General features: G+C 43.5%; 3 protein-coding genes and 1 pseudogene across 6 annotated transcripts; 1 reads left to right on the forward strand and 3 right to left on the reverse strand.

Moving 5' to 3' along the window:
- The first annotated feature begins 3,876 nt into the window (after positions 1-3,876).
- Positions 3,877-9,011, forward strand: LOC129822529 (sialate O-acetylesterase-like). The gene is made up of 8 exons (XM_055880837.1): positions 3,877-3,892; positions 4,366-4,530; positions 4,849-5,006; positions 5,219-5,357; positions 5,500-5,680; positions 7,603-7,842; positions 8,064-8,250; positions 8,678-9,011. The coding sequence occupies exons 1-8, from the start codon at positions 3,877-3,879 to the stop codon at positions 8,921-8,923; spliced, it is 1,332 nt and encodes a 443-aa protein (XP_055736812.1). The 3' UTR covers positions 8,924-9,011.
- A 43-nt stretch (positions 9,012-9,054) lies between these two features.
- tbrg1 (transforming growth factor beta regulator 1) lies at positions 9,055-14,631 on the reverse strand. 4 transcript variants are annotated; one of them, XM_055880433.1, is made up of 15 exons: positions 14,334-14,631; positions 13,917-14,089; positions 13,654-13,711; positions 13,453-13,535; positions 13,223-13,259; positions 12,671-12,733; positions 12,087-12,323; positions 11,825-11,895; positions 11,477-11,700; positions 11,234-11,373; positions 10,807-10,953; positions 10,579-10,676; positions 10,374-10,484; positions 10,047-10,195; positions 9,055-9,857 (listed from the first exon to the last, which is right to left on the reverse strand). In XM_055880433.1, the coding sequence occupies exons 1-15, from the start codon at positions 14,409-14,411 to the stop codon at positions 9,769-9,771; spliced, it is 1,758 nt and encodes a 585-aa protein (XP_055736408.1). In that variant the 5' UTR covers positions 14,412-14,631; the 3' UTR covers positions 9,055-9,768. The 4 variants fall into 4 exon arrangements, with proteins under 4 accessions (XP_055736408.1, XP_055736409.1, XP_055736410.1 ...); XM_055880434.1 differs by having other exon boundaries at positions 13,917-14,160; positions 14,334-14,423; XM_055880436.1 differs by having other exon boundaries at positions 9,772-9,857; positions 10,051-10,195.
- A 757-nt stretch (positions 14,632-15,388) lies between these two features.
- Positions 15,389-22,318, reverse strand: LOC129822530 (collagenase 3-like; annotated as a pseudogene).
- Positions 22,319-35,272: 12,954 nt separating this feature from the next.
- On the reverse strand, positions 35,273-46,200 carry LOC129822285 (matrix metalloproteinase-20-like). Its single transcript, XM_055880438.1, has 10 exons — positions 46,033-46,200; positions 38,035-38,279; positions 37,527-37,675; positions 37,164-37,289; positions 36,872-37,033; positions 36,534-36,705; positions 36,300-36,433; positions 35,702-35,858; positions 35,480-35,583; positions 35,273-35,377 (listed from the first exon to the last, which is right to left on the reverse strand). Exons 1-10 carry the CDS (start codon positions 46,171-46,173, stop codon positions 35,277-35,279), a joined length of 1,491 nt encoding a protein of 496 aa, XP_055736413.1. The 5' UTR covers positions 46,174-46,200; the 3' UTR covers positions 35,273-35,276.
- Positions 46,201-71,780: the final 25,580 nt, after the last annotated feature.

Below are 71,780 nucleotides of genomic sequence, written 5' to 3' on the forward strand. Positions count from 1 at the left end.
GTCCTTACCTATAAGCATGCTGAAAGACTGTTGTCAGTTTTTTTACTGTAAAATAGCATTGTATCTGGTCAAACACAATTTTTTTCCAAAAGTTTACTACTGGTTGGTAATTGTTTGGATATTTGAGCCAGTAAAGGGGGCTTTACTATTGTTGGGTAGCGGAATGACTTTTGCTGTAACTCCAGGCCTGCGGGCACACACTTTCTAGTAGGCTTAGACTGAAGATATGGCAAATAGGAGTGGCAATATCGTCCGCTATTATCCTCAGTAATTTTCCATACAAGTTGTCAGACCCTGGTGGCTTGTCATTGTTGATAGACAACAATTTCTTCACCTCTTTCACACTCACTTTACGGAATTCAAAATTCATAATTTGGTCAGTTCTACTTGGATGTGTAGTGTCGGGATTTGTTGCTGGCGTGTCATGCCTAAGTTTACTAATCTTGCCAATGAAATAATTATCATAAAAGTAGTTGTTAATATCAGTGGGTGTTGATTAGAGGTCGACCGATTATGATTTTTCAACGCCGATACCGATTATTGGCTGATTTAAAATATATATATATATATTTGTAATAATGACAATTACAACAATACTGAATTAACACTTATTTTAACTTAATATGATACATCAATATAATAAATTTAGCCTCAAATAAATGAAACATGTTCAAGTTGGTTTAAATAATGCAAAAACAAAGTGTTGGAGAAGAAAGTAAAAGTGCAATATGTGCCATGTAAAAAGCTAACGTTTAAGTTCCTTGCCCAGAACATATGAAAGCTGGTGGTTCCTTTTAACACGAGTCTTCAATATTCCCAGGTAAGAAGTTTTAGGTTGTAGTTGTTACAGGAATTATAGGACTATTTCTCTCTATACGATTTGTATTTCATATACCTTTGACTATTGGATGTTCTTATAGGTACTTTAGTATTGCCAGTGTAACAGTATAGCTTCCGTCCCTCTCCTCGCCCCTACCTGGGCTCGAACCAGAAACACATCGACAACAGCCACCCTCGAGGCAGCGTTACCCATGCAGAGCAAGGGGAACAACCACTCCAAATCTCAGAGCGAGTGATGTTTGAAACGCTATTAGCGCGAACCCTGCTAACTAGCTAGCCATTTCACATCGGTTACACCAGCCTAATCTCGGGAGTTGATAGGCTTGAAGTCATAAACAGCTCAATGCTTGAAGCACAGCGAAGAGCTGCTGGCAAAACGCATGAAAGTGCTGTTTGAATGAATGCTTACGAGCCTGCTGGTGCCTACCACCGCTCAGTCAGACTGCTCTATCAAATCATAGACTTAATTGTAACATAATAACACACAGAAATACGAGCCTTAGGTCATTAATATGGTCGAATCCGGAAACTATCATCTTGAAAACAAGACTATTATTCTTTCAGTGAAATACGGAACCGTTACCTATTTTATCTAACGGGTGGCATCCCTAAGTCTAAATATTCCTGTTACATTGCACAACCTTCAATGTTATGTCATAATTACGTAAACTGTTTCATATACACTGACTCTGCGTGCAATGAATGCAAGAGAAGTGACACAATTTCACCTGGTTAATATTGCCTGCTAACCAGGATTTCTTTAAGCTAAATATGCAGGTTTAAAAATATATACTTCTGTGTATTGATTTTAATGCATTGATGTTTATGGTTAGGTACAGTCGTGCAATGATTGTGCTTTTTTCGCAAATTCCCTTTTGTTAAATCATCCCCCGTTTGGCTTAGTTGGCTGTCTTTGTTAGGAAGAAATAGTCTTCACAGTTCGCAACGAGTCATGTTCGCAGGCAATATTAACTAAATATGCAGGTTTAAAAATATATACTTGTGTATTGATTTTAAGAAAGGCATTGATGTTTATGGTTAGGTACACATTGGAGCAACGAGTCCTTTTTCGTGAATACGCACCGTATCGATTATAGATAAACTAGTAATATCAACTATGTGTAGTTAACTAGTGAGTAAGATTGATTGATTGTTTTTATAAGATACGTTTAATGCTAGCTAGCAACTTACCTTGGCTTCTTACTGCATTCGCATAACAGGCAGTCTCCTCGTGGAGTGCAAAGTAATCAGGGTGTTAGAGCGTTGGACTAGTTAACTGTAAGGTTGCAAGATTGAATCCCCGAGCTGACAAGGTAAAAATCTGTCATTCTGCCCCTGAACACGGCAGTTAACCCAACGTTCCTAGGTCATCATTGAAAATAAGAATGTGTTCTTAACTGACTTGCCTAGTTAAATAAAGGATAAATAAAGATGTAAAAAATAAATGTAAAAAATCTGCCAAATCGGTATCCAAAAATACCGATTTCCGATTGTTATGAAAACTTGAAATCGGCCCTAAATAATCAGCCATTCCGATTAATCAGTCGACCTCTAGTGTTGACGAATGAGCCATATGATTCAATGAATGGAGCTGAGTTTGCATTTTTTTGCCCAGAATTTCATTTAAGGTGCTCAAAAGATTTTTACTATCATTCTTTATATAATTTTTTTTCTTCGTAATACAGTTAAAAAAAAATCAGTTCAGAGGTTTAATATATTGTGTCACTGTTTGTAGCTACATTGAATTACACATTGTACTGTGAAGGCAACTGTGAACTGATCAATGTGTCAAGATACTCAATATTAGGAAGGTGTTCCTGATGTTTAGTATACTCAGTGTATGTTTAACCCTTATGTATGAACATATTACAAAATTTATCATTTTCATAATTTCTACATGTTTATATATTTAAATATGGTGTGGAAATACATTTTGACAGCATGCTGTTGAGCTAGTAAAATATATTTCATAAATGTTGCCAAGTATTCTAATGACTTGAAAATGTTGCTAATTGATGAACATCAAATTGATAATGAAAATGCAGCTTCCTTCAACTCCAGTGCCCATTGCAGACTCACAAGTTGATAGTTACCCTGTGGATAATGCAGAGTCAGTGAAACAATTCCACACAAGATGAGGAATAATTAGGGGTTAATGTTCATGAACACATGTTATATTAATTGGGAACTATCTAGCTAAATGACACAAAATACAAATTAGATTGGCTGGGGTCTGTCCATAGACAGTTGAGGCTCCAGACCAGAAGGATCCACTGCAGGAGGGAAAAAATTAGTATTTTTTGCTAGAAATAATCTACCTAGGTAGCCAATCTGAACACCTGCTCTTTCCATGACAGACTGACCAGGTGAATCCAAGTGAAAACTATGATCCCTTATGTCACCTGTTAAATCCACTTCATTTAGTGTAGATGAAGGGGAGAAGACAGTTTAAAACATTATTTTTAAGCCTTGATACAATTTGAGACATGGATTGTGTGCCATTCAGAGAGTGAATGGGCAAGACAAAAGATTGAAGTGCCTTTGAAAGGGGTATGGACGTTGGTGCCAGGCGCACCGGTTTGAGTGTGTCAAGAACTACAACGCTGCTTGGTTAACGCTCAACAGTTTCCCGTGTGTATTAAGTGGTTGAAAAAGTACCCAATTGTCATACTTGAGTAAAAGTAAATACCTTCATAGAAAATGACTCAAGTAAAAATGAATGTCACCCAGTAAAATATTAAAAGTATTTGGTTTTAAATATACTTAAGTATCAAAAGTACATGTAATTGCTAAAATATACTTAAGTATCAAAGTAAATCCGATGGCACCATTATCTTTTTTTTTTTACCAATTAGCCAGGGCATGCTCCAACACTCAGACATTATTTACAAACGAAGCATGTGTTTAGTGAGTTCGCCAGATCAGACACAGTAGGGATGACCAGGGATGTTCTCTTGATAAGTGTGTGAATTTAGACTATTTTCCTGTCCTGCTAAGCACTCAAAATGTAACGAGTACTTTTGGGTGTCAAGAACAATGTATGGCGTAAAAAGTACATCATTTTCTTTAGGAATGTTGTGAAGTTAAAGTTGTCAAAATTATAAATGGTAAAGTACAGATACCTCAAAAAACTACTTAAGTAAAAATACTTGAAAGTACTACTTAAGTACTTTACACCACTGGTATCCAGAATGGTTCACCACCCAAAGGACATCCAGCTAACTTGACAACTGTGGGAATCATTGGAGTCAACACGGCCCAGCATCCCTGTGGAACACTTTCAACACCTTGTGGAGTCTATGCCTCGGCAAATTGAGGCTTTTGCAACTCAAAATTAGGAAGGTGTTCCTAATGTTTGTATGCTGTGTATATTTCAATATATTTTTCTGTTTGGATAATATTTAGATGTTATTTGACAGTCTAACTTTAAATATGAGTAATATGATTTAGTTTAATTGCCTTGAATATTGACTGGATAAATATTTTCTAAAACAGTAGATGAATAATAGTTATTTTTGTTTCCAGACGGTGGGTTCCGCTTTGCCTCCTATTATGGCGATCACATGGTTCTGCAGAAGGCCCCAGAGAGGGCTGTGTTGTGGGGCTATGGACCCGATGATGCTGAGGTCACAGTCTTTCTATCAGGAGGACCAGTCACTAACAATGCACCTGCTGTCAGTGTGGCTGCCGGTGAGTTATCTGATCCCAACAATGCCTTTAGTTTAGTGTGCCTTTCCAGTCATGTCATGAAGTTGAGGATGAAATTAGCAGAATTTCAAAGAGGAAAGTTGATAAATCCCTAAACTCATGTCAAGTTTTTTCTAAGAAATAACATCGTACAATAAAGGTGATGGTGACATCTGTTAGAATGAGGAAAAGGATATAAGGAACAAAGAAAGCACCAAAATTGTTTGAAGTTAATTGTGCTCAGTGTCCCACTTTTTCTGCCTTGTATATGAAGACATAAGGCTAACCTTCACTGATCCATGGTTTTGGATCTCTTCCCAGGGATATGGAAGGTGGCCCTTGTCCCAATGGAAGCTGGCGGTCCCTACAACTTGACTGCGGTCCTCCAGAACAACCACAGTATCACTATCACAGATGTGCTGTTTGGGGATGTCTGGCTGTGTGGGGGACAGAGCAACATGGCTTTCACAACTTCTCAGGTATACTCTGCAATGTTCAAGTAAGTCTGAGTTTGCATAGTTTTAATACATTTATATTTGAGTCATTTAGCGAACGCTCTTATCCAGAGCGACTTAGAGTATTGAGTGCATTTTCATACTGGTCCCCCTTGGGAATCAAACCCACAACCATGGCGTTGCAAGCGCCCCTCTCCACCAACTGAGTTATACCATTATTATGTCTTGTCCTCAAGGTGTTCAATGCATCAGAGGAGCTAGCTCTGGTCTCCAAGTTCCCTCAGGTGCGGATCTTTATGGCTGCCTTGGAGCAGAGCTACACTGAGCTGACTGACATGGCTGGAGTGGAGGTGCCCTGGTCTGTCCCCACAGCAAGTATGGATAGGCTCCATACAGTCTATTAGCTCAATTAGATGTGAAATTTCATGCAAATGATAGCTGTCAGCCAACTGACTAAGTGAAATGGTATTAATACATCTAGTTGATAATGGGAATTAATCTTAAACCTCCTGAACAGAGTTGCTGGGTGGTGGGGATTTCAAGCACTACTCTGCAGTGTGCTGGATGTTTGGGCGCCACTTGTACAACGTGCTGAAGTACCCCATCGGCCTAGTGACGTCCTGCTGGGGAGGCACACCTGTAGAGGCATGGTCCTCCCCACGAGCACTCCAACACTGTGACCTGGATAGGATTAACGGGTAAGTGTACAGGGACCCTGGAGCTTTACTCTTGCAATAGAGATGTTCGGTAGGTATGCAAATTATTGAACTTTTCTTAGGGATTGTAGATGGGTAGACAAGTGAATATTTTTGTTTTGTTTCTTTTGGACTAAGTTAAAATATCCTCTCACCTATGGTACTTGATATCAGTTGGACTATGTTATTTATTTTTCATCCAGGATCCCCATGCCATATACACCTTCAATGTATTTGTCTAAGCAGACTAACTGTGTTGTGGAATGCCATAATCCATCCACTCCTCAAAATGACCTCTGGTACCAAGGTAAAACAGCTTGAAGTCATCTGTTTTCTCCCATCTTTTCAAATACAGTAACAGCGACATTAACATGTCTGGCCTCTGACATGCCCGTAAGACATTTCTTTGCTTCAGCTCTGACGGTGTTCTCCCTAAATAATTGTAATAAACCGGATAGATTTTTATTGGCTTTATCAACAACTGCTTTCCTTTTTGTTCACCAAATGAAATCATGACAAAACATAATCCCCTGTGAATGTACGGTGGCAAGAAAAAATATGAACCCTTTGGAATTACCTGGATTCATGCATAAATTGGTCATCACATTGAATTTGATCTGATCTACATCTAAGTCACAACAATAGACATCGTGTGCTTAAACTAATAACACAAATTGTATTTTCTTGTTTATATTGAATACATCATTTAAACAATCACACACTGTAGGTTGAAAAAGTATGTGAACCCCTAGGCTAATGACTTCTCCAAGCTAATTGGAGTCAGGAGTCAACTAACCTGGAGTCCAATCAATGAGACGAGATTGGAGATGTTGGTTAGAGCTGCCTTACCGATTAACAAAACTCACAAAATGTGAGTTTGCTATTCATAAGAAGCATTGCCTGATGTGACCCATGCCTCGAACAAAAGAGATCTTAGAAGACCTAAGATGAAGAATTGTTGACTTTCATAAAGTTGGAAAGGGTTACAAAAGTATCTTTAAAAGCCTTGATGTTCATCAGTCCACAGTAAGACTAATTGTCTATGAATGGAGAAAGTTCAGCACAGTTGCTATCTATTCTCCCTAAGAGTGGCCAACCTGCAAAGATGACTTCAAGAGCACAGTGCAGAACGCTCAATGAGGTTAAGAATCCTAGAGTTTCAGCTAAAGACTTACAGAAATTTCTGGAACATGCTAACATCTCTGTTGACGAGTCTACAATACGTAAAACACCAAATAAGAATGGTGTTCATGGGAGGACACCATGGAAGAAGCCACTCCTGTCCAAAAAAACATTGCTGCACGTCTGAAGATTGCAAAAGTGCACCTGGATGTTCCACAGCGCTACTGGCAAAATATTCTGTGGACAGGTGAAACTACAGTTGAGTTGTTTGGAAGGAGCACACAATACTATGTGTGGAGAGAAAAAAAGGCACATCACACCAACATCAAAACCTCATCCCAACTGTAAAGTATGGTGGAGGGAGCATCATGGTTTGAGGCTGCTTTGCTGCCTCAGGGCCTGGACAGCTTGCTATCATCGACGGAAAAATGAATTTCCAAGTTTATCAAGACATTTTTCAGGAGAATGTTCACCAATTGAAGCGCAACAGAAGTTGGGTGACGCAGCAGGACCATAACCCAAAACATAAATAAATCCACAGAATGGTTTTAAAAGAAGTGGCCTGACTTCAACCCGCTTGAGATGCTTTGGCAAGAGAGCAGTTCACACCAGACATCCCAAGAATATTGCTTAACTGAAACAGTTTTGTAAAGAGGAATGGTCCAAAATTCCTCCTGACCGTTGTGCAGGTCTGATCCGCAACTACAGAAAACGTTTGGTTGAGGTTATTGCTGCCAAAGGAGGGTTAACCAGTTATTAAATCCAAGGGTTCACATACTTTTTCTTGCTGCTATCTAGCATAGTAGGAATCTTGACAATGTATCACTCCAGGATGTTATCCACTGTTGCTTACGCTGTTATGTTGATTTTGTCTATATTTGTCCTGAGGTCTCTACGTATAGAAAGGCCTCCTTAAGTGAGGGATTTCCAAACATACGCTGGCACCAGACTGCAGACTATGGCTTTGCTCCCAACCTGCGTATGAAGAACACATTCATGGCTGTTGCTATGGACTTAGGAGACGAAATGTCTCCTTTTGGCAGGTAAGTAACAATCATAGAATGGATACCACAGTATTTGTTAGGCCTGTACTCTTCTAAAAGCTTTAAGCAGTTCACATTTGAATACTGTGAGAATACAAGGCTACGTTCGAATATGGAAACTAACATACCACTTAGGATGCATGTATTGAATCATTCTAAGTGGTATGCTAATGAGGGTATTATAATGTGGAACAAGATGTTTACCAGTGACTTTGTTCCAGTATCCATCCCCGGGACAAGCAGGACGTGGCCTATAGATTGTCTCTAGGGGCGAGAGCTGTGGCTTATGGGGAGGAGGGTGTCTCATTCCAGGGGCCTTTCCCTAGCCGGGTCCTGGTCAATGACCAGTATATCAACGTAACCTATGACCAGAGAGTGTCTGTCACTCAATCCAAAGATATCTTTCAGGTAAGTGTGATGGCTGTAGTTGTAATGTGTTCTAAAGTATGGGGTAGCATTTAGCCTAGTGGTTAGAGTGCTTGGCTGGTAACCAAAATGTTGCCTGTTTGAATACCCGATCCGGCAATGTGAAAAATCTGTTGATCTGCCCTTGAGCAAGGCAATAAACTCTCATTTGCTCCAGAGGCACCACACTACTATGGAAGACCCTGTAAAACAACACATTTGACTGCACCTATCTGGTGTATGTGACAGTACAACATTATTATTATTATTAGTGTTTCTACTGACCATGATCAGGTTGGGCTGGATGAACTGGGTCTGAATTCTTTCTTTGTCATTGTCAGCAGCTTGGCATGTTATCATGTAGGCTTTTCCACCTTGCTAAAAAAGTGTCAGGGGAAACCATTTCTTAACCAGACTGTTTCTTCCTCAGATTTGCTGCTCAGTGGTGAGGGCACCCTGTGACTCTCTGTCACTGTGGGTCCCAGCTCCCATACTGCAGTGGGGCCTTAGCGCCGTCCAAGTGTCCACGAATTACTGTTCCATGAATAATGTAGCCGGCCTGCGCTACGCATGGAGGGACTGGCCTTGTGACTTTAAGGCATGTCCTGTTTACAGTGCTGATGGGGTTCTACCTGCACCTCCCTTCACTCTCATCCGCTGGCCAGACAAGCAGTGAGATGAGAACCCCCCTCTGCTAGAAATGGATTAGTCAACCCAAATGGGTGGGAAATTTGTTTTTGAATGATACCATATGAGAAATGATTGTTAATCATTATTACCTTGTTCTATTATTTGATGATAGTAAAATGAAATAAAATGTTTTTATTGAGATGCCAGGCGTAGTCCATTTTACATTGTCCACCAAATCAACTATAGTTAAGCAATAAGGCAGGAGGGGGTGTGGTATATGGCCAATATACCACAGTTAAGGATTGGATACACCTCTTAGCCTTGGTATATTGGCCATATATCACAAACCCCCAAGGGGCCTTATTGTTATTATAAACTGGTTACCAATGTAATTAAAACTGTAAAAATAAATGTTTTGTCATACCCGTGGTATACCAATCAGCATTCAGGGCTCAAACCACCCATTTTATAGTACTAACTACAGTGGTACATACAGGGGCAAACTTGATCAACTACACAAAGAGACCTGCAGAGGGCAGTCAGATCAACTTTCTTTCACATGATAACAACGTACATTGATCGTTTAAATGTAAGAGAACATGATTCTGTAGTCTCCTCTTCTTGGTTCCTTCTAGAACTGTCAATGTCAGTACAGACGCAACTGGTCCTATTGAGAACCTCCACACAGGTGTCACCAGGCTTTCTAGAGCAGTGGTGTAGTGGAGGGTAAATGCCATTTCATTTATTTTGCACAAGCATTTACCCACCTATCACAAATAAATGCATTGAAAATATATGGAGCGTTACTTTATTAACCGCAAAAGGCGATCATCGTTTACCAGTTTTTTCTTTACCACTACTTCACTGGTGTGGAGGTTGAGGAGGAACGGATCAGTGGCTGAAGTAAGATGTAGAAGGTTGCAGGGTGGGTGAGCTCAGAAGATGCTGGTGAGAGGAACCAGGGGATTGTGGAGTCATGCCTGGGGAAAGAAGATGGGATTGAGTGGTTGAAATCAGATCTTGACTGGATAGTTGACCCATAATATCATTGCTTTCTATTTCGGCTAGCAGACAACAAGAATAATAAACAAAGGCCATTATATGCTAAATTATGAGGTTAGGGGGTGTACAGGTAGGTAGAGAAAGTGTGGCAAACTGCTCGGCCTCACCTACTAGATTGTTCTCCCCCCTGATGGTGTCATCAAAGCCCTGGTGTTTCTGGTAGGCCTCAAAGCTGACCGAGGCATCGTCCTCAGACAGGCTGTGTGGAACCTGGCCGTCGCCTGGACGACACACCTCAAAACGGATCCACTGATAACTACAGGGACATATCACACCAATAAGCAACACATAAGTCGTTCAGCTACATGTACTTTAGCAGATATGAGAGAGTATATTAAAGGTCAGTTCATCTGAAAAAGGAAATGCACCAATTGCAATGTTCAATTAATTTCCAGTGAGGTAGATGACATTATACTTGAGTACTAGAGACGCACTTGCTGCACTTGCGTGCTCCTGGGCAGCTCTGGATCAGGTTCTGGATGGTGGGGTGGGAGAAGCCAAAGAAGTCTGCTCCTGAAGGCACGATGGGTGCCACCGGTTTAGATCTGTAGGGGTATAGATGTAAGATAATGAGAGAAAAGTCATACAATGAAATGCATCCACTGATTCTATAAGCCAGTCTGTACAGCAAGCAGGTACCTTAGAGCACCAATGGCCTTCAGCAGGTTGGAATGGCAGGTGAGGGCAGAGGAGGCAGCTATGGCATTCTGAGGGTCTTCCTCAGGCACTATCTCAAACTGGGAGGGGGGGGGATGGTTTGATAAGGAAAACACTCCTCACAAAAACATAAGCTGTCTCACAGCACCTAATTGACTTACTTAGCACATGACTTCATAATGTTTTATAGCTCCATTAGTGCGAGTGTACCTGTGGGCCACCACCCCCGTCCTTAATCTGGCAGGTGTAGAGGCACTGCTGATCAGGGCTCTTCATGCTGGCGAAGAAGCGTGTGCTACAGAAACCCACTGGGTAGATGGCACACTGGTCATGGAACAGCATCCTGTCTGTGATAATCTGGAACAGAGAAGGACATCATTCATTATTCTCTAGCCACTGATCTGAGAAGTCATGGGCTGTGTCCCAACAGTCTTAAATAGCCTCTCCTGGTCTCCTTTCATGGACACTGATCCTGACCAACATGATAAGGTAGGGCAATATGGTGGAAATCTGTTCAGTACTTTCAACAGAATGGCTATGCAAGTGAGGAGACAAGGAAAGGAGAACAATGTAAGATAAGTTGGACAGTTTTTATAAAGAGCAAATGTGAGGCATAAGTATGAGTTGAGACACAGACCTCCCCTAGACTGTACACAGTCAGACCCCCCAGTACTATGGGGAAGACAGGACGTCCTGAGGAGTCCAGAGCGATGGGCTGAACCAGCTTACGAGACCCCGCATCAGCAAGCTTACGCTTTTTTGACATTCTTTTTGGACCTGAGGAAAATGTATTTTATGGAGTCAAAGAAAATACATCATTACTAGACATAAGAATCTGTCTTATCTACAGGTAGGCTGATATGAACATGGCTCTACCCACCATCCTCTTTTCCATTCTCCCTGCCTCGTTCCTTCTTAGGCTTCTTATGAAGGCCCTCCTCTGCCCCAGAGGTCCCAGAGGCCAGGTTATGACCCACAGGCAGGACTGACGCCCCCGTTGGGACAGAACTGAAGGTCACAGGGGTGTGAGAGCTGGTAGTAGCAGCGGTGAGCAGCTCCCCCTCTGACACAGACTGGTACTGCAACAGCGATTTCAGTAAGAACCTGGAAAACAAAGCACAAGAGATGCCCGATAAGACAACAAAAACTGTTTTCAAAGTACCTATCAGTGTTCAATTATTATTATTATTATTTTTTTTAAATGCATCAATATAACAGTTAAACTCACCTGCGCTCCTCTTTTGCTCGCACAAACTTCTCCTCTAAGTGTGCAACTTCATCACAGAGAGCCGCATTCTCCTGTGGGATATTCAGTTAGTGACTTCAGCCCTCAGCCTATAATACCATAGTCTACTACACATCTCCAACATTTCTCTTCCATACATCTAAGTGTTATGGGGGACACATGTAGCATCTGAACACATTGTGTTACAGAAATAACTTGAATAATACTCATTCAAGTGATTGTCTTTAGTATGTAGAGTACTCACAAAAATCATGGCCAGTGCTGCTTTGCGTAGTCTGAGGTACTTTAGTCTGTACTTTTCGTTCTGGTTCTTGCGTGGGCCTTTCTTGGTCTTGGGCCTGGTCTCAGAGAGACCTGTGGGGGAGGGGAAGGGAGGCAGAGAGGCTGCAGAGCCAGAGCTGGAGAAGGTTGACTGGGGGGGAGACCCCATGAAAGACTGGGTGGTGAAGGACTGTAGAGCCTGCTGCCCCTCATCATCTGTCTGTGGATGGAGAGAGACCAAACTCAGTGGGCATTGCATCATAACGCCACATTCAAATACTAGTGGCAATGTAGGCCACGATCCACATATGATTGTGCATACAATGACAATGTTATGTAGATGAGGTATATCTGGAACAGTAACTTATACAACGCAAAATGAAAACTGTGACAGAGCAAAGTAACATGGCTACAATGACTATATAAGGGAACAAATTCTAATGTTAATTATCCAAACACATTGATCTTCCACTGCACTCTCCTAAATGTCTATATTTGTCAGATCAGCAGTGATAGAATTGAACTAAAGGGATTTCATCTGACATCCTTTGCATAATGATAACTTACCAACAGTGCAAAGACTCCATTTCTGTTCTCAATCCTCTTGAATCTCCTGCTGCCTTTCTGTGTCTGCAACATAGTGGGATACTAAGGCCAGGGCTAGGTGTTGGGGAACTGACAAATGTCTTAAGGGTAGGTCTCACTGTTGTAACCTTGAATGACTAAGATCTAGCCTGTGTTATCTGCTACTTAAGAGCATCATGATTAATGTTCTAATCCTGGCACACTATAGCAGAGAGCACCATTGCATTCTCTCTGGTTCAAGGCACAGGCCATTGATGTGCAAACCTGTCCTACGCTCAACTAATGGCCTTTCTTTCAATAACAAAAGGAAGGGAAAAGCAAGAGTGAAATGATATGCAGAAAGCAAAAAAAATAAAAGTTGTTTTAATACTGAAATATCCACTTCGATAATGTACAGGACAAATAACGAAAATAAAGTGAACTGCTTCATTTATAGTGTCCTGGGTGTGGAGTCCATTGAAGTACAGCAAAGAAAATGGAGATGCTATAAGCTTTGGACCTATCACGGCCATTGAAGTGTCTCATTAGTCTTACCTCACGGTACATGACAGCCTCAAGGCTCGACTTCGCACTGTCCAGAAATAGAATATAAATGTGGTTATGGGCAGTTGAGGAATGATTACTGGGAATATCATGCTGTTGATCTATCAGGAATGTTTTTTAAAAAGTTTAAAATACATTTGTTTAAATGGATGCAGTTGACGCATTTTGTCTTTCTTTAAAATGCATTCTATATCTATAGAATTGATAATGTTGTACTGTACTTGGACTGAACCAATCCCCTGTCAATGATTTGCTGTTTGATCTCCTTGATGTGCATTGGGCGTCCAGCTGCCTCCAGTACAATCTGGGAAAGAGCAGACTGTTGTATTGCTGCTGCATTTCACTGACAGACAGCAATCTGATTTTAAATGTCAAGGTACATACAGTAGGCTACAGACAGTGTTAAAAAAAAAATACTGTACCTGCGCAGCATCAAGCCATGTGAGATTGGGCTTGTCTGCAACATCGTTAGCTGGTTCACTGGAAAAAGAATGAATAGACATTCATATTTAGGTAGACAGTTTAAGACAAAGCAAATAAATATTAATGTAAGAGACTTATCCTCATATAATACTAGCAGAAAGACCCAACATTATCTTTCCTGTGTAGTGACAGCCTATTTGTCCTCCCACATACAACAGAATAAGGACGTGTGTGTAGATGCGTTTAATTTGGTATTGCTTACCTCTCTAGAGCCTCGGCAGCTCCTGCCAGGCTGGCCATGTTGTCCAAGGCAGGGAAGAGAGAGTAGTTTCCCTGTCCGTCTGGCTCCATCTCTGACTCAAAGTTGGACAGTGTGTTCAATGGGTCCATAGGTGAGAGGGGAGTTCCTGTGGTCTGGTTTCTGCTCGTTGAGGGCTGGAACGAAACGAAAACACACATCCAAGAACTCTGGTCATCTAGATGATTTTGTAGAACATAGCTACTCCCTGGGAAAATAAGAAGAGGCATGAGGATGTTTTGGAAATGAGCTCGTCGTAGATCGACGACGTCCTATGAGCAACTACTACCAGCTAGTTAGCTATCAATGATCACAGATAACGCGGCAGTTTACGTGAATGAAGGTCTGTACGAGTATTCGTTATATTTTGCAAAAACTTACCCCACTCCTGTCAATTCGTGCTTGCTCTTTTCCGTGAATCATCGGAGAACCCTGAAGCACTTCTTCGCTTGTCTCCATTGCATTGTTTACATAACTTACACGTTGCAGCAAAAGCTTGACGCTAGCAAACAAACACGTTTTCCGGAGAGTATGTTTGTTAATGTTTGTTTCTAATCTCAACAATTCTTATGATGAAAGGTTTGCAAAAATCCAACAATGCGTTGTGCAGTCGACTTGTTTTTATCGCCTGAACTATTTCAGAAAACTGACGGAAACTACGCTTCGGAGGAATTAAAACGAGCACCATGCATTTCCTGTCATTAAATTGCTTTTTTTTTTAGATTTGGGAAATGTAGTTCTTTATGCAGCCTGTTGTCAACAGCTGATGTGCTCAAGTATGCTGTATCTGTAGTTGGAACTGAGTATGAGCTACGTTCACAATAATACTAAACAATATTTGTATCAATTGCATTTATTTAATGATACATGTTTTATCAATGAACGTCTCGAATCTTGCTCTCTGACAACAGATATGATCAAATGAGAAACAAACAAGTGCCAGCAGTCCTGCCAATGCCAGAAGGTACAGTAAACATGTCGACTTACACAACATCTGACTTGTATTTGAATCCCTAGGCTATGCTGGCAGGAGTTTGACAATAATGAAGAAATAGACGAACAAACCTTGATCTATTATACACATACCCAACAGTTATATGCACGTCATTTGATATAAATCAAATACAGCAATCACTTATTTATTGCATTTCAATTTTATTTTGACAGGGAGTCATGCTGAGACCAAGGTCTCTTTTAGAGATGAGCCCATACACATATTCATATTTATGGATGAATATCAAAGTAGACATACACTCTATAATAGCTTTCCCTTGTTTTGTAGTGATAGACAAGCAAGAAACACAGTAGTAAGCCTACAACAGTTTTGCAATTATTTACAGAGATAGAAAATTAGCGAAATACTGCAGTTTGTAATTTTTTTGCAGGAACATATAGAATGTTCATAACTAAATCGTATTATCAATAGTAGTAGTATCTTAGTAGCAATCCAGCCAGCCGTAGTTCAGAAGAACACCAATCACCCGTTTGTACGCCAGATAGTACTCACTCTGCCTTGGACCATCTGAGAAGTAAAGGTAACCTATAGGAAGAAACATTGGCTTCATCAGCAAAAGTTTTGTCCAGAGCAAATGTTGTGCTGAAGGCTTTATAAACTCATGTACAGTGGGGAGAACAAGTATTTGATACACTACCGATTTTGCAGATTTTCCTACTTACAAAGCATGTAGAGGTCTGTAATTTTTATCATAACTTCAACTGTGAGAGACGGAATCTAAAACAAAAATCCAGAAAATCACATTGTATGATTTTTAAGTAATTAATTTGCATTTGCATTTTATAATTCACACAGGTGGATTTTATTTAATTAATAATGTGACTTCTGAAGGTAATTGGTTGCACCAGATCTTATTTAGGGGCTTCATAGCAAAGGGGTGAATACATATGCACGCACTACTTTTCAGTTTTTTATTTTTTATTCACTAATTTGGACTATTTTGTGCATTTCCATTACATGAAAATCAAGTATAAATCCATTTAAATTACAGGTTGTAATGCAACAACATCGGAAAAAATGCCAAGGGGGATGAATACTTTTGCAAAGCACTGTATTTGTCACCTGTGGAAATATGAGACCAAATCAAATCAAATGTATTTATATAGCCCTTCTTATATCAGCTGATAACTCAAAGTGCTGTACAGAGACCCAGCCTAAAACCCCAAACAGCAAGCAATGCAGGTGTAGAAGCACGGTGGCTAGGAAAAACTCCCTAGAAAAGCCTAAACCTAGGAAAAAACCTAGAGAGGAACCAGGCTAAAAGGGGTGGCCAGTCCTCTTCTGTCTGTGCCGGGTGGAGATTATAACAGAACATGGCCAAGATGTTCAAATGTTCATAGATGACCAGCTTGGTCAAATAATAATAATCACAATAGTTGTTGAGGGTGCAGCAAGTCAGCACCTCAGGAGTAAATGTCAGTTGGCTTTTCATAGCCGATCATTAAGAGTATCTCTACTGCTCCTGCTGTCTCTAGAGAGTTGAAAATAGCAGGTCTGGGACAGGTAGCACGTCCGATGAACAGGTCAGGGTTCCATAGCCGCAGGCAAAACAGTTGAAACTGGAGCAGCAGCACGGCCAGGTGGACTGGGGACAGCAAGGAGTCATCATGCCAGGGAGTCCTGAGGCATGGTCCTAGGGCTCAAGTCCTCCGAGAGAGTGAAAGAAAGAGAATTAGAGAGAGCATACTTACATTCACACAGGACACCGGATAAGACAGAAGAAGTACTCCAGATATAACAAACTGACCCTAGCCCCCCGACACATAATCTACTGCAGCATAAATACTGGAGGCTGAGACAGGAGGGGTGAGGAGACACTGTGGCCCCATCGGATGATAGCCCCGGACAGGGCCAAACAGGAAGGATATAACCCCACCCACTTTGCCAAAGCACAGCTCCCACACCACTAGAGGGATATCTTCAACCACCAACTTACCATCCTGAGACAAGGCCGAGTATAGCCCACAAAGATCTCCGCCACGGCACAACCCAAGGGATAGCGCCAACCCAGACAGGAAGATCACGTCAGTGATTCAACCCACTCAATTGACGCACCCCTCCTAGGGATGGCATGAAAGAGCACCAGTAAGCCAGTCACTCAGCCCCTGTAATAGGGTTAGAGGCAGAGAATCCCAGTGGAGAGAGGGGAGAGACAGCAAGGGTGGTTCGTTGCTCCAGAGCCTTTCCGTTCACCTTCACACTCCTGGGCCAGACTACACTCAATCATATGACCCACTGAAGAGATGAGTCTTCAGTAAAGACTTAAAAGTTGAGACCGAGTCTGCGTCTCTCACATGGGTAGGCAGACCATTCCATAAAAATGGAGCTCTATAGGAAAAAGCCCTGCCTCCAGCTGTTTGCTTAGAAATTCTGGCATCTCTGTTTTGTCCGAGTTTAAAAGTAGAAAGTTTGCAGCCATCCACTTCCTTATGTCTGAAACACAGGTTTCTAGCGAGGGCAATTTTGTGCTGACACATGCACATTTGTGGCCTGCTGGATGTCATTTTGCAGGGCTCTGGCAGTGCACCTCCTTGCACTAAGGTGGAGGTACCCCTTCCTGCTGCTGGGTTGTTGCCCTCCTACGTCCTCCTCCACGTCTCCTGATGTACTGGCCTGTCTCCTGGTAGCGCCTGCATGCTCTGGACACTACGCTGACAGACACAGCAAACCTTTTTGCCACAGTTCGCATTGATGTGCCATCCTGGATGAACTGCACTACCTGAGCCACTTGTGTGGGTTGTAGACTCCGTCTCATGCTACTACTAGAGTGAGAGCACCGCCAGCATTCAAAAGTGACCAAAACATCAGCCAGGAAGCATAGGAAAGAGGCCATGATAATTTTCATCATTGTGTCAAGAGATATAGTACTTAAACACTTGAGTGTCTCTCTTGATCCTAGAGTTGTGCAGACTCAGGACAGCTGAGCGTTTGGAGAAATACGCAGATTTAAAGAGGAGTCCATAATTTGCTTTCTAATGATCATGATCTTTTCCTCAAAGAAGTTCATGAATTTATTACTGCTGAAGTGAAAGCCATCCTCACTTGGGGAATGCTGCTTTTTAGTTAGCTTTGCGACAGTATCAAAAATAAATTGCGGATTGTTCTTATTTTCCTCAATTAAGTTGGAAAAATTTGATGATCGAGCAGCAGTGAGGGCTCTTCGATACTGCACGGTACTGTCTTTCCAAGCTAGTCGGAAGACTTCCAGTTTGGTGTGGCGCCATTTCCGTTCCAATTTTCTGGAAGCTTGCTTCAGAGCTCGGGTATTTTCTGTATTCCAGGGAGCTAGTTTCTTATGACAAATGTTTTTAGTTTTTAGGGGTGCAACTGCATCTAGGGTATTGAGAAAGGTTAAATTGAGTTCCTCAGGTGGTTAACTGATTTTTGTCCTCTGACGTCCTTGGGTAGGCAGAGGGAGTCTGGAAGGGCATCAAGGAATCTTTGTGTTGTCTGAGAATTTATAGCACGACTTTTGATGCTCCTTGTTTAGGGTCTGAGCAGATTATTTGTTGCGATTGCAAACGTAATAAAATGGTGGTCCGATAGTCCAGGATTATGAGGAAAAACATTAAGATCTACAACATTTATTCCATGGGACAAAACTAGGTTCAGAGTATGACTGTGACAGTGAGTAAGTAGGTCCAGAGACATGTTGGACAAAACCCACTGAGTCAATGATGGCTCCGAAAGCGTTTTGGACTTTTCCATATGAATATTAAAATCACCAAAAATTTGAATATTATCTGCTATGACTACAAGGTCCAATAGGAATTCAGGGAACTCAGTGAGGAACGCTGTATATGGCCCAGGAGGCCTTTAAACAGTAGCTATAAAAAGTGATTGAGTAGGCTTCATAGATTTCATAGACTTTTTCTCAAAAGACGAAAACATTTTAAATTTGCTATCGTAAATGTTAGCAACACCTCCGCCTTTGCGGGATATGGTCACTAGTGTAACCAGGAGGTGAGGCCTCATTTAACACAGTAAATTCATCAGGCTTAAGCCATGTTTCAGTGAGGCCAATCACGTCAAGATTATGATTAGTTCTGTAACGGCAGCCTTCCCTCTCTTCACAAGAAGAGAGGGTGTAACAGGGATCGGACCAACACGCAGCGTAGCCAGTGCTCAAAATGTTTAATAAAACGATAAACACGATACAAAATAACAAATGTGGCAAACCGATACAGCCCTATCTGGTGCAGAGAAAACACAAAGACAGGAAACAACCACCCACAAACCCCAACACAAAACAAGCCACCTATATATGATTCCCAATCAGAGACAACACAAAACACCTGCCTCTGATTGAGAACCATATTAGGCCAAACATAGAAACAGACAAACTAGACACACAACATAGAATGCCCACCCATCTCACGTCCTGACCAACACTAAAACAAGCAAAACACACAAGAACTATGGTCAGAACGTTCATTGACTATAACTGCCTTTGAAGTGAGGGATCTAACATTAAGTAGCCCTATTTTGAGATGTGAGGTATCACGATCTCTTTCAATAATGGCAGGAATGGAGGAGGAAGGAAATACTGTTTGTAGAAGAGAGAGTTTGGGAGTGGGAGTACACAAATCAAATGTAGCTGTCATTTTTTGGTGCTTTTGACATTCCTGTCATTACTGTAGCTTCAAACAGATATACCACATATTTAGCTGGGACTTCATAGGCAGCATCGACATAGTTAATCTGAGCCCATCTCGAGCTCACTTTAGTCAGCCTAATTCCTTGGACAGCCGTGCTCTTCAGCCAGTAGTACCTATAATGACAGAGAATCAGCTTGAAACACAGGTTGCAATCATACAGGCCTTTTCTTACAAGATAATGATAAAATTGTCTTGCATTGGAAATGTTTGCAAGGATCCAACTCACTCATTTTTGAAGAAGTACAGTTCTCCCCTGATCGAGGAGGCTGCGTCAAACACCAGGTCCCGGTTGCACTGCTCGTCTTTGGGTTTGGGTCTGGAGTCTGGCTTGGGGTTCTCTGTTGGCTCCTCGGGTTCTGGCTCTGGTCCTGGTTTGGGTTCGGGCTTGGGTGTAGGCTTGATATGAGGTGTACGGGTACCTTTAAGATAACACACACCGCACAAACATGTAAATAGGATTCCATAAAGATAGTAATAAAAAACACATGTAGTGAACAGAATTATTCTATAGAAATTGATTGAATACCATTGAGGGCTTGGACCCCACGTCTGTCATCACCAGGCAGTGTGTATCCATTGGTATTTACATACTGATAGGTGGGGAACATCCGAGCTCTCCTGTCCCTGGAGTGGTCAAGTCCCAGAGCGTGACCAAACTCATGGGCCGCCACCAACTGCAGATTCACTCCTGATGACAACATTCCACGTGAGTCTGTTGAATAAGTGAATCGGGCAACACTATGTTTTAAATATTGTTGTGTGTTCAGATGGTCACCCCTCTAGCTCGTTTTCCAGGTTTCGTCATCATCAAAGTGTGTGTCCCGTCCAGGGGAGTTGGCAAGGGCTAAGACACCATTCGGCCATCAAAAGGATAGAAGTCCCCATGATCTGTGTTTGGACAAGCGACATTTAAGATATTTTGTCAGTAGTGTATAGAGATGGTATTGAATCCATAACATTGTGATAGTCCATACTCACATCAACCCTTGAAGAGGATCATGATGTCGGCAGTGTAGATCTGTTTGAAGTCTTGAGGGATTACATCACTGTAGATTTGGAAGGCCTGGGCTCTAGTTGCATCTACATCTCTCTGCCTCAGGTCTGGTGTATACTGAGTGATTCTGTTAAACACAAGTCATTCAGCACTCACTAATTGACATTACCTGACAAGTAAAAAGGACCCATTTTACTCCTGCAGTGCAGTGCAACCTAGGCATTGCACAATGACCCAGGCTGGGTAACAACGGATTTGACATTTCAGCAGATGATCAACAATTATCCATGAATACCATATTATTTTCCTTGATTTTAGCTGTCAAACTTAATGCACTTAAAGAGCTTTTACTATACCTGTAGGTGACAGTGCTCTTCTCCCATTTTGGTTTCCTGTGGAAGTGTCCATATCTGCTGATGTCAGACACACCATACCTGGACTCTTTCATCACCTCCAGAGTGTTTTTGTCCAGAACCCCAGTGGCCTCCAGGCCAAAGAACGCCTACATGGCCTCCAGGCTCTTGTGAATGTCAGGCTTGATAATAATCCGGGAAGTTGATTTCGTCAACCCCACATCTGTGTAGTATTGAGACCTGTTGTAGGAGGAGGATTAGAGACAACATTTTAAACTATCATGCCTATTAGGACTCTCATGCAAAACAGTACAAGCATAACAAGTAGGCTAACAAGTATTTTCTCGCCTCATTCTGAGATAATACTGACAATACGGGTAGCAACACACTGAGCCATGTGATGCTAAATTACCCCAGCAACTGTCTCGTCGTCCTCTGGTGATGTTTGGACCTCTGGAGTGCTGCTGAGGGCAGCCTGACACAGACCCAAACAGGCCAGAAAAAGGACCAAGGAACCCATAGGAAGACCCATAATTTACAAACCTGTGGTAATGCAGAGAGGGGAGACCCTCTCTTTCTCTATCACCCTGCCCTGTCCACACTCTCTTTTATATGATCAATAACAACCTGTGGTGTACATGGTTCCAATCAGAACATGAGTGAGATGCCAAAGTCGGCTTTGTGCTGTTGAACATTGCTGTAAACGTTAGGACAAGTCATAGTTGTATGCTTTTTTTCCACTGAAGAGGTAGATAGTACCTGTTGATGAGAAAACATGATAATGTTTTGTTAAACTGGGCCTAGTAATCAAAATAACACAAATGTGTCATGATATCAAAATGTATGCAATTGAAGGCAAGGTGACATGGCAAATTATTTTATAGTCTACCTTGTAACTCAAATGCAGCATCAACCCTCCTCCCAATACCTGGCCAGTCTGATGAACGTCTGTGTTCATCGTATCTATACATTGTATACAAAATAAACATTGAACTTATAAATGATGGATTGCTTATGTGCAGTTGCTTTCTAACATGTCTCATTGTTAAACACTAGATGGCAGTCTTTGCCTCTCAGGAGCTGGAATGCCTATTCATCAAACACTGCAACAGTCAAGACATACTGCTCTTACCAAAACAGTGGACGTTTGGAAACATTATATTTTCTGCACCAGAATACTGTATTATACTGTAATTACCATTCACTTTATGTTTGTCATTTACCCAAAAACATTTTGTTAGAGACTGTGTTTACCTGTAGTAATCGTGTCCTATGAAGAATACGTTTTTTCCATATTCACTGATATGAACAGCAGCGTCAATGTTCCTTACTCTCTGGGAATCCATAGTCATATATGGAGCCAAAGTGGCTTTTCATCTTAAGCTGTCAAACCACCCAGTACTTAGGACCTGAAACACAGAGCACCGCCACTGCCTTTGGAACACGATGAAAACCATACCACAAGAACTGCCAGATGGCAATAAGCTTTGTGAGTTTCTTGCATGAGGTGCGACATTTTTGACATAGGGCTATAATTTAGGTCCAGTTGTTCTTTGAAACAGTTTTCTGTTTCAAATCTAGCCTTGTCATGCTGCGAGGCCTAAGTGAGGCCTTTGAGGCGATCCGACTGCACATTACCAGTGAAGACATATGCAACGCCTTTGGCAGAGATGTCATCGGCCGCACCCACAGGAGAGTTGATGCTGGGAAGGTATGTGCTGCTGGGGCCCTCTCTCAGACAGTTCCAGTATGTCGTCCATGTTGTCCTCAACCACATGTACCTGGAGGGAAACAAACCGCTGTGTTGGGGCAAATAAGAATTTATACTACAGAAATCATATTGCATAATTCAAAACTCCTTTACATGTTTTTTTAAAGAGAACTATCTCCTTCCCGAACACTGCCACTGCATCAACAGAGAAGTTGGGATCGCACTTCTTAGGAAGGTTAGGTGGATCCTGTTTTCTGACTGTCTTGCCTTGGAAATAAAAGCAAAATCTCCAATGTTTAGATAGAAATCCACCAAAAATCCACCAGGACCATGTGATAACTATGGTGATTTCAACTCAACTGCTGGAGTCCCAGCGCGTCACCTCATGGCAGTGTGTACTGTGCTCCATTGTAATACTTGTAGTTGGGGTACATGAGAGATGAGGGGTCTTTGGAATGGGAGAGACCAAGGTAGTGGCCTGACTCATGGGCCGCAACAGCGAACAGGTTGTAACCTAAAACAACATCCAATGAGAAAATGTTTATTTGTCTATAATCATATTTGAAATCCTATTTTATTGTGTTTTATAAAAACAATTCAGATCCTCATGTTATGCTTGGAGCAGTGGCCCTACCTAGGTTGCAATGCCCCATTGTCCAGATTTCATCCTTGTCAAAGAGCACGTCTCCACCCATGCACTCCCTTGGCTTGAAGGCGTGAGCCAGAACACCTGTTGGGCCATCAAAGGGAAAGAAGTTTCCATGAGCTACGATGGATAGATGGAGAGAGATGTACTAACAGTCATGTACCTGGAAACTGGCTCCAGTAAGTATATAATTATAGCGCAATTAAAATCTCACATGCAGCCACACACATTCTCTACCATCTCTATTAGAAACTACACTGAACTGAACAGAGACTGATTTAGGGTCAGAATACTCTTTCTTGCGAAGGAGAGGAAAATGTCTGCCTTGTCGTGGTTGACATTGATGAATTTCATTGGGGCCGCGTCACTCCAGATTTTCAGGGCCAAACGGAATGAGGTATCCACCTCTTCCCTTGTAAGGTCAGGGGTGTACTGAGCAATCCTGCTGGTCATTGGCACGCAGAAAACACAGAAAAGCAGGAAGCAACCTGAACGAAATATGACTAGTTATATCCAGTGAGTTGCTCATCTATTGGCAGGTATTGATTGTTGCAATTCAGTGATGAAACAAAACTGTTAAGTTATGATAACTTTGTTAATTTTGTGTATTATGTAATTCCTCTTATACACTGAATGTACAAAACATTAGGAACAGATTCCTAATATTGAGTTGCACCCCCTTTACCCTCAGAACAGCCTCAATTTATCGGGGCGTGGACTCTACACGGTGTCGAAAGAATTCCACAGGGATGCTGGCCCATGTTAACTCCAACGCTTCCCACAGTTGTGTAAAGTTGGCTGGATGTCCTTTGGGTGGTGGACTATTCTTGATACACACGGGAAACTGTTGAGTGTGAAAAATCCAGAAGCGATGCAGTTCTTGACACACTCAAACCGGTGCGCCTGGCACCTACTACCATACCCCGTTCAAAGGCACTTAAATCTTTAGTCTTGCCCATTCACCCTCTGAATGGCACACATACACAATCCATGTCTCAATTGTCTCAAGGTTTAATAATCCTTCATTACCTGTTTCGTCCCATTCATCTTTTTTTTTTTTTTTTTTTTTTTTTTCTTTCACCTTTATTTAACCAGGTAGGCTAGTTGAGAACAAGTTCTCATTTGCAACTGCGACCTGGCCAGGATAAAGCATAGCAGTGTGAACAGACAACAACACAGAGTTACACATGGAGTAAACAATAAACAAGTCAATAACATGGTAGAAAAAAGAGAATCTATATACAATGTGTGCAAAAGGCATGAGGTAGGCAATAAATCGAATAATTACAATTTAGCAGATTAACACTGGAGTGATAAATCATCAGATGATCATGTGCAAGAAGAGATACTGGTGTGCAAAAGAGCAGAAAAGTAAATAAATAAAAGCAGTATGGGGGTGAGGTAGGTAAATTGGGTGGGTAGTTTACAGATGGACTATGTACAGCTGCAGCGATCGGTTAGCTGCTCGGATAGCAGATTTTTAAAGTTGTTGAGGGAGATAAAAGTCTCCAACTTCAGAGATTTTTGCAATTCGTTCCAGTTGCAGGCAGCAGAGAACTGGAAGGAAAGGCGTCCAAATGAGGTTTTGGCTTTAGGGATGATCAGTGAGATACACCTGCTGGAGCGCGTGCTACGGGTGGGTGTAGCCATCGTGACCAATGAACTGAGATAAGGCGGCACTTTACCTAGCATAGCCTTGTAGATGACCTGGAGCCAGTGGGTCTGACGACGAACATGTAGCGAGGGCCAGCCGACTAGGGCATACAGGTCGCAGTGGTGGGTCGTATAAGGTGCTTTAGTAACAAAACGGATGGCACTGTGATAAACTGCATCCAGTTTGCTGATTAGAGTATTGGAAGCTATTTTGTAGATGACATCGCCGAAGTCGAGGATCGGTAGGATAGTCAGTTTTACTAGGGTAAGTTTGGCGGCGTGAGTGAAGGAGGCTTTGTTGCGAAATAGAAAGCCGACTCCAGATTTGATTTTGGATTGGAGATGTTTGATATGAGTCTGGAAGGAGAGTTTGCAGTCTAGCCAGACACCTAGGTACTTATAGATGTCCACATATTCTAGGTCGGAACCGTCCAGGGTGGTGATGCTATTCGGACGTGCGGGTGCAGGCAGCGAACGGTTGAAAAGCATGCATTTGGTTTTACTAGCGTTTAAGAGCAGTTGGAGGCCACGGAAGGAGTGTTGTATGGCATTGAAGCTCGTTTGGAGGTTAGATAGCACAGTGTCCAGGGAAGGGCCGGAAGTATACAGAATGGTGTCGTCTGCGTAGAGGTGGATCAGGGAATCGCCCGCAGCAAGAGCAACATCATTGATGTATACAGAGAAAAGAGTCGGCCCGAGAATTGAACCCTGTGGTACCCCCATAGAGACTGCCAGAGGACCGGACAACATGCCCTCCAATTTGACACACTGAACTCTGTCTGCAAAGTAGTTGGTGAACCAGGCAAGGCAGTCATTAGAAAAACCGAGGCTATTGAGTCTGCCGATAAGAATATGGTGATTGACAGAGTCGAAAGCCTTGGCCAGGTCGATGAAGACGGCTGCACAGTAATGTCTTTTATCGATGGCGTTTATGATATCGTTTAGTACCTTGAGCGTGGCTGAGGTGCACCCGTGACCGGCTCGGAAACCGGATTGCACAGCGGAGAAGGTACGGTGGGATTCGAGATGGTCAGTGATCTGTTTGTTGACTTGGCTTTCGAAGACCTTAGCTAGGCAGGGCAGGATGGATATAGGTCTGTAACAGTTTGGGTCCAGGGTGTCTCCCCCTTTGAAGAGGGGGATGACAGCGGCAGCTTTCCAATCCTTGGGGATCTCAGATGATACGAAGGAGAGGTTGAACAGGCTGGTAATAGGGGTTGCGACAATGGCGGCGGACAGTTTCAGAAACAGGGCGTCCAGATTGTCAAGCCCAGCTGATTTGTATGGGTCCAGGTTTTCCAGCTCTTTCAGAACATCTGCTATCTGGATATGGGTAAGGGAGAAGCTGGGGAGGCTTGGGCGAGTAGCAGCGGGGGGGGCGGGGCTGTTGGCCAAGGTTGGAGTCGCCAGGAGGAAGGCATGGCCAGCCATTGAGAAATGTTTGTTGAAGTTTTCGATTATCACGGACTTATCAGTGGTGACCGTGTTATCTAGCCTCAGTGCAGTGGGCAGCTGGGAGGAGGTGCTCTTGTTTTCCATGGACTTTACAGTATCCCAGAACTTTTTGGAGTTAGAGCTACAGGATGCAAATTTCTGCTTGAAAAAGCTGGCCTTTGCTTTCCTGACTGACTGCGTGTATTGGTTCCTGACTTCCCTGAACAGTTGCATATCGCGGGGGCTCTTCGATGCTATTGCAGTTCGTCACAGGATGTTTTTGTGCTGGTCGAGGGCAGTCAGGTCTGGAGTGAACCAATGGCTATATCTGTTCTTGGTTCTGCATTTTTTGAATGGAGCATGCTTGTCTAATATGGTGAGGAAGTAACTTTTAAAGAATGACCAGACATCCTCAACTGACGGGATGAGGTCAATATCCTTCCAGGGTACCCGGGCCAGGTCGATTAGAAAGGCCTGCTCGCAGAAGTGTTTTAGGGAGCGTTTGACAGTGATGAGGGGTGGTCGTTTGACCGTGCACCCGTGGCGGATACAGGCAATGAGGCAGTGATCGCTGAGATCTTGATTGAAGACAGCAGAGGTGTATTTGGAGGGCAAGTTGTTCAGGATAATGTCTATTAGGGTGCCCATGTTTACGGATTTAGGGTTGTACCTGGTGGGTTCCTTGATGATTTGTGTGAGATTGAGGGCATCAAGCTTAGATTGTAGGACTGCCGGGGTGTTAAGCATATCCCAGTTTAGGTCACCTAACAGAACAAACTCTGAAGCTAGATGGGGAGCGATCAATTCACAGATGGTGTCCAGGGCACAGCTGGGAGCTGAGGGGGGTCGGTAGCAGGCGGCAACAGTGAGAGACTTATTTCTGGAGAGATTCATTTTTAAAATTAGAAGTTCGAACTGTTTGGGCATAGACCTGGAAAGTATGACAGAACTTTGCAGGTTATCTCTGCAGTAGATTGCAACTCCTCCCCCTTTGGCAGTTCTATCTTGACGGAAAGTGTTATAGTTGGGTATGGAAATCTCAGAGTTTTTGGTGGCCTTCCTAAGCCAGGATTCGGACACGGCAAGGACATCAGGGTTGGCAGAGTGTGCTAAAGCGGTGAGTAAGGCAAACTTAGGGAGGAGGCTTCTGATGTTGACATGCATGAGGCCAAGGCTTTTTCGATCACAGAAGTCAACAAATGAGGGTGACTGGGGACATGCAGGGCCTGGGTTTACCTCCACATCACCCGAGGAACAGAGGAGTAGTAGGATGAGGGTGCGGCTAAAGGCTATCAAAACTGGTCGCCTAGAGCGTTGGGGACAAGGAATAAAAGGAGCAGATTTATGGGCGTGGTAGAATAGATTCTGGGCATAATGTGCAGACCAGGGTATGGTGGGGTACGGGTACAGCGGAGGCAAGCCCAGGCTATGGGTGATGATAAGAGAGGTTGTATCTCTGGACATTCTGGTCTCAATGGTTGAGGTCACCGCATGTGTGGGGGGTGGGACAAAGGAGGTATCAGAGGTATGGAGAGTGGAACTACGGGGTCCATTGCAAACCAAAACAATGATAACTAGCCTGAACAACAGTATGCAAGGCATATTGATATTTGAGAGAGACATACAATAAGGCATAAAGTGATTGCAGGTCTTGATTGGGAGAGCTAGCTAAAACAACAGGTGAGATAACAGCAGCTAGTCAGCTAACACAGCAACAGCAGGTAAAAATGGCGACGACTAGGCAGAGAGGGTCGGATTAACTACACACAGATCCTGAGTTAAAGCACAGAGCCGACAGATAAAACACAAATAAACAGAATGGAGTACCGTGAATTAATGGACAGTCAAGCAGGCATCAGCTATGTAGCCAAGTGATCATAGTGTCCAGGGGGCAGCCGTAGATGGAGCAGTGAGGCCTCCACTAAGCTAGCACGCGTTTAAAGTTAGTAGCCCGGGGGGTGGTCTGCTCAGACGGAGGGGGTCTGCTCAGACGGAGGCCGGTTGAGGGCACCGGTTGAGGGCACGTCTGCAGACCAGACGTGGTCGTGTCGACAGAGAATCCAAGCCGGATGGCGATGGCGAAAGAGAGGTTGTGAATTGTAGAATTGTGTTTGCTAACTGGTGCTAGCTTCCTGGCTGCGCTAGCTGCAAGATAAGCTATCAGTTAGCAGACCGGGGCAGGCAAGTCAGCCTTTGGGGGACGTCGCGATGGGGGGGAAGTCTGTTTTTGCCACTTCGTGCGGTGACGTCGATAGACCAGTCGTGGAATTAGTAGGGTTCCAGGTAGCTCTAGGTAGCTAGCAGGCCTAGTAGGTTAGCAGAATGGGCCTTCAGCGGGCGTCACGCCTGAGGGGCCTGTTGGAGTCCTCGGGCAGATTATGTCGGTATTCCAGTCGTAGAGGATCGGCGGGGTTCCGTGCTCCGTACCGGCAGTAAAGGGGTCCGGATATTGTAGCCCAGGAGTAGGCTTCAGCGGTAGCACAGGAGCCCTAGCCGGGCTAGCTTCAGGCTAATTGGTGCTTGCTCCGGGATGGAAACGCTAGCCAGGAGTGGTCACCCGGGATTGTGGTTAGCTAGTTGCGAAGATCCAGATGAAAATGTTCAGAGTTTGCGGTAGGAATCCGGGGATATGGAGAGAAATATGTCCGTTATGCTCTGGTTTTAGTCACGTTGTTCGAACTAGCGAGAGCTTTCCGAGCTAAAGGTTAGCTGATGACCGCTAGCAATGGTTTGCTAACTGATAGCTGGTAGGCAGTTAGCTGGCTATCTTCAGTAGATGGATTCCAGATCAGAAGTAAATAGAAATACTACACTGATTGAAGTGGATTTAACAAGTGACATCAATAAGGGATCATAGCTTTCACCTGGATTCACCTGGTCAGTCTATGTCATGATCCTAATGATTTGTACACTCAGTGTAATTCCCTGCAGTTAAAACATATGAACGTCTGTTTTGGGAAGTGACAGTGCTTTCGGAAAGTATTCGGACACCTTGACTTTTTCCACATTTTGTTACGTTACAGCCTTATTCTAAAATGTATTTAAAACATGTAATCCTCAGCAATCTACACATAATACCCCAAAATGACAAAGTGAAAACAGGTTTTTAGAAAGTTATGCACATTTATTACAATTAAAAAACAGAAATAGCTTTTTTACATAAGTATTCAGACCCTTTGCTATGAGACTCAGGTGAGCTCAGGTGCATCCTGTTTCCATTTACCATCCTTGAGATGTGGTAAATTAAATTGTTTGGACATTATTTGGAAAGGCACACACCTGTCTATATAAGTTCCCACAGTTGACAGTGCATGTCAGAGCAAAAACCAAGCCATGAAGTCGATGGAAATGTCCGCAGGATTGCGTCGAGGCACAGATCTGGTGAAGGGTACCAAAAAAGTTCTACAGCATTTAAGGTCCCCAAGAACACAGTGGCCTCCATCATTCTTCAATGGAAGAAGTTTGGAACCACCAAGACTCTTCCTAGAGCTGGCCACCTGGCCAAACTGAGCAATCAGGGGAGAAGGGCCTTGGTGAGGGAGGTGACCAAGAACCCGATGGTCACTCTGACAGAGCTCTAGAGTTCCTCTGTGGAGATGGGAGAACCTTCCAGAAGGACAACCATCTCTGAAGCACTCCACCAATCAGTCCTTTATGGTAGAGTGGCCAGACGGAAGCCACTCCTCTGTAAAAGGCACATGACAGCCCGCTCTGAGTTTGCCCAAAGGCACCTAAAGGACTCTCAGACCATGAGAAACAAGATTCTCTGGTCTGATGAAACCAAGATTGATGGATTGATGGCCGTGGATTGATGGCAGCATTCGCGTAAAACTGAAAGCGCGAACCACTGCTTTTAACCAGGACAAGGTGACCGGAAACATGACCGAATACAAACAGTGTAGCTATTCCCTCCGCAAGGCAATCAAACAAGCTAAGTGCCAGTATAGAGTCGCAATTCAACAGCTCAGACACAGAGGTATGTAGCAGGGTCTACAGTCAATCACGGATTACAAAAAGAAAACCAGCCCCGTCGCGGACCAGGATGTCTTGCTCCTGGCCCGCTACCACGGCCCGCTACCAAAACACGCGGGCTCCTTCACTGCAGCCGAGGTGAGTAAAAGAGTAAAACATTTAAACGTGTTAACCCTCGCAAGGCTGCAGGCCCATACGGCATTCCCAGCCGCGTGCTCAGAGCATGCGCAGACCAGCTGGCTGGTGTGTTTATTCAATCAATCCTTATCCCAGTCTGCTGTTCCCACATGCTTCAAGAGGGCCACCATTGTTCCTGTTCCCAAGAAAGTTAAGCTAACTGAGCTAAACGACTACCGCCCCGTAGCACTCACTTCCGTCATCATGAAGTGCTTTGAGAGACTAGTCAAGGACCATATCACCTCCACCCTACCTGACACCCTAGACCCACTCCAATTTGCTTACCGACCCAATAGGTCCACAGACGACGCAATTGCAACCACACTGTACACTGCCCTAACCCATCTGGACAAGAGGAATACCTATGTGAGAATGCTGTTCATCGACTACAGCTCAGCATTTAACACCATAGTACCCTCCAAACTCGTAATCAAGCTCGAGACCCTGGGTCTCAACCCCGCCCTGTGCTTCCTGACGGGCCGCCCCCAGGTGGTGAGGGTAGGTAACAACATCTCCACCCCGCTGATCCTCAACACTGGGGCCCCACAAGGATGCGTTCTGAGCCCTCTCCTGTACTCCCTGTTCACCCACGACTGCGTGGTCATGCACGCCTCCAACTCAATCATCAAGTTTGCGGACGACACTACAGTGTTAGGCTTGATTACCAACAACGACGAGACGGCCTACAGGGAGGAGCTGAGGGCCCTCGGAGTGTGGTGTCAGGAAAATAACCTCACACTCAACGTCAACAAAACAAAGGAGATGATTGTGGACTTCAGGAAACAGCAGAGGGAGCTCCCCCCTATCCACATCGACGCGACAGTAGTGGAGAGGATAGTAAGTTTTAAGTTCCTCGGTGTACACATCACGGACAAACTGAATTGGTCCACCCACACAGACAGCGTTGTGAAAAAGGCGCTGCGGCGCCTCTTCAACCACAGGAGGCTGAAGAAATTCGGCTTGTCACCAAAAGCACTCACAAACTTCTACAGATGCACAATCGAGAGCATCCTGTCGGGCTGTATCACCGCCTGGTACGGCAACTGCTCCGCCCACAACCGTAAGGCTCTCCAGAGGGTAGTGAGGTCTGCACAACGCATCACCGGGGGCAAACTACCGGCCCTCCAGGACACCTACACCACCCGATGTCACAGGAAGGCCATAAAGATCATCAAGGACAACAATCACCCGAGCCACTGCCTGTTCACCCCGCTATCATCGAGAAGGCGAGGTCAGTACAGGTGCATCAAAGCAGGGACCGAGAGACTGAAAAACAGCTTATATCTCAAGGCCATCAGACTGTTAAACAGCCACCACTAACATTTAGTGGCCGCTGCCAACATACTGACTCAACTCCAGCCACTTTAATAATGGGAATTGATGGAAATTTATGTCAAAATGTATCACTAGCCACTTTAAACAATGCCACTTAATATAATGTTTACATACTCTACACTACTCATCTCATATGTATATGTATATACTGTACTCTATATCATCTACTGCATCTTGCCATCTTTATGTAATACATGTATCACTAGCCACTTTGAACTATGCCACTTTATGTTTATATACCCTACATTACTCATCTCATATGTATATACTGTACTCTATACCATCTACTGCATCTTGCCTATGCCGTTCTGTACCATCACTCATTCATATATCTTTATGTACATATTCTTTATCCCTTTACACTTGTGTGTATAAGGTAGTAGTTGTGGAATTGTTAGGTTAGATTACTCGTTGGTTATTACTGCATTGTCGGAACTAGAAGCACAAGCATTTCGCTACACTCGCATTAACATCTGCTAACCATGTGTATGTGACAAATAAAATGTGATTTGATTTGAAGATTGAACTCTTTGGCCTGAATGTAAAGTGTCACGTCTGGAGGAAACCTGGCACCATCCCTATCCAGAAAACAGCTTTTTCTTGATCAAAAGTAGCCATAACTTTTAGTTGTCCTAAAGTGCACCTCCTACTGTAAGTATACTCAACTTTTACCATTGAAAAACAGAAAATAACTAGACTTGCAATACCTGAGGAATTAGTCAAAACAATCAATGTACTCCAATACAGTTTTTTAACTATTTTCCAGAAGATTTTCAAAAGAGTGGTTGAAGACACAAAACTCTGCCAGTTCCATGTCTTCAGGCCTTGACCATTGTTCCATAAAGATGGGTAAAGTCCACACCAGGTCTGTGAGCACTAGAATACACAGAACATGGATCCAGAGCCACAGCCGCTCCATATTTAAATGAACAAGCTCTTTACATTTTAGCCAATGGCTTTATAGATAGGAGCATGTTTAAGGTCTGTGGTGAATCACGTGGTTTCAAAGCCTTCAATCCTGCAGTTGCTGCCACTATTAACATGAGGTGTGTGGTAGGAATAATTTTTCTATAGAAAGCCCTGAACTATATATAGGTCTTAAGAGTATGAAACAGGACTTAAAGGGTGTCTTATAGCCCTATCTGCCAATGCTGGGATTGTTACTTTGGTTATCAAGTACAGTTGAAGTCAGAAGTTTACATACACTTAGGTTGGAGTCATTAAAACTAGTTTTTCAACCACTCCACAAATTTCTTGTTTACAAACTATAGTTTTGGCAAGTCAGTTAGGACATCTACTTTGGGCAAGACTCAAGTAATTCTTTCAACAATTGTTTACAGACAGATTATTTCACTGTATCACAATTCCAGTGGGTCAGAAGTTTACATACACTAAGTTGACTGTGCCTTTAAACAGCTTGGAAAATTCCAGAAAATGATGTCATGCTTTAGAAGCTTCTGATAGGCTAATTGACATTGTTTGAGTCAATTGGAGATGGCCCTGTGGAAGTATTTCAAGGTCTACCTTCAAACTCAGTGCCTCTTTGCTTGACATCATGGGAAAATGAAAAGAAATCAGACAAGACCTCAGAAAAAAATTGTAGACCTCCACAAGTCTGGTTCATCCTTGGGAGCAATTTCCATACACCTGAAGGTACCACGTTCATCTGTACAAACAATAGTATGCAAGTATTAACACCATGTGACCACGCAGCCGTCATACTGCTCAGGAAGGAGACTTTGGTGCGATTAGTGCAAATCAATCTCAGAATAACCGCAAAGGACCTTGTGAAGATGCTGGAGAAAACAGGCACAAAAGTATCTATATCCACAGTAAAACGAGTCCTATATCGAAAGGCTGCTCAGCAAGGAAGAAGCCACTGCTCCAAAACCGCCATAAAAAAGCCAGACTACGGTTTGCAACTGCACATGGGGACAAAGATTGTACTTTTTGGAGAAATGTCCTCTGGTCTGATGAAACAAAAATAGAACTGTTTGGCCATAATGACCATCATTATGTTTGAAGGAAAAAGGGTGATGCTTGCAAGCCAAAGAACACCATGTTGTGGGGTTGCTTTGCTGCAGGAGGGACTAGTGCACTTCACAAAATAGATGGCATCATGAGGGAGGAAAATTATGTGGATATATTGAAGCAACATCTCAAGACATCAGTCAGGAAGTTAAAGCTTGGTCGCAAATGGGTCTTCCAAATGGACAATGACCCCAAGCATACTTCCAAAGTTGTGGCAAAATGGCTTAAGGACAACAAAGTCAAGGTATTGGAGACGCCATCACAAAGCCCTAACCTGAATTCTATAGCACATTTGTGGGCAGAACTGAAAAAGCATGTGCGAGCAAGGAAGCCTACAAACCTGACTCGGTTACACCAGCTCTGTCAGGAGGAATAGGCCAAAATTCACCCAACTTATTGTGGGAAGTTTGTGGAAGGCTACCTGAAACGTTTGACCCAATGTCACGCCCTAACCGTAGAGAGCTTTTTATGTCTATTTTGGTTTGGTCAGGGGGTGATTTGGGTGGGCATTCTATGTTCATTTTCTAAGTTTTGTATTTCTTTGTTGTTTGGCCGGTTGTGGTTCTCAGAGTTAGCTGTCTATCGTTCTCTCTGATTGAGAACCATACGTAAGTAGCTTTTTCCCACATGGTTTGTGTGGGTAGTTTTCTGTTTTGTGTCTGCACCAGACAGAACTGTTTCGTGTTGTACTATTTTTGTTATTTTGTCTCAGTGTTCAGTTTTAATAAAAAAAGCATGAACACTTACCACGCTGCGCTTTGGTCCACACCTTCTTCAACAGACGATCGTTACACCCAAGTTAAACAATTTAAAGGCAATGCTACCAAATACTAATTGAGTGTATGTCAACTTCTGACCCACTGGGAATGTGATGAAAGAAATAAAAGCTGAAATAAATCCTTCTCTCTACTATTATTCTGACATTTCACATTCTTAAAATTAAGTGGTGATCCTAACTGACCTAAGACATGGACTTTTTACTAGGATTACATTTCAGGAATTGTGAAAACGTAGTTTAAATGTATTTGGACTGGTTTCATATCTTCATTACAATCTCAACCACACTTGCTGATGTGTGATATGAAATATATGATCTAGGCAATGTTTATGAAATGAGCCATATAAACTTACCCATTAATTTCTGTCTAATGTAATGTATGTTGGTATTATGTAACACATTCTTGTCTCACAGTTTATTCATGAACATTAACTAAATGTTATCCTTACAGGCAACCTAATACATTGGACTAAATTCAACATGTTATAATTATGCATACAGTTTTGTACAGCTTTGCATAACCTTTATTGCATTTTGGACAAAAACATTTAAATTCCCATGAATTCACTAGCATCCGAGCCAAGTATTTGCTTTCTCAGTTCCAACAACTTGTTTCTGGGTATAATCGTACTTGTACACGTGTGGTCCAACGAAGAAGTAGATGACGCCTAGGATGAACAAAAATGTAACAATTAGAAAGAGTTTTACAAAAGTAAATGTTCAAATTGAGCTGGCATGGTCTTTGTTGTCGTGATGTAACAGTAGCAAACCATCTTTGTAGACAGCTGCATCGATAGTAGTATTGAGCCCTTGGAAATCATCACTGATGTACTGTGGGTATCCAGCATCCATAACTCTTCGGTTTTCATTATAACTGAAAAAACAACGTCCACAATACAGTTTCTCTGCAATATATTCAATATGCTATAATGATATTTTGTACTGTAGGCTAATGACTGTACACTGGTGATGTTTCAGAATGCCAAGCTCACCTGTAGTAAATGTCGTGAATGAAGAACAGCGTGCGTCCTGTTTTGACGATGTGTACCGCTGCATCTACTTTCTGAACCCATGGTGGGAAGCCAAAGTTGCCGATGGGTTTAGGTTTGCCTTTCACAATGGAACCCTTCACCATCCAGTACATGGATTCTGGAACAAACAGAGGATGGCTCATAGTTAGAAAGGAAACACCATGTAGAAATATGTTTAACCTTTTATTCAATTATTAATAATGCAAGTCTTGGCGATATAGGCTCTCCTCCTTCAGGGTAGCTCACTGCCCAAGCAAAGCGTCAATATATAAAAGGACTTACAAGCAGTGAAGCGCGGTAGACTATACCAATCCCCCAGTAGGAAACAGAACCTAACAGGGGGAGCCTGGGGTGGTGGTGGGAGCAAAAGAAGGATACACATACTAGCAGTAGCAGCAAGCGGCAGCAGGGTGTCTGAGCAGAACCGGTCAGCTGAAATAGGCCGCCAAATAAGGTAGGTGTGATTGATACACTTCACTTTATTTTCTGAAAATGAGTCCTATACATTTGTTACACACTGTTAACCATGATGGGGTAGTATGGTAGGCGATGTCTGTACCATGAATCAGGTAAGCAGTGGATCGCCGAGGGACCCAGAAGGCAGCATCAATTTTGGATTCAATCTTTGGCATGAAGTTGTTGATAGGACCTTCTTTTATATCATATTGCTGGTTGTGCTTGATCCATAGATACCTCCAGAAAGGGGGGAAAAAACATGACATTTGGAACCCCAGATTTGTTTGCTTTTAATTCATCGATACTATTGGCATTTCAACAGGGTGGATGGACATACTTGTCTTTGAAAAAGAAGGTGGCATCCCCCAGGGTAGAGACAGCATCAAAGGACAGGTCAGCTGAACATTTGTTCTGCATCATCAGAGGGAATTGGGAACCCAGGAACCAGGGGTTGTAAAGTGGATTCCAGCCATGTCTGGAGTAGTAATATGGCTGACTGTTTTTTGGACCTAAGGCACACCAAAATAAACATTTAGACTATGTCCGAAATTGCTATTCCCTATGTATACACTATGCACTATAGTGCACTACTTTTAAACAAGCGCCAAAGGGCCATTACTGTATGATCTAATCTTAGATTCAGAATTTGAATTTGTTGAATGGTCTCCTTCTTACCGTAAAGTGAGTTGATTATTGCTATGTCCTCTTTGGAGAGCAGGTTGTGTGAACTGCGACTAGATTTGTATGTAGGATACATCAGTGACTCTGGGTTTTGGGAGTGCCTTAAGCCTAAGGAATGACCAAACTCATGGGCTGCCACTAGATACAGGTTGAACCCTGAAATCACACAAACAGGAACATGCACAATCAGTTTATTTGGTAATTCTCTCTTGTTAAAGAAAAAAGTAAACTACTGATCAGTACATCGAAAAAAATTCAAATGATTCTGTAAAATAAAAATGGATACCCTTTGACCCTGCCGTCCAAGTTTCATCATCGTCAAAGTGGGCATCGCCTCCAATTCCCTCTCCAGGGCCAAAGGCATGTGCCAAAGTGCCCTTAGACCCATCAAACGGGTAGGCATCACCGTGCTCTTTATGTCCCAGAGGTTAGAGAAAACACACAACAAAATGTCAGAGTCAAAGCAATTGTTTTTGCTACTCCCTTGTTTTGGAGCTGAGTATTAGGAGCATCAAACAGCAAGTTAAATGTTTATTATTGATTCATAAAGTATCTGTAAATCTATAAATAGTCAAAGTATATAAACCCTTTATAAAGTATATCTTCATGTAAAGTGTTATCTAGAAAGACCACTATAGGTGTTACCCACCAAAGGTAGCAAACTCCACCATGATGTCGGCCCTCTGTGTGCGTGACCTGACAAAGGTCAGAGTGCTGGCACTGGCCCAGACGCTGAGCGCCGACTCGATCAGAGAGTCCACCGTGCTGTGAGGCAAATCACTGGTGTACCTGCCAATGCTACAAGATCAAACAATTACATTTAAAAAATGTAGAAGACACTCTTATCCAGTGCGACTTACAGGAGCAATTAGAGTTAAGTGCCTTGCTTAAAGGCACATTGGCAGATGTTTTACCTAGTCGGCTCAGGACTTGAACCAGCAACCTTTTGATTATTGGCCCAATGCTCTTAACCACTAGTCTACCTGCTACAGCCTCCAGTGAGCTAATAGACAAATCCTGTGATAATATCATGCCTTCCAGTTACCATGGATCTAATTTCAGAAGAATAGGGAAAGGGGGATACCTAGTCAGTAGTACATCTGAATGGATTCAACTGAAATGTGTCTTCCGCATTTTACCCAACCGCTAACTGTTACCTGTAGGTGATGACGTTCTTGTTCCAGCGGTTGACTCGGATGTTGTGACTGTAGTCCTCCACATCAGAGACCCCACAGCGAGGGGTACTCATCACCTCCAGGGTCTCAGAGTCCAGACTGCCTGTGGTGTTGAGGCCAAAGAAGCTCTGCATGTCCTTCACCTTGGAGGTGAACGAGGGCAGGTACCTCTTGATCCGAGCCAAAGGTTGCTCTTTCTTCAGGTTGTAATAATGCCGGAGGTACTCCTGAGAACAGATGAAAGCTTCTGTAGTGTCTCACTATCATATAGCGTAACATCTTAAATCAATATTGTGCTGACTGAGTAAGGACTCAAACACTTTGTTACAACTTCTTGTTGTAAACATTAGACATGTGGAAACACTGTACCAAGGACAAACTTTATAGGGAATTGGAGGCAAAGGGTTCATATTATTTTCCCCATTCTTTCTAGTTCTGATATTCTAGCACAACTGTTGCGTGAGACTTGGCATAGCAGAACCATTAATGCTCAAACATAATTTTACGTCTGTGGTTCAGCAATAATGTATAGTTTGCTCAAATCCATAAAATAAATATAGGATTTGTTCAGACGCAACCTTGAAATAATCACAATTATCCTGCAGTTTAATGGTCCCACAGTGCATATCACATTTACATTCTAAATTAAAAACAGACTTATTTTGGAGCCTTGCCTTGCCAATCTTGGAACATATACTGTGCTTGATTGTGAGGGCATGTACATTCTGAGGTAATTGTGTTTAGCTCCGCCTCCCACCCACGACAACAAAAAAGGATAAAAAAAGATTATCTCAATATCTCACACATTGTCTTTACAGTATTTTGGGGGGGTTTTATTAGGATCACCGTTAGCCAATGGCAATGGTGACAGCTAGTCTTACTGGGGTCTGACACGTAACGAAAAATACAAAAGACTTTACAATTTACATACATTTAAAAACGCTGACATGTGTGCATGTGTGTGCGTGTGCGTGTGTGTGTGTGCATCTATCAGATACACGTCAGTACATACACACAAAAAGTAGGTCACATGGGGGAGAGACATTGTGCCTGAGCTGTTGCTTTATTAGTTTTTTGAAACCAGGTTTGCTGTTGCTCTCACTATATGAGATGGAAGGGAGTTCCATGCAATCATGGTTCTCTATAATATTGTACGTTTCCTTGCATTTGTTTTGGATCTGGGTACTGTGAACAGATCCCTGGTGGCATGTCTGATGGGGTAAGTGTGTGTGTCAGTGCTGTGTAAGTTCAATATTCAATCAATTTGAAATTTCCAACAAATTGTTTCTTATAAAAACAAGAAACAATGCAGTAAATATTTCCTCAATTCTTAGCCAAGAGAGACTGGCATGCATAGTATTGATATTAGCCCTCTGATTACTTTGAAGAGCAAAACATACCGCTCTCTTCTGGGCCAACTGTAGATTAACTAGGTCTTTCTTTGCAGAACTTGACCATATGACTGGACAATAATCAAGATAAGATAAAACTAGAGCCTGCAGGACTTTTACTTACTAATTATAACATGTTGAATGTAGTCCAATGTATTAGGTTGCCTGTAAGGATAACATTTAGGAAATATTTGCAGGTTCATGAATCAAAACTGTGAGATAGGATATTATGTGTTACATAATATCAACACACCCCCAGCACATTAGACAGAAATCTTTACAACCATTGTATCAATATGTTTTGCTCATGACAGTTTACAATCTAAGGTAACACCAAATAATTTAGTCTCGTCAACTTGCTCAACAGCCACACCATTCATTGAGACATTCAGCTGAGGTCTAGAACTTAGGGAATGACTTATACCAAATACATTGCTCTTAGTTGTAGAGATGTGAATACCAAGGTGGCTTAGCAGTTCAGACGTATTTTTCCGTGTTGTCGTGTCGTGTCCTGTATATATATATATTTACACCTTTTCTTCACATATCTTTAATTATTTTATTATCCAAGAACTCAACTACAAAAGCTTTCCTGCAAAAGCTTTCCTGCAACCCGCTTCACCAATTACAATAAGTACTATTTACCTCAATCTGAAAATCCATCGTGGAAGATAGCCAGGGGCTAATTCAGAAGCTAGCCTGAAAGCTAATCCAGAAGCTACTCCGATAGCTAGCCAGAAGCTAATCTGTAGCTGCCCCGAAATTAGCCGGTTTGCTGGCTAGCGTTGGTGTTTCAGCTGCCCACGTTTTGCGGTCATCAGCTATTCCTCTAGCTCGATAATCTACCGGCACTTTTGTGCAACGCGACTCGGACCGGAGCATTCCGGGACTTTTTTTCTCTCAGTTTCCCCGGATTCCAACCGCAGCCTCTGGACACTTGCACCTTGATTTCGCAGCTAGCTAGCTGCATACCGTGTGACTATTGGCTTACGTCGACCCCGGAGCTAACTCAAATCATGCTGGAGCTAGCCAGCTGAGGAGTTCCATCACCATCCGGACCCGCTTCTTTGTTGCTGCTGCAGATACGGAACCCCACCGGGCCTTCACGACTGACTGCCGACGTTATCTGCACGAGGGATTTATCCAACCGGCACCTCCGTCCCGGCGTTACCTGAACGCTCATCTGAGGCCCGCTAATCGTTAGCTGTCTTATCGGCTGCTATCTGAACAAAACCCCACTACACGGAACCTACCGACGGAAACGCACGAGGTATCTACAAACAGACCTCCATCCTATGCTGCTACCGATAGCCATATACCCGGCCAGCTGTCTGGATCGCCACGACCCCAACCAACCTCTACTCACTGGACCCTTATTTATCACTCGATTAAGCTTGCCTCTCCTTAATGTAAATATGCCTTGTCCATTGCTGTTCTGGTTAGTGTTTATTGGCTTATTTCACTGTAGAGATTCTAGCCCTGCTCTCTATACCATATCCAACCCTGCAGTTCCACCACCCACATATGCGATGACATCACCTGGTTTCAATGATGTTTCTAGAGACAAGATCTCTCTCATCATCACTCAATACCTAGGTTTACCTCCACTGTATTCACATCCTACCATACCTTTGTCTGTACATTATTCCTTTAAACTATTTTATCGCCCCCAGAAACTTCCTTTTACTCTCTGCTCTGGTAGCTCTAGGCGACCAATTCTCATAGCTTTTAGCCGTACCATTATCCTACTTCTCCTCTGTTCCTCTGGTGATGTAGAGGTGAATCCAGGCCCTGCAGTACCTGGCTCCACTCCTATTCCCCAGGCGCTCTCTTTTGATGACTTCTGTAACCGTAATAGCCTTGGCTTCATGCATGTTAACATTAGGAGCCTCCTCCCTAAGTTTGTTTTGTTCACTGCTTTAGCACACTCTACCAACCCGGATGTTTTAGCCGTGTCTGAATCCTGGCTTAGAAAGACCACCAAAAATTCAGACATTTTTATCCCCAATTACAATATTTTCAGACAAGATAGAACGGCCAAAGGGGGCGGTGTTGCAATCTACTGCAAAGACTGCCTGCAGAGTTCTGTTATACTATCCAGGTCTGTTCCCAAACAATTTGAACTTCTACTTTTAAAAATCCACCTCTCTAAAAACAAGTCTCTCACCGTTGCCGCCTGCTATAGACCACCCTCTGCCCCCAGCTGTGCTCTGGACACTATATGTGAACTGATTGCCCCCCATCTATCTTCAGAGCTCGTGCTGCTAGGCGACCTAAATTTGAACATGCTCAACACCCCAGCCACCCTACAATCTAAGCTTGATGCCCTCAATCTCACACAAATTATTAATGAACCTACCAGGTACCACCCCAATTCCGTAAACACGGGTACCCTCATAGATATCATCCTAACAAACTTGCCCTCCAAATACACCTCTGCTGTTTTTAACCAAGATCTCAGCGATCACTGCCTCATTGCCTGCATCCGTAATGGGTCAGCGGTCAAACGACCTCCACTCATCACTGTCAAACGCTCCCTGAAACACTTCAGCGAGCAGGCCTTCCTAATTGACCTGGCCGGGGTATCCTGGAAGGATATTGATCTCATCCCGTCAGTAGAGGATGCCTGGTAATTTTTTAAAAATGCCTTCCTCACCATCTTGAATAAGCATGCCCCATTCAAGAAATTTAGAACCAGGAACAGATATAGCCCTTGGTTCTCTCCTGACCTGACTGCCCTCAACCAACAGAAAAACATCCTATGGCGTTCTGCATTAGCATCGAACAGCCCCCGTGATATGCAACTTTTCAGGGAAGCCAGAAACCAATATACACAGGCAGTTAGAACAGCCAAGGCTAGCTTTTTCAAGCAGAAATTTGCTTCCTGCAACACAAATTCAAAAAAGTTCTGGGACACCGTAAAGTCCATGGAGAATAAGAACACCTCCTCCCAGCTTCCAACCGCCCTGAAGATAGGAAACACTGTCACCACCGACAAATCCACTATAATTGAGAATTTCAATAAGCATTTTTCTACGGCTGGCCATGCTTTCCACCTGGCTACCCCTACCCGGGACAACAGCACTGCCCTCCCCTCTGCTACTCGCCCAAGCCTTCCCCGTTTCTCTTTCTCCCAAATACAGTCAGCTGATGTTCTTAATGAGCTGCAAAATCTGGACCCTCACAAATCAGCCGGGCTAGATAATCTGGACCCTTTCTTTCTAAAACTATCTGCTGAAATTGTTGCCACCCCTATTACTAGCCTCTTCAACCTCTCTTTCGTGTCGTCTGAGATCCCCAAAGATTGGAAAGCAGCTGCGGTTATCCCCCTCTTCAAAGGGGGGGACACCCTTGACCCTAACTGCTACAGACCTATATCTATCCTACCCTGCCTTTCTAAGGTCTTCGAAAGCCAAGTCAACAAACAGATTACCGACCATTTCGAATCACACCACACCTTCTCCGCTATGCAATCTGGTTTCAGAGCTGGTCATGGGTGCACCTCAGCCACGCTCAAGGTCATAAACGATATCGTAACCGCCATCGATAGGAAACAATACTGTGCAGCCGTATTCATTGACCTGGCCAAGGCTTTTGACTCTGTCAATCACCACATCCTCATTGGCAGACTCGACAGCCTTGGTTTCTCTAATGATTGCCTCGCCTGGTTCACCAACTACTTCTCCGACAGAGTTCAGTGTGTCAAATCGGAGGGTCTGTTGTCCGGGCCTCTGGCAGTCTCTATGGGGGTGCCACAGGGTTCAATTCTTGGACCGACTCTCTTCTCTGTTTACATCAATGATGTCGCTCTTGCTGCTGGTGATTCTCTGATCCACCTCTACGCAGACGACACTATTCTGTATACTTCTGGCCCTTCTTTTGACACTGTGTTAACAACCCTCCAGGCGAGCTTCAATGCCATACAACTCTCCTTCCGTGGCCTCCAACTGCTCTTAAATACAAGTAAAACCAAATGCATGCTCTTCAACCGATCGCTGCCTGCTCCTGCCCGCCTGTCCAACATCACTACTTTGGACGGCTCTGACTTAGAATATGTGGACAACTACAAATACCTAGGTGTCTGGTTAGACTGTAAACTCTCCTTCCAGACCCACATCAAACATCTCCAATCCAAAGTCAAATCTAGAATTGGCTTCCTATTCCGCAACAAAGCATCCTTTACTCATGCTGCCAAACATACCCTTGTAAAACTGACCATCCTACCAATCCTCGACTTCGGTGATAGCCTCCAAAACCCTACTCAATAAATTGGATGCAGTCTATCACAGTGCCATCCGTTTTGTCACCAAAGCCCCATATACTACCCACCACTGCGACCTGTACACTCTCGTTGGCTGGCCCTCGCTTCATACTCGTCGCCAAACCCATTGGTTCCAGGTCATCTACAAGACCCTGCTAGGTAAAGTCCCCCCTTATCTCAGCTCGCTGGTCACCATAGCAGCACCTACCCGTAGCACGCGCTCCAGCAGGTATATCTCTCTAGTCACCCCCAAAACCAATTCTTCCTTTGGACGCCTCTCCTTCCAGTTCTCTGCTGCCAATGACTGGAACGAACTACAAAAATCTCTGAAACTGGAAACACCTATCTCCCTCACTAGCTTTAAGCACCAGCTGTCAGAGCAGCTCATAGATTACTGCACCTGTACATAACCCATCTACAATTTAGCCCAAACAACTACCTCTTTACCTACTGTATTTATTTATTAATTTATTTTGCTCCTTTGCACCCATTATTTCTGTCTCTACTTTGCACTTTCTTCCAATGCAAACCAACCATTCCAGTGTTTTTTTTTTTTTTTTTTTTTTTTTTTAGTTTTTTTTTTACTTGCTGTGTTGTACTCACTTCGCCTCCATGGCCTTTTTATATTTTTATTTATTTATACATATATCTGTTTGCCTTCACCTCCCTTATCTCACCTCACTTGCTCACATTGTATATAGACTTATTTTTTTATTTTTTTCACTGTATTATTGACTATATGTTTGTTTTTACTCCATGTGTAACTATGTGTTGTTGTATGTGTCGAACTGCTTTGCTTTATCTTGGCCAGGTCGCAATTGTAAATGAGAACGTGTTCTCAATTTGCCTACCTGGTTAAATAAAGGTTAAATAAATAAAAATAAAAATGTTCAGGACCAGTTTATTAATGGCCACCCATTCTAAAACTGACTGCAACTCTTTGTTTAGGGTTGCAGTGATTTCACTAGCTGTCATTGCTGACAAGTATAGGGTTGAATTATCAGTATACATGGACACACAGGCTTTGTTTAATGCAAGTGGCAGGTCATTGGTAAAAATAGAAAAGAGTAGAGGCCCAAGAGAGCTGCCCTGCGGAACACAACACTTTACATGTTCAAAATTAGAGAAGCTTCCATTAAAGAACACCCTCTCTCTTCTATTAGATAGATAGATAGATAGATAGATAGATAGATAGATAGATAGATAGATAGATAGATAGATAGATAGATAGATAGATAGATAGATCTGAATCCACAATATGGCAGAGGTTGAAAAGCCATAACACGTATGTTTTTTCAGCAACAGGTCATGGTCAATAATATCAAAGGTTGCACTGAAAACTAACAGTACAGCTACCACAATCTTCTTGTTATCACTTTCTTTCAACCAATAATAAGTCATTTGTTTCAGTGTAGTACACGTTGAGTGCCCTTCTTTATAAGCATGCTAACAGGCTGTTGTTAATTTGTTTAGATAGAAATAGTATTGTATTTGGTCAAACACAATTTGCTAAGAGCTGGCAGCAAACTGATATGTCAGCTATTAGAACCAGTAAAGGCAGCTTTACCATTCTTGGGTAGAGGAATGACTTTGGCTTCCCTCCAGGCCTGACACTTTTCTGTAGGTTCAGATTAAAGATATGACAGATAGGAGTGGCTAATACTGGCTATAGATTCAGTTACCATCCTCAGTAGCTTTCCATCTAAGTTGAAGTGATTTGATTCGATGATCTGATTCGATGAAAGTATGAGGTGAATGTATCTTTCTGCACAAAATAATTTTCTGTCATTGTTTAAATCATTGATCTTGGCTTCATAATACAGATTATTATTATTTTTGAGTTTAGTCACAACATTTCTCAATTTGCAGTAAGTCAGCCTGTCAGATGTACAACCAGACTCCTTAGCCACTCCATTTGCCTCATTTCTTTCAACCAAAAGTTTTTAAATTCCTTATCAATCCATGGAGCCTTAACAGTTCTAAGAGTCAGTTTCTTAACAGGTGTATGTTTATCAATAATTGAAAAATCTTATACACAATTTTATACACTAGCTTTTGGAGCCTTTACTTTCTGTGATATAGCCACTATATTGTGATCACTGCATCCAATGGGTACAGATACATCTTTAGAACAAAGTTCTAAAGTATTTGTAAAAATGTGATCAATACATGTGGATGATATAGTTTTTCCACATCCCCAGTCATCCGCAGTCAAACGTTAACATGTTATTTAAAAGGTGCATTTTTATGTACAGTAAACAATGTAACATGCAGTCCTTGTCAAATGTCTGTAATTTTGTAATTTAACTCATTCAATTATACACTTACTGTGGCCAGCTTTAGGTCCTCTTGGGTCTGTCCTGTGAGGAGTGCCGTGACCTCTTCTTCAGGAATAGATGTAGGAGCTGTAGAACATGGACCAGGCAGAACCAAGACCAGAACACAGGTCCAACAGAACAGAAGATGCATTTCTAATAGTAACCACACAGGATTGAAGTGGAGCTAGTTTGCATAGAGAGCAAGTCCTGGTTAATGGGAAAGCCTTTTAACTGGTTATTATGAGTCATACTCACTCTGCCAAAGCCATGGAAGCCTCAAACAGCAGTATGGAAATAGGGAGGGGTTTAGTTAGAGCAAAGGGAGAGACAAAATGCATAAAAAATCATATCAAATGTAATATTTCATTGACGTTTTTATATAGTATGATAATACTGTATGATATGTTTCCCTTTGACTACTGAAAGTGATATTAAAAGGATATATCTTAATGATATTCTCTGTCAAGCTATGTCCATGACTCTGTGCTGATGTTGTGACGTGGATAAGTCCCTAAGACCCAAGTTTCTGTCGACAGTTAGTGAAATAAGTTGCTAACCCAGAGATAACCCCAGAGAAATTATGAAACTGATGCAGTAGTGAGGAAAACAGATTTGTTTTCACAATTAGCCTATGATCTGCAAAATATATTTGTCAGTAGACGGAAATAATTATTTTCTTCCAAAATCAAATGATAAACATTTGTAATTTCATCATTTCTGATAGCTACCTTCACTTTGTATTGCATGTGAACTGACACAACCAATATAGCTATGTTGTCCACTGACGCATTCCAGTGTCTCCTGAAATACATTTAAAAGTTAACTGTTGTCCTAATTTAGCAAATCCATGTAACTCGTTTCTATGAAGAGCATCTAAAAAGGAACTCAAACTGGCTGTAATTGTAACTGTTGCAACTGTGGTTGGCTTTGGGCCTTAGATAAAGACAATGGCTGCCAGCCAGGATGCCTGCAGTAGGCCTGGTGGTTCCATGGCAAATTCAGGCTACAATTAGGCTTGGGTGCTTCTGAGCTGAGATTTATAGCATCAGCAACATTCCACTGTTTGGCAGCATCCTCATTCTACATGGATTTTTCTCTGCCCTCCGTAGCAGGACTGCAGAATGCATTAGTGCATGATTTGTGTTATGATTGAATTTCATAGTTCTGAAACATACACTTTAAAATATATACAGTGCTAGCCAAAAGTTTGGACACACCTACTCATTCAAGGGTTTTTCTTTATTTTTTTAAATTTTCTACATTGTAGAATAATAGTGAAGACATCAAAACTATGAAATAACACATGTAGTAAGCAAAAAAAGTGTTAAACAAATCAAAATATATTTTATATGTGAGATTCTTGAAAGCAGCCACCCTTTGCCTTTATGACAGCTTTAGATAATCTTTTGTGTGTAATTTATTTCCTTCTTAATGCGTTTGAGCCAATCAGTTGTGTTGTGACAAGGTAGGGGTGATATACAGAATATAGTCCTATTTGGTAAAAGACCAAGTCCATATTATGGCAAGAACAGCTCAAATAAGCAAAGAGAAACGACAGTCCATCAAGGTCAGTCAATACTGAAAATTTCAAGAACTTTGAAAGTTTATTCAAGTGCAGTCACAAAAACCATCAAGTGCTATGATGAAACTGGCTCTGAGAGGGCCGCCAATGGAAAGGAAGACCCAGAGTTACCTCTGCTGCAAAGAATAAGTTCATTAGAGTTACCAGCCTCAGAATTTGGTAATTAACTGCACCTCAGATAGCACCTCACAGAGTTCAAGTAACAGACACAGCTCAACATCAACTGTTCAGAGGAGACTGCGTGAATCAGGCCTTCATGGTCAAATTGTTGCAAAGAAACCACTACTAAAGGACACCAATAAGAAGAAGAGACTTGCTTTGACCAAGAAACAAAAGCAATGGACATTAGGCTGGTGGAAATCTGTGATGAGTCCAAATTTGAGATTTTTGGTTCCAACTGTCGTGTCTTTGTGAGACGCTGAGTAGGTGAACGGATGATCTCCACATGTGTGGTTCCCACTGTGATGCATTAAGGAGGAGGTGTGATGGTGCTTTGCTGGTGACACTGTCGGTGATTTATTTAGAATTCAAGGCCCACGCATGGCTACCACAGCATTCTGCAGCAATACTCCGTCCCATGTAGTTTGAACTTATCATTTGTTTTTCAACAGGACAATGACCCAACACACCTCCAGTCTGTATAAGGGCTATTTTACCAAGAAGGAGAGTGTTGGAGTGCTGCACCAGATGACCTGGCCTCCACAATCACCAGACCTCAACCCAACTGAGATGGTTTGGGATGAGCTGGACCGCAGAGTGAAGGAAAAGCAGCCGACAAGTGCTCAGCATATGTGGAAACTCCTTCAAGACTGTTAGAAAAGTGTTCCAGGTGAAGCTGGTTGAGAGAATGCCAAGAGTGTGCAAAGCTGTCATCAAGGCAAAGGTTTGCTACTTTCAAGAATTTAAAACATAAAATATATTCTGATTTGTTTAACACTTGTTTTGTTAGTACATGATTCCACATGCGTTATTTCATAGTTTTGATGTCTTTACTAGTATTCTACAATGTAGAAAATAGTAAAAATAAAGAAACACTTTTGGATGAGTAGGTGTGTCCAAACTTTTTACTGGTACTATATATCTTTATTTTTGAGAGTTACGGTAATGAAAGCTGATGTTTATAGTTTATTAGGCTGTTAAGTGTCATTTTGTGTGGGAACATTTGAGGGCTTGAAGTCATTTGTGGGCCCCCAGATTGGGGTAGAGAGGAAATGCGCTGAGAGAGTGAGGAGGGTAATTAAACAAGCAGGAGCAGTGTCTTTCCTTTCCCATAGTCATGTTTGCCAGAACAAAACCATTGCCAGATTTGCTCTGAGTAAAACATTGGAAATTATTCAAAATCCCTTATGAGAAATATTCTATTCCAAATCGTATCTCTTTTTATATTTAATGAGGGAATGTAAGGCAAGATCATAAAACTATTACTCATTATGTTGTGCCCCTCCGATCAGCATCAGGCTTCTTGGGGCTTTGTTCCTGTATTGAATTCTGGTTCTTAGTGATGTTGAGTCCTCTCAGGTTGGAAATCTATCCCTAGGGGTAAAAGTTCTCTTATGGTCTGTCAGAGAGATGGCAGATATAAGATGACTATGTTTCTAAAGCCAGTGTTATAGGCATATCATTGACCTTAAACTGTAGTGTGTGTGTAGTGTTTATGTGTAAGAACTAAGAACAAGGGCAAAACAGTCATGCCTCTGATGTCTTCACAATCAGAATGTTTTCTGCCACTAAGGGCTTTCACAATCCATAGCCTAAAGCAGATGAGCCATAGAGGATATGCAGGCGCCCTAAGCACACGGCTTGCATTGCACAACCGAGACTCACAGGAGCTTGCTTTTAACCACTGAAAACCACTTCATCACCAAAACAAAAATGTCAACACAATAAACTACACTAAAGGCACAAAATGTCAACAATAAATAAAAAGACTATTAACTATCAAACCATTCTCAGTAGCTTCATAACCATATCCATTGCAGATGTACAATATTTACTTTTGTTATATTTGGGGATTTTAATCTGACATCTGAAAACCACATGTTACATGTCTTGTGTAACTTGGTCTTGGTGCACTAAGATTCATGTCTAATCCAAATATAATCTGATCACGAATTATGTTTCATATGATATTTTGTGACACAAAAAAACATCTGACTCACCTGTCACCTCACACATTCTGTTTGGTCCACCCTGGAACAAGAACATGTCTCAGACAGAGTTGTCATTGTTCAGCAGTGCTTTGCTGCCCTCCCCTGGTGCCTCTGTCTGCGCCCTGTGCCTGCCTCCAAAGGGAAGGCCTAATGCTAAATCAGAATACCGTTATGTTGTGTGCTCAGCTGCTCCATTGTAATTGTAAGATTGTTTTAAATAACCTTTTGAATGGAATGGATTACTGATGAGTCAGTTATTTTCAAAAGCAACGATCATTCCCTTACCTATAATGATCTATGAACTGCTCCAAATACAGGTAAATGCCACCAAATCAGAGGGGTTGGGTTAAATGCGGAGGTCACATTTCAGTTGGACAACTGACTAGGTATACCCCTTTCCCTTTCCCAAACGTTAGGTGTTATTGTACACTACATGACCAAAAGTATGTGGACAATTGCTCGTTGAACATCTCATTCCAAAATCATTGCCATTAATATAGAGTTGATCCACCCTTTGCTGCTATAACAGCATCCACTATTCTGGGAAGGCTTTCCATTAGTTGTTGGAACATTGCTGCGTGGACTTGCTTCCATTCAGCCACAAGAGCATTTGTGAGGTCGGGCACTGATGTTGGGCAATTAGACCTGGCTCACAGTCGATGTTCCAATTCATCCCAAAGGTATTTGATGGGGTTGAGGTCAGGGTTCTAGACAGGCCAGTCAAGTTCTTCCACACCGATCTTGACAAACCATTTCTATATGGACCTCACTTTGTACACAGGGACATTGTCATGCTGAAACAGGAAAGGGCCTTCCCCAAACTGTTGCCACAATGTTGGAAGCACAGAATTGTCTAGAATGTCATTGTATGCTGTAGCATTAAGATTTCCCTTCACTGGAACTAAGAGGCCCGAACCATGAAAAACAGCCCAAACTATTATTCCTCCTCCATCAAACTTTACAGTTGGCACTATGCATTGGGGCAGGTAGCGTTCTCCTGGCATCCGTCAAACCCAGATTTGTCCATCGGACTTTCAGATGGGGAAGCTTGATTCATCACTCCAGAGAATGCGTTTCGACTGCTCCAGTCCAATGGCAGAAAGCTTTACACCACTCCAGCCGATGATTGGCATTGCGCATGGTGATCTTTGGCTTGTGTGCGGCTGCTCGGCCATGGAAACCCATTTCATGAAGCACCTGACTAACAGTTATTGTGCTGAAGTTGCTTCCAGAGGCAGTTTGGAACTCGTTGCAACGGAGGACAGTCCGGTTCTGTGAGCTTGTGTGTTCTCTTCGCGGCTGAGCCTTTGTTGCTCCTAGACGTTTCCACTTCACAATAACAGTGCTTACAGTTGACCTGGGCAGCTCTAGCAGGGCAGACATTTGATGAACTGACTTGTTGGAAAGGTGTCATCCTATGACGGTGCCACGTTGAAAGTCACTGAGCTCTTCAGTAAGGCTATTCTACTGCCAGTGTTCGCCAATAGAGATTGCATGGCTGTGTGCTCGATTTGACACACCTGTCAGCAACGGTTGTGGCTGAAATAGCCGAATCCACATACTTTTGTATATACAGTATAGTGTTTTTTGTGTGTTGTTTGTGTTAATTGGCTACTTTACCATGATATAGTCTTACAGTAATTAGTAGATCACCAGTGAACCTCTTCATAATGTTTACATCAATGATCTAAGCTGCAGGTGTATCAGTGATACAGGATGTTTGGAGTTTACAGTAAATGTGATAAGCAAGCCTATACACTATGTGCTGGTTTCCAGACAGTGATTAAGCCTAGTCCTGGACTAAGAAGTTATCTTCACTAAAGGTACATTTTAGTCCAAGACTAGGCTTAATCTGGGACCAATATATGATAAGCCTACACAGTAATAACACCATACAGTGGCTTGGGAAAGTACTCACCCCCTTAGCATTTTCCTATTTTGTTGCCTTACAACCTGGAATTAAAATTAATTTTGGGGGGGGTTTGTATCATTTGATTTACACAACATGCCTACCACTTTGAAGATGCAAAATGTTTTTTGTGTGTGAAACAAACAAGAAATAAGACAAAAAAAATTAAAACTTGAGCGTGCATAACTATTCACCCCCCACAAAGTTAATTATTTGTAGAGCCACCTTTTGCAGCAATTGCAGCTGCAAGTCTCTTGGGGGTATATCTCTATAAGCTTGGCACATCTAGCCACTGGAATTTTTGCCCATTCTTCAAGGCAAAATTGCTCAAACTCAAATTAGATTGGTTCCGCTGGTTTACAGCAATCTTTAAGTCATACCACAGATTCTCAATTGGATTGAGGTCTGGGCTTTGACTAGGCCATTCCAATACATTTAAATGTTTCCCCTGAAACCACTCAAGTGTTGCTTTAGCAGTATGCTTAGGGTCATTATCCTGCTGGAAGGTGAACCTCTGTCCCAGTCTCAAATCTCTTGAAGACTGAAAAAAAGGTTTCCCTCAAGAATTCCCCTGTATTTAGCGTCATCCATCATTCCTTCAATTCTGAACAGTTTTTCAGTCCCTGCCGATGAAAACCAAACCCACAGCATGATGCTGCTTCCACCATGCTTCACTGTGGGGATGGTGTTCTCGGGGTGATGAGAGGTGTTGGGTTTGCAACAGACATAGCGATTTTCTTGATGGCCAAGAAGCTGAACTTTAGTCTCATCTGACCAGAGTACCTTCTTCCATATGTTTGGGGAATCTCCCACATGCCTTTTGGTGAACACCAAACGTGTTTGCTTATTTTTTTGTTTAAGCAATGGCTTTTTTTCTGGCCACTCTTCCGTAAAGCCCAGCTCTGTGGAGTGTACGGCTAATAGTGGTCTTATGGACAGATACTCCAATGTCCGCTGTGGTGCTTTGCAGCTCCTTCAGGGTTATCTTTGGTCTCTTTCTTGCCTCTCTGATGAATGCCCTCCCTGCCTGGTCCATGAGTTTTGGTGGGCGGCCCTCTCTTGGCAGGTTTGTTGTCGTGCCATATTCTTTCAATTTTCTTATAATGGATTTAATGGTGCTCCGTGGGATGTTCAAAGTTTTGGATATTTTATAACCCAACCCTGATCTGTACAGCTCCACAACTTTGTCCCAGACCTGTTTGGAGACCTCCTTGGTCTTCATGGTGCCGCTTGCTTGGTGGTGCCCCTTGCTTAGTGGTGTTGCAGACTCTGGGGCCTTTCAGAACAGGTGTGTGTGTATATATACTGAGATCATGTGACACTTAGATTGCACACAGGTGGACTTTATTTAACTAATTATGTGACTTCTTAGCTTTTGGATTCAACATTTTAAGCCTTGAGATATTACATAAATTATAAGAAAGAAGTATAGATTTAAAGGACAAAGAGACTGGGCCTCTGTAGAAAGACAGATAGCTGTGGAATGGGTTGGGGAAGGGAGTAGAGCAACGATTGAGATAGGGGAGACAGATGGACATCTGTGGACTAGGGGAAGGAACGGTTGAGGTCAGGAGGTGAGGTCAGTTCCCCTTAAGGGAGTAATCAGGGTTTAGTATCTTGTTACCTTCTTCCTGTTCAGCATAAGATATAAGGATTGGAGAGAAGGGGGAGTGTCTTAACCTTTCAGTGATACCCATCCCGGATCCTGGAGCATCCTCATCAAAAAAGCTGACTAGCATAGCCTAGCCTAACGGGACAGGGATATCATATAATATAATTTTCATGAAATCACAAGTCCAATACAGCAAATGAAAGATAAACATCTTGTGAATCCAGCCATCATTTCCGATTTTTTAAATGTTTTACAGCGAAAACACAATATGTATTTATATTAGCTAACCACAATAGCCAAAGACTCAACCGCATATTTTCACCATGTTTCTACCGCATAGGTAGCTATCACAAAACCGACCAAATAGAGATAGAATTAGTCACTAACCAAGAAACAACTTCATCAGATGACAGTCTTATAACATGTTATACAATACATTTATGTTTTGTTCGAAAAATGTGCATATTTGAGGTATAAATCATAGTTTTACATTGCAGCTACCATCACAAATAGCACCGAAGCAGCCAGAATAATTACAGAGAGCAACGTGAAATATATAAATACTCATCATAAAACACTTATGAAACAGCAAATGAAAGATAAACATCTTGTGAATCCAGACAATATTTCCGATTTTTTAAGTGTTTTACAACGAAAACACAATATAGAATTATATTAGCTTACCACAATAGCCAAACACACAAATGCATTTATTCACCGCAAAAGGTAGCTATCGCAAAAACCAGCAAAAGATATAAAATGAATCACTAACCTTGAACAACTTCATCAGATGACAGTCTTATAACATCAGGTTATACAATACAATTATGTTTTGTTCTAAAATGTGCATATTTAGAGCTGCAAATCGTGGTTATACATTGTGAATATGTAGCAACATTTCCCCAGAATGTCCGGAGCAATGTTGGACAGTCACCTAATCTGACCAAAGAACTCATCATAAACTTTACATAAAAATACTTGTTGTATGGCAAATGAAAGATACACTGGTTCTTAATGCAACCGCCGTGTTAGATTTTTAAAAATAACTTTACCATAACATACAGCTTGCGTTATTACGAGACAGCGCTCACCAAAACGGCGGAGAATAGGAATCAACATTTTCCACAGAAATACGAAATAACATCATAAATTGTTCTTACTTTTGCTGAGCTTCCATCAGAATCTTGTACAAGGAGTCCTTGGTCCAGAATAAATCGTTGTTTGGTTTTAGAATGTCCTTTTCTTCTGTCGAATTGGCGCCACAATGCTAGCCAAGGTCGATAACGTTCCCACCCTCTCTTGACTCAAAGAATGTAAAACTCCAAAACTCCCAATAAACGTTGAATAAACTGATAAAACTCGGTTGAAAAAACCTACTTTACGATGTTATTATCACATGTATCGAATAAAATCAGAGCCGGAGATATTCGCCGTGCAAACCGAAAGCTTTTCAGAAGCTAATGTCGAGCTCCGCCTCGCGCCTTGGTAGACAAAGGAAATTCCTGACCTGCCACTCCAAAAGCTCTCATTCGACCTCAGATCAAGCTAGACACCCCATTCCACCTTCCACTGCCTGTTGACATCTAGTGGAAGGCGTATGAAGTGCATGTATATCGATAAATATAAGCCAGTTGAATAGGCAGGCCCTGAAAAGAGCCCCATTTTCAGAATTTTCACTTCCTGTCTGGAAGTTTGCTGCCAAATGAGTTCTGTTTTACTCACAGATATAATTCAAACAGTTTTAGAAACTTGAGAGTCGTTTCTATCCAATAGTAATAATAATATGCATATTGTATGATCTAGAATAGAGTACGAGGCTGTTTAAATTGGGCATGATTTTTTCCAAAGTGAAAACAGCGCCCCCCTATTGACAAGAAGTTTTATGTGGGATATAAATATCTGGATTGGACAAATGTTGGGTTGCCTGATTACAGCTGTACAGAACCTTTGGGACGAATTAAACTTTGTTAAAGCTTCTCTAGTGTCCGTGGGTTATTTATTCAGAAAAATAAGAACCTAACAGATCTTATTTAGGGGCTTCATAGCAAAGGGGGTGAATACACATGCACGCTTCACTTTTCAGTTTGAAATGTTTTGGAAGTTTTTGAAACAAGTAATATTTTTCATTTCACTTCACTAATTTGGACTAGTTTGTGTATGTCCATTACATTAAATGCAAATAAAAATCTATTTAAATGACAGGTTGTAATGCAAAAGAAATTGAAAAATACCAAGGGGGGTGAATACTTTTGCAAGGCACTGTATACAATATGATTGGCCTATACAGTATATATCACACCATATACAAAATCACACCCTCTCATGTATTGTTACAGTTTTTCCAAATTGATTACACACTAAAACTGTCCCATGAGGCACAATGACACAAACCTTTGTTGGAATCGGCTAAACTTTGATCATTGAGATAGTAAGTGCATGATAGGAAATGAAAGAGACTGGGTTTTATGTCTCTGAGGAAAGACAGATGGATATCTGTGTATTAGATGAAAGAGGGGTTGAGGTCAGGAGGTGAGGACAGATTCTCTTAAAATAATAAATGTTTGTAATCCTGTTACCCTCTTAATTAGCTTCCTGTAGAGCCATAAAATGTAAGGATTGGAGAGAAGGAGGAGTGTCTTAAGTGGGATATATATAACTGTGATGTGAGAAATGTTTTGATGTCTGAATTACAGCTGTACAGAACCTTTGGGAAGAATTAAACTTGGTTAAAGCTTCTCTAGTGTCCGTGGGTTATTTACTCTGAAAAATAAGAACCTAACAGATGGCGCTGCGAGCAGGGTTCACCACGATGTATAGTCAAGCCATGGAGTCCAGATTAGTGGAGCAGAGCTGGCAACAAACAAGGTAGGCTTAGTTCCTATATCTGTTTCCACTCATTTTGACATCTTGGGGAGATGAAAATTGTTGGCTGAACTAATTATGGGATACGGACCTGGAGAGCCTAAGTTTATTTCTATAGGCCCATTATGTAACGACCGGTCATAGCTTTATGGTAAATGGTAAGGCCCGGAAGGTAAACTCATACAGGCTTGTACCTGTAGGGTAGGTCCTAGGGGGTAACTGCCTAGTAGGTTGGTTCCTGCTAGTACTATAAAGTCAATAGTAAATCCCAGTGGATTAATACCTGTGATTACTATTAATATAGGGTGAGTCCCGGAAGGTAAGCTCGCGCAGGCTGGAATCTGCGAAGGGTGAGTCCTGGGGGGTAAATACCAGCGGGGTTGGTTCCCTGCATAGCTATAACAGGGTGAGAGCCTAGTTGTATTGGCCATAAAAGTGTGAATGGAAGGTTAGTTGTGTGCCCTGTTGGGGTGGTGAACCATGGTAGATTATGTGGAAATAGAAAGACAAGTGTGAATAATTTTGTTGATGTGCTATCAATAATAGGGATATTGGAGGAGATACGGCACAAAGACATTAAGAAATCCGTATTCTCCAGTAATAGATTTGCAGACTTTTATGGTATCGGTTTTAATACACAGGTATTAAGTGCCGTGTCCAATTAATTATTATCTATGGAAGTGTGTAGTGCTATCTTAGAAAATAGTTAATAGAAGGTGTGAATAATTGACGGGAGTTAAGGAATCTAAGATACCCTGAACACCGTCGGGAGTGTTTAGGGAATAATAACTATTGATAAGGCGATAAACGGACCCGTTTCTCCCTGTAATATAGAGATAGCGGAATTTAATAAAGCCATGGAGGCCCTAAAAAAAGCACACGAGCATTCTACCAATTCGGCTGGAATATGGGAAATTAGATAATTTAGCAAATTAGATCAAATTGGACAACATTTTCCTGCAGACGGTGAATTCAAATCATATAAAGAATTCAGGGAGGCAATTATGACTTGACACAAGGACATAAAACCAGAGTCAAAAGCTCAATATTCCAGCGTTTTGATGTAAGCATTCTATCAACAGAAAATGCATAACGATAAACCCATAAAGTGTAACACCAGTACTTTACTACAGAAGGCCTGGGAACGGGAGTGTATTGATAAAATTTGCGCTTCTGCTTTGATGATGGGGTTGAACCCTGTGATCAAAACGGTAATTGCGGGGTAGTAGATTTAATTCGAGACAATGTTTTGAGAATGGAATATGACTCCGCTCACCTCGCAGACGTGCAAGGGATTAATAGGGCCATAGAGAAAATCACTAACTATGGCCAGGATAAAACTAAGAACCGTAGCGAAAAAACATCAAAGCGTAAGGAGATGGCTCCCTCCTTGTGGGACTATCGGGCATTGGATAATGAGTGTAAAGAGATACTGCAACCTAGTGCATTAGCAGGAGATGCAGCTATACAAGAGTTTGCATCTTTTTCAAAAGAGCAACAACTACTTGTTTTGAGGTTAGCAAGAATGGAACCTTCACATAGTTGTGTATAATTCTGTGGTTCATAGAGATTACGGGTTCTATGTGATGGAAGACGTATTAGATCACGTTTTACCTAACTTTTATTAGAGTACCGATGGGATTTACAAATAGTCCCACATGGTATCTGTTACGAATCCCGCCGAGGATGGTGCCTCTTCCCGTTCGGGCGGCGCTCGGCGGTCGTCGTCTCCGGTCTACTAGCTGCCACCGATCCCCTTTTCTGTTTTCTTTTTAGTTGGTCTAATTTGTTTCACCTGTTGTGTGTTTAGGTTAGGGGTTATTTAAACCCAGTTTGCCCGCTGACTTTTGTGCGGGCTTGTTTTTCTGTTTCGTGTTGGTGGTGTTCAGTAGTGGATTTCTGTGATACATTTTTCCTTGGACAGTATTCTTTACGCGCCCAGTGTTTTGTGTGGCGTCGCCGTATTGTATGTTATTTCTATAAGGAAATAAATATCCACTCGTTGAAGATATTCCTGCTCTCTGCACCTGACTCTTTTATTCCACCACTGGAAGTGTTACAGAAGCCCGCACCTGCATGGAGTCAGCAGAAGCAGCAACCACCCCTCTTCCATCGATGGAGGAGCGTGTACTTCATCACACCGCCGTTCTCCATCGGATAGGGTCGGCGATGGACATGATGATGGAGAGGATGGAACGATGGGAGAGGAGTGGTATCCCGACATCTACACCAGCTCCGTCCCAGACGGCGCAACCTTCTCCATCAACGTCGGCATCTGGTTCAGGCGCATTGCGTCTCGCGCTCCCAAGGGAGTACGACGGAGGGGTGGCTGGGTGCCAGGGGTTTTTGCTCCAGTTGGAGCTCTACTTGGCCACCGTTCATCCGACTCCTTCTGGAGAGGAGAGTGTTAGCCTCCTCATCTCCTGTCTGACGGGTAGAGCCCTGGAATGGGCTAATGCGGTCTGGAACGGCCCAGACTCGGTTCGAGACCACTACCCAGAGTTCACCCGCCGCTTTCGGGACGTATTTGACCACCCTCAGGAGGGCCGAGCGGTGGGTGAGCGACTGTTCCACCTCAGACAGGAGACGAGGAGTGCGCAAGACTTCGCCTTGGAGTTCCGGACCTTGGCTGCTGGTGCGGGGTGGAATGACAGGGCCCTGATGGACCATTATCGATGTAGCCTTCGGGAGGACGTCCGTCGGGAGCTAGCTTGTCGAGACACTACACTCTCTCTCGATGAGCTAATTGACATGTCTATACGACTGGACAACCTGCTAGCTGCCCGCGGGCGTTCAGAGGGGGTCCTGTCAGTTCCACCTCCCAGCCCTCCCGCTTCAACTCCGATGGAGTTGGGAGGGGCTGCATCTAGGGGGGCCGGAGGAGGTGGCTTCTCTTGCACCTATTGTGGCAGGAGAGGACACACTTCAGACCGGTGTTGGAGGAGCGCCTCTGGGAGTACAGATGGCAGGCGGAATACTCCTCGGTCACCCCAGGTGAGTAGGCACAAGACTCACCCAGAGCTTCCTGTCGGTCACATGTTTTTGGTTATTTTTTTCCCTGCGTTTTTCCCTTCTCTCCAGCATAAGGCGCTCGTAGACTCAGGCGCAGCTGGGAGTTTTATGGATCGCGGTCTAGCCCGTAAGTTGGGTATTCCGTTGGTACAGATAGACCCTCCTTTCCCTGTGCACTCCTTAGATAGCCGACCGCTAGGGTCAGGGCTGATCAGGGAGGCCACGATTCCGCTGGACATGGTAACGCAGGGGGATCATAGGGAGCAGATTAGTTTCTACCTTATTGATTCACCTGGGTTTCCAGTGGTGTTGGGGGTTCCTTGGCTAGCCATTCACAATCCCCTCATTTCCTGGAGACGGGGAGCTCTTCAGGGGTGGTCAGAGGAGTGTTCAGGTAGGTGTGTGGGAGTTTCCATCGGTGCCACCTCGGTGGAGAGTCCAGACCAGGTTTCCACTGTGCGCATTCCCCCAGAATATGCCGATTTGGCTATCGCTTTTAGTAAGAAGAAAGCGACCAAATTACCACCTCATCGACGGTGGGATTGCGTGATAAACCTCCAGGAGAACGCTGCACTTCCCAGGAGTCATGTGTACCCCTTGTCACAGGAGGAGACGTTGGCTATGGAGACATATGTCACGGAAGCTCTGAGACAGGGGTTCATTCGGCCCTCCATGTCACCCGTCTCCTCGAGTTTTTTTTTTGTGAGAAAGAAGGAGGGAGGTCTGCGTCCGTGCATTGATTATCAAGGTCTAAATTCAATCACAGTGGGATTTAGTTATCCGCTACCTCTCATCGCTACGGCGGTGGAATCATTCCACGGAGCACGTTTCTTCACAAAACTGGATCTCAGGAGTGCGTATAATCTGGTGCGTATTCGGGGAGGAGACGAGTGGAAAACAGCGTTTAGTACCACATCACGCCACTATGAGTACCTCGTCATGCCGTATGGGTTAAAGAATGCTCCAGCCGTTTTCCAATCCTTTGTAGATGAGATTCTCAGGAACATGCACGGGCAGGGTGTGGTAGTGTATATTGATGACATCTTGATCTATTCTGCTACACGCGCCGCGCATGTCTCCCTGGTGCGCAGGGTCCTTGGGAGGCTGCTGGAGCATGACCTATACGTCAAGGCTGAGAAATGTGTGTTCTCCAAACAAGCCGTTTCCTTCCTGGGTTATCGCATTTCCACCTCAGGGGTGGTGATGGAGAGTGATCGCATTAACGCCGTGCATAATTGGCCGACTCCAACCACGGTAAAGGAGGTGCAGCGGTTTTTAGGGTTTGCCAATTACTACCGGAGGTTTATCCGGGGTTTTGGCCAAGTGGCGGCACCCATTACCTCACTGCTAAAGGGAGGGCCAGTGCGTCTACAGTGGTCGGCCGAGGCAGAGGGAGCTTTCAACCAGTTGAAGGCACGGTTTACTGAGGCTCCCGTGTTGGCGCATCCGGACCCTTCATTAGCGTTCATAGTGGAGGTGGATGCGTCCGAGGCTGGTGTTGGAGCCGTGCTATCACAGCGCTCGGGTACGCCACCGAAGCTCCGTCCCTGTGCTTTCTTTTCTAAGAAGCTGGGTCCGGCGGAGCGGAACTATGATGTGGGGGACAGGGAGCTACTAGCTATGGTAAAAGCCCTGAAGGTGTGGAGACACTGGCTTGAGGGGGCTAAGTACCCTTTTCTCATCTGGACTGACCATCGCAATCTGGAGTATATCCGAGAGGCGAGGAGACTGAATCCGCGTCAGGCGAGGTGGGCCATGTTCTTTACTCGTTTTAGATTTACGATCTCTTACCGACCAGGTTCCCTCAACACTAAGGCCGACGCGCTGTCTCGTCTCTATGACACGGATGACCGGCCCATCGATCCGACTCCCATCCTTCCCGCCTCTTGTCTGGTGGCTCCGGTGGTATGGGAGGTGGACGCGGACATCGAGTGGGCGTTGAGGGTAGAACCTGCGCCGTCCCAGTGTCCGACTGGCCTTAGGTACGTACCGCTTGGTGTCCGTGACCGATTGATTCAGTGGGCTCACACACTACCTGCTTCGGGTCATCCGGGGGTGGAGAGGACAGTGCGTGGTCTTAGAGGGAAATACTGGTGGCCCACCTTGGCTAAGGACGTGAGACTCTATGTCTCCTCCTGCTCGGTATGCGCTCAGAGTAAGGCTCCTAGGCACCTACCGAGGGGGAAGTTACAACCCCTTCCGGTTCCACAACGGCCATGGTCTCATCTATCGGTAGATTTTTTGACGGATCTTCCTCCATCTCAGGGGAACACTACCATTTTGGTCGTTGTGGATCGGTTCTCTAAGTCCTGTCGTCTCCTCCCATTGCCTGGTCTCCCTACGGCCCTACAGACTGCGGAGGCTCTATTTACCCACGTCTTCCGGCATTACGGGGTGCCGGAGGATATCGTATCTGATCGAGGTCCCCAGTTCACGTCCCGGGTATGGAGGGCGTTTATGGAGCGTCTGGGGGTCTCGGTCAGCCTCACCTCTGGGTATCACCCCGAAAGTAATGGGCAGGTGGAAAGAGTGAACCAGGAGGTGGGTAGGTTTCTGAGGTCGTATTGCCAGGACCGGCCAGGAGAATGGGCGAGGTACGTCCCGTGGGCGGAGTTGGCCCAGAACTCACTCCGCCACTCATCAACGAACATGTCGCCCTTCGAGTGTGTACTGGGGTACCAGCCGGTCCTGGCTCCGTGGCATCAGAGCCAGACTGAAGCTCCTGCGGTGGAGGAGTGGGTACAGCGCTCTAGAGAGACCTGGCGAGCGGTCCAGGACTCTCTCAAGCAGGCCAGTGAACGGCAGAAGAGGAGCGCTGACCGCCACCGCAGTGAGGCCCCTGTGTTCGCACCAGGGGACAGGGTCTGGCTCTCGGCCCGAAACCTGCCCCTCCACCTGCCCTGCCGGAAGCTGGGGCCGCAGTGTGTGGGGCCATTTAAAGTCCTGAGGAGGATAAACGAGGTGTGTTATAGGTTACAACTTCCCTCTTACTATCGTATTAACCCCTCGTTTCATGTGTCTCTCCTCAGGCCGGTGGTAGCTGGTCCCCTGCAGGAAGGTGAGGTACCGGAGGTCCCTCCTCCCCCTCTCGACATCGAGGGGTCCCCGGCGTATAGGATACGAGCCATTCTGGACTCAAGACGCCGGGTGAGGGGCCTGCAGTACCTCGTGGACTGGGAGGGGTACGGTCCGGAGGAGAGATGCTGGGTACCGGTGGGGGACATTTTGGATCCGTCCCTTTTGAGGGACTTTCACTGCCTCCATCCGGAGCGCCCTGCTCCTCGCCCTCTGGGTCGTCCTCGAGGCCGGAGTCGGCGCGCTGCGGGAGCTGCGCGTCGGGAGGGGGGTACTGTTACGAATCCCGCCGAGGATGGTGCCTCTTCCCGTTTGGGCGGCGCTCGGTGGTCGTCGTCTCCGGTCTACTAGCTGCCACCGATCCCCTTTTCTGTTTTCTTTTTAGTTGGTCTAATTTGTTTCACCTGTTGTGTGTTTAGGTTAGGGGTTATTTAAACCCAGTTTGCCCGCTGACTTTTGTGCGGGCTTGTTTTTCTGTTTGTGTTGGTGGTGTTCAGTAGTGGATTTCTGTGATACATTTTTCCTTGGACAGTATTCTTTACGCGCCCAGTGTTTTGTGTGGCGTCGCCGTATTGTATGTTATTTCTATAAGGAAATAAATATCCACTCGTTGAAGATATTCCTGCTCTCTGCACCTGACTCTTTTATTCCACCACTGGAAGTGTTACAGTATCGTTTAGCATTGAAACAATCGTTAAAAGGGTGCCAATTGTAGGTTCTGTGTTGGTACAGAACCCGGAGGAGGATTTGTTATTAGCGTCAATAGACGATGAAACTCATATGCGAGACCACACCACATTGGTAGACAATTTGGCAGAACAGGGTCATAAAGCATGTTTGACAAAGCACAACATGTACTAGTGCAAGATGGACAAACTGGGAGTTAACGTTAAATGGGGAAAATCTACAATTTCATAAGATTGGTGCTTTGAATCCTGCGTTGTTAATGCCGTTGCATGGGGAGGGTGAATCGCATACATGTGACCCAGATCAGATTACTCCAAAACCTAGGCCTGATTTTCAAGAGACAGCATTGGAATCAGGAAAAGTATAGTATACAGATGGCTCTAGTTACGTGAACACAGAAGGGAATAGAGTAACGGGGTACGCTGTGTGTGGTAAGCATTTGGAGTAATTCATGATTTTGGTACATTGTGGTCACCATGGGGCATGTTAGCAGCGACAGGAACACAAATAAAAATGGTCTGGAGGTAGATGTATTATTAGAATGTCAGTTAACCAGTAAATTAGCAGTGGTGAAATGTGAAGCTCATACAAGTCGTACAGATAAAATCGCCATAGGTATTCGTAAAGCAGACGAAATGGCTAAGGCCTTGGTGAGAGAAAGTGTTATGGAACCACATGTATATATTGCGGATTCCTTACGATGAGACATTGGCTAAATTTGCCACAGGAAAACATATTTTGGGTTGAGGAATCTATGCAAAATGCCAGGGGAATGGATTCTAAAGGTAACACAGTTATTGCAAATGCAGAAGGTCTTAGGATTTGTCTAAATCATTAGACATTTTATGTGCTTTTATTTTTTAAATACATTTACGTTTGATGTCGTCTTATTCTGGAATGGGATTCTAGAATGGACGAAAGGCTGGAAGGATCACGCGGAAGTAGCATTGGTGTACCAAGCCTAAATGAACTTTACATTTTTTGATATGGTATGATGGTTATGGAGAATCATGGGGAAAAGAGACCAGTGAATCGTTAGACTCGGTGGAGAGATACCATCGCCGTGTTGTGGGATTTATTGGAAGGAGTCTTTTCAATTCAGTTAAAATGGGTTTGCAGGAGGATGAAATGTTTTGAAGAGGTATTTAAATGGTTTCCGAAGGACAGGGGAAGAAAGGGAGAGGAAACATTTTAATGGTGACGAAAGCCCTGAATATTTAAAATTTCTAATGAAGAATGATTAACTTCATTGGGAATGAAATAGAAGGGGGGTTTCAGCATAAAATTCATGAGAAACACAATTCTCTATCCAAATTGTACCATTACTTTAGGAGATTATTATTATTTCTGTAGGGAGTTATAAAGAGTTGTAATTGTAAATTGTTTATTTTTGATTTAACATGTTTTTTTAAAAATTAATCACGTGTTTGAAAGGGGTAAATTACCAGTTCCCTAAGGTCCTGGTTTTTGGGGTACCTATACAGTGGTACTGTGTTCAGACTGCATATAGAAAGGAAAATATATGTTAATTAGGGATGACAGTAACTTCAAATGGACTGTGATATATGTATTGCTATCTTCATGATCTGCTAACTCTTCCTAGAGGTCGCCAGTAGAATAAGGGAGTATTGACTAATTTAGAAAATGTTTTTAGCAGTAACAATATTTTATGCTATTTGACATTTGTCTTAGAGATGTTATTAAGAAAAGGTTAATGTCATAATTCGTCATATAGTCAATGTTTATCTAGTTTCCTGGCACAGAAATGTAATGAACTCAACTGTTGTTATGATCTGTGTTTTTTTGAGGTTATCATGGAAGGTGATGTCAGATCGTGTTTCAATGCATGGTAGAAATAATTTGACCATAGACAGTGTGTGTCAACCTCAAAACTCTCCCTAACCGGCTGAAGAAAGAGCGACGAAGGTGGGCTATAAGAGACAGTGACTTTTACCACTCCTATCTGAGTCCGAGCCATAAAACAGGGCCACGGTGCTGAGAGCGCGTGTGGAGTGAGCGTGGAGAGAGAACAAGCTCAGGTGAGAGACTCGTGTAGGTGGGGGAAACGGAAGTATCTACTTGGATATTAAAATTGGGACATTATCAAGGGCCATGAAATGTTAAGCAAAAGTTACATGTGCCGTTGGGAAAATGAACTGTAAACGATATCTGAAGAAGACACGCTAGAATAATAAGTGCCTGGTGAAGGACGGGGGGGGGGGGGGGGGGGGGTATATGCCCTGCTAACTATTTAAACTGAAAATGCATTGAGATACTGATCTTTCTTTACCAGGACAGAGTTATGACCGGCAGTAAAAGGTTGTTTATAAATGTGTATTCTAACAGGGATGATCTGTGCTAAGTTGGCAAACTGGAATTTGAGCCCTAAACTCAAAGTAAGACCTGAGGTCAGTCATTCTAAATTCGGTTTAAATCGTTTATAAAATGTGTTCGTTGTGATTGGGATACAGTGAGAGAGACTTGCTAAAGCACGATGAGGGGTGGATACGCTACTAATATTTATGTGGCTGAGAGAGTTTCCAGAAACGTATCTCCAAGTGTCATCGTGAAGGGAGGTAATTTGTTTGGGGGAATCACTGGATGACAGCATAGGACAACCATGAAAGTTTTTTTTTTTACCTTGCATTCAGAGCTTTTATGTTACATCGCATCAATGAGTGGTGCAAAGTTATTAAACATGTACTTTGTTTCTCTTTTCTTTTCAAGTCAATATGTTTTTAGGTTTCGTGGAACATGAGGGTGTTCATTGTACCAGAGGAGGGAATTATGTATATTTACTAACTGAGTTGAGAATGTGTTAGTACGTTTGTAAATGTAGAAAATGCATTAGCAGTAATACAGTATACAGTACACAAGATAAACATGTTACAAAGTAGTTTACCTCCCAAATTCATAGTAATACAGAGTACAGTACTGCATGCTATTTTGTTTTTGTAGAACTGAAAGATGACCACCACTTGGTGGTAGAACGCTTCTATTTACAGACGAACAGGAGGCTGCCATTGTGCAAATGGTAGTTGAAAATAATGCCATATGACTGCGGGAAATCCAACAACTGTTTATTGAAAGGCCTTCCATCTTCCTTAACATCAGAGTGAGCTTATTAACCATAGCCCGCATCTTTAAGAAACACCATCTCCGGATGAATCAAATCTACAGAGTACCATTTGAAAGGATAAACGGTACGAATATGTTCAATTAAGCAATGCAGTAGTATTACACTGTTGAAACATTAAAGACTCGTTGATGTTGCCAGTGAACTTTACTATACAGCAATTACAGTATTTACTGTCATTTCAGAGAATCATGGAGTTGGATGTAAGTCCCATCTCTCAGGAACTTATATTCGTAGATGAGGCTGGATTCAATTAAACAAAGACAAGGAGGAGAGGAAGGAACATCATTGGTCAACGTGCCATCATTGAGGTTCCTGGACAGCACGGGGGAAATGTCACCATATGCGCAGCTTGGACCATACAACACTGCCCATTGCCTTCATTTCCTGAACACCTTACATGATAATCTTTATCAGATGGAGCAGAGAGGGCCAGGTGATGCTGACCAGAAAATGTATGTTCTAATTTAGGACAACGTGAGTTTCCAACGGCCTGTCAGGTCCGCAACTGCTTCCATGACCATCCCAGCTTTACAATCTCCCACCATATTCCCCAATTCTCAACCCCATTGTGTCAGGACCCGGTTACGAACTAGGGTCTCCAGTGTGAGAAACAGTCACTTAGTAAACTGAGCAACTAGTAGTCGAACCCAGAAGATGAGGCAGACACAGCAGTACTTGAGACGGTGTTTTAATAAAGTAAAAAGGAAGTACTTCAGGCAAAAATGAAAATCCACAACGTCAAAAGTAATTCCAAGAGATAAAAGGTAAATCCACAAGGTGGTAGATACCGCAGGGAAAAAAACTCAAAAGAATAATCAAAAATAAATAAAACAAGAACAAAAACAGAGTACCTCAAGAGAATCCAACAGGAGTAACAAATGTTCACAGCATCGCTGGGGCTGGGTGCTAACATACAAACACAGAGCAAAGAACTGAGGAAAACTAAGGGTTTAAATACATTTAAGGGAAACGAGGCACAGGTGCAAATAATAACTGGAAACAAGGGAAAACAAAAGGGTCAAAAAAGCACAACGGGGGCATCTAGTGGCCAAAACCGCAACAATCCTGGCCAAATCCTGACACATTGAGGAGTTGTTTTCTGCATGGTGGTGGAAGGTGTATGATTGCAAACCCCATGAACGTATGGCCGTTCTCCAGGCAATGGAGGAGGCCTGTGGTGACATTCCAGTCCTGTCAGGGGTGGATGTGTCATGCCGGAAGATATTTCCCCCCCTGTCTGGCCAAGGAGAATATCGCTTGTGATGTTGATGAAAATCTGTGGCCGGACCAAAACAACACATCTGACAGATTTTGTTTTTGCAATAGAGTATTTGATTCTTGACTCATTATTTCGATTTTACTGTATTTTGACAGTTTCTTTATCTATTCCGTACAATTAATCTAACGTACAGTAGTACAAATAGGCCTATTTTTCTTACTTTGCATATGCAAATTATATTTCCTGTATGTTTTCAATTTTACTGTATGCATGCTTACAGTATGGTGTTTGACATGTATTGAGTCATTTTGAAGTAGTACACACAAACAATTTACAGTATTACATCAAAATCTTAGTCTTTACACTGAAATAGGTTCTGATAGTAGTGTTTTGAATATGTCACATTAGTGAGATCTCGGTTGTCACTCATTTGATCTGTGTTTGTGTGTCTCATTTGTAAGCAGTTTCATTTTAAGCAGTGAGTAGATGATTTTGATTTCTGTGTTTCATTTTGCAAGATGTCTGCGGTTTGGGAAAATTGGCTAACTGTTTTGTGTTTAGAGTTCTGAGTACCTGAGATGTAGTTTCAGCAAACGTGTGTTAACAACTGGGAAAAACTTTGATTTACTAAAATATCATAACATTAAAAAAAGCATCATAATTTCTTAATTTGAGGAAGTATTATGGTTATTTAATAGTTATGTGTTATGTATGTCAGCAAATATTATTCTATCTGTGGTAATTTTATAATATTTTTTTATTTCACCTTTATTTAACCAGATAGGCTAGTTGAGAACAAGTTCTCATTTGCAACTGCGACCTGGCCAAGATAAAGCATAGCAGTGTGAACAGACAACAACACAGAGTTACACATGGAGTAAACAATAAACAAGTCAATAACATGGTAGAAAAAAGAGAATCTATATACAATGTGTGCAAAAGGCATGAGGTAGGCAATAAATCGAATAATTACAATTTAGCAGATTAACACTGGAGTGATAAATCGTAATAGGCTCCATGTTTTTACACTGTGTTGTGGAAATACCAGCCAGTAACAACTGTCCCAGCTACATTATGCACTGCTGCCAGCTAGTAGAAAGAAATATAAAATGAATGGTTATCATGTAGACTAGACTATCATGTGGACTAGACTACATAATAAGATAACTGTTCTACATAAACCTCTACTATACCTGAGTGTTCTGAAACAGTCAACACTTAAAAATATGCCAAAATACTGGACAGACTTTTAATACAGTAAAAGTTCCTCCCACACCTGTCACGTTCCTGACCGGTTTTCTGTTATTTTGTATGTGTTTGATGGTCAGGGCGTGAGTTTGGGTGGGCAGTCTATGTTATGTGTTTCTATGTTGGTTTAAGGGTGACCTGATATGGCTCTCAATTAGAGGCAGGTGGTTTTCATTTCCTCTGATTGAGAGCCATATTAAGGTAGGTGTTTTCACATTGTTTGTTGTGGGTGGTTGTCTCCTGTGTCAGTGTCTGTGTATGTTAAGCCACACGGGACTGTTTCGGTTTCGGTTTTGTTTGTTCGTTGTTTTATGTAGTCAGTTTTCCTGTTCATGCGTTCTTCGTGTTTCATGTAAGTTCGTCGTCCAGGTCTGTCTACGTCGTTTATTGTTTTTGTAATTATTCAAGTGTTCGTTGTGTTTTCTGTTTTGTTTATTAAAAAATCATGTCTTATCACAACGCTGCATTTTGGTCTAATCCTTGCTACTCCTCTTCGGATGAGGAGAAGGAGGAAGCCCGTTACAGAACCACCCACCAATCCAGGACCAAGCAGGAGCAACAGGAGAGGCTGAATTATTTGGAGAAATGGACATGGGAGGACGACCTAGAAGGCAAAGGACCTTGGGCTCAACCAGGAGAATATCGCCGCCCCAAAGCTGAGCTGGAGGCAGCGAAAGCAGAGAGGCGGCGATATGAGGAGGCAGCAAGGAAGCAAGGCTGGAAGCCGGAGAATCAAGCCCTAAACCGCAGATGTGAAGGTACACGGCTAGCAAGGAAGCCCGAGAAGAAACCTTGGGGGGAGGCTAAGAGTTAGTGGGCCAAGGGCAGGTAGGAGACCTGCGCCCACTTCTCAGGCTAACCGTGGAGAGCGGGAGTACGGGCAGACACCGTGTTACGCAGTAGAGCGTCTCCTGTACGTGTGCATAGCCCGGTGCGGGTTATTCCACCTCCCCGCACTGGTAGGGCTAGATTGAGCGTTGAGCCGGATGTCATGAAGCCGGCCCTACATATCTGGCCACCAGTACGCCTCCTCGGGCCGGCTTACATGGCACCAGCCTTACGCATGGTGTCCCCGGTTCGCCTACATAGCCCGGTGCGGGTTATTCCACCTCCCCGCACTGGTCGGGCAACGGGGAGTATTCAACCAGGTAAGGTTGGGCAGGCTCAATGTTCAAGGGAGCCAGTACGCCTGCACGGTCCGGTATTTCCGGCGCCACCTTCCCGCCCCAGCCTAGTACCACCAGTGCCTACACCACGCACCAGGCTTCCAGTGCGTTTCCAGAGCCCTGTTCCTCCTCCACGCACTCTCCCTATGGTGCGTGTCTCCAGCCCAGTGCCTCCAGTTCCGGCACCACGCACTAAGCCACCTGTGCGTCTCCAGAGCCCTGTACGCACTGTTCCTTCTCCCCGCACTCGCCCTGAGGTGCGTGCCCTTAGCCCGGTACCACCAGTGCCGGTACCACGCACCAGGCCTATAGTGCGCTTCGAGAGGTCAGTGTGCCCTGTCCCTGCTCCCTGCACTAGCCTTGAAGTGCGTGTCTCCAGTCCGGTGCCTCCAGTTCCGGCACCACGCACCAGGCCTACAGTGCGCCTTATCCGGCCAGAGCCATCTGTCTGCCCAGTGCCATCTGAGCCATCCGTCTCCCCAGCGCCATCTGAGCCATCCGTCTCCCCAGTGCCATCTGAGCCATCCGTCTCCCCAGTGCCATCTGAGCCATCCGTCTCCCCAGTGCCATCTGAGCCATCCGTCTCCCCAGCGCCATCTGAGCCATCCGTCTGCCCAGCGCCGTCTGAGCCATCCGTCTGTCCCGAGCCGTCAGAGCCGTTAGTCAGTCAGGAGCCGCTAGAGCCATTTGTCAGTCAGGATCTGCCAGAGCAGCCAACCAGACAGGATCTGCCAGAGCCGCCAACCAGACAGGATCTGCCAGAGCCGCCAACCAGACAGGATCAGCCAGATCCGCCAGCCAGCCATGAGCAGCCAGATCCGTCAGCCAGCCATGAGCAGCCAGATCCGTCAGCCAGCCATGAGCAGACAGATCCGTCAGCCAGCCATGAGCAGCCAGATCCGTCAGCCAGCCATGAGCAGCTAGATCCGTCAGCCAGCCATGAGCAGCCAGATCCGTCAGCCAGCCATGAGCTGTCCAGCCAGGATCCGCCAGAGCCAGCCATCCAGAACTGCCCCTCAGTCCAGAGCTGTCTCTCTGTCCGGAGCTGCCCTTCAGTCCGGAGTTGCCCCTCTATCCTGAGCTACCTCTCTATCCTGACCTACCTCTCTATCCTGACCTACCTCTCTGTCTTGAGCTACCTTATCCCGGTGCTGCCCCTTATCTCGATGGTACCATTTAAATCAAGTGGGTGGAATAGGAGGGTGGTCATTCAGAGGGGAATACGGAAGCTGGGTTTGACTATGGTGGGGTGGGGACCTCGCCCAGAGCCTGAGCCACCACCGTGGTCAGACGCCCACCCAGACCCTCCCCTTGACTTTTGGTGGTCCGTTCGGAGTACGCACCGTGAGGGGGGGGGGGGGGGGGTTATGTCACGTTCCTGACCGGTTTTCTGTTATTTTGTATGTGTTTGACGGTCAGGGCGTGAGTTTGGGTGGGTAGTCTATGTTATGTGTTTCTATGTTGGTTTAAGGGTGACCTGATATGGCTCTCAATTAGAGGCAGGTGGTTTTCATTTCCTCTGATTGAGAGCCATATTAAGGTAGGTGTTTTCACATTGTTTGTTGTGGGTGGTTGTCTCCTGTGTCAGTGTCTGTGTATGTTACGCCACACGGGACTGTTTCGGTTTCGGTTTTGTTTGTTTGTTCGTTTTATGTAGTCAGTTTTCCTGTTCATGCGTTCTTCGTGTTTCATGTAAGTTCGTCGTCCAGGTCTGTCTACGTCGTTTATTGTTTTTTTAATTATTCAAGTGTTCGTCGTGTTTTCTGTTTTGTTTATTAAAAAATCATGTCTTATCACAACGCTGCATTTTGGTCTAATCCTTGCTACTCCTCTTCGGATGAGGAGAAGGAGGAAGCCCGTTACAACACCCCAGACCGTGTGTACTGGCACCCTCATACCTCACTGACCTTCTACACACCCCTATGCTCCACATTATAGATAGATTACACACCCCTACACGCCACATTATAGATAGATTTCACACCCTGTGGTGAAATCCTGCACGGAGCCTTCACCGTGCGCTGCCACTTTAAGAGCGCATGAGCAGTAGGAAGGAGGAGATAAAAGAGCTCGTTAAGCTCTTTGGGGAGGAGCTCT

This window comes from Salvelinus fontinalis, chromosome 24, assembly GCF_029448725.1.
Source record: "Salvelinus fontinalis isolate EN_2023a chromosome 24, ASM2944872v1, whole genome shotgun sequence".
Lineage (NCBI taxonomy): Eukaryota > Metazoa > Chordata > Actinopteri > Salmoniformes > Salmonidae > Salvelinus > Salvelinus fontinalis.

Bases quoted from the DNA above. Each gene is read 5' to 3' on its own strand.
- LOC129822285 (XM_055880438.1), bottom strand. From the start codon at position 46,173: ATGCATCTTCTGTTCTGTTGGACCTGTGTTCTGGTCTTGGTTCTGCCT. The intron at 37,290-37,526 runs GTGGGTAACACC...TGGGACATAAAG, and splicing joins GGTGGAGTTTGCTACCTTTG to AGCACGGTGATGCCTACCCG. The intron at 35,584-35,701 runs GTGAGCTTGGCA...TTGTTTTTTCAG, and splicing joins ATTCACGACATTTACTACAG to TTATAATGAAAACCGAAGAG.
- LOC129822529 (XM_055880837.1), top strand. The intron at 5,681-7,602 runs GTAAGTGTACAG...TATCTAGCATAG, and splicing joins GACCTGGATAGGATTAACGG to TAGGAATCTTGACAATGTAT. The intron at 8,251-8,677 runs GTAAGTGTGATG...TTTCTTCCTCAG, and splicing joins AATCCAAAGATATCTTTCAG to ATTTGCTGCTCAGTGGTGAG.
- tbrg1 (XM_055880433.1), bottom strand. From the start codon at position 14,411: ATGGAGACAAGCGAAGAAGTGCTTCAGGGTTCTCCGATGATTCACGGA. The intron at 10,677-10,806 runs GTACACTCGCAC...CCCCCCTCCCAG, and splicing joins ACGGGGGTGGTGGCCCACAG to TTTGAGATAGTGCCTGAGGA. The intron at 10,196-10,373 runs GTGCGTCTCTAG...ATGTCCCTGTAG, and splicing joins GGAGCACGCAAGTGCAGCAA to TTATCAGTGGATCCGTTTTG.